The 71,908-nt window shown below is 43.5% G+C and overlaps 4 protein-coding genes across 8 annotated transcripts; 2 read left to right on the forward strand and 2 right to left on the reverse strand.

The window, feature by feature from the left end:
- Window positions 1–2,877: 2,877 nt before the first annotated feature.
- Window positions 2,878–4,314, forward strand: LOC120684439 (probable BOI-related E3 ubiquitin-protein ligase 3). The gene has a single exon (XM_039966301.1). It carries the CDS (start codon window positions 2,936–2,938, stop codon window positions 4,013–4,015), a length of 1,080 nt encoding a protein of 359 aa, XP_039822235.1. The 5' UTR covers window positions 2,878–2,935; the 3' UTR covers window positions 4,016–4,314.
- An 11,140-nt stretch (window positions 4,315–15,454) lies between these two features.
- Window positions 15,455–32,171, forward strand: LOC120685016. The gene is made up of 10 exons (XM_039966866.1): window positions 15,455–15,460; window positions 15,651–15,752; window positions 28,329–28,424; window positions 28,521–28,646; window positions 28,745–28,819; window positions 28,927–28,977; window positions 29,120–29,218; window positions 29,305–29,376; window positions 29,478–29,576; window positions 29,666–32,171. The coding sequence occupies exons 1-10, from the start codon at window positions 15,455–15,457 to the stop codon at window positions 30,257–30,259; spliced, it is 1,320 nt and encodes a 439-aa protein (XP_039822800.1). The 3' UTR covers window positions 30,260–32,171.
- A 51-nt stretch (window positions 32,172–32,222) lies between these two features.
- On the reverse strand, window positions 32,223–36,705 carry LOC120686402. 5 transcript variants are annotated; one of them, XM_039968603.1, is made up of 16 exons: window positions 36,594–36,705; window positions 36,293–36,466; window positions 35,641–36,060; window positions 35,466–35,554; window positions 35,261–35,374; window positions 35,097–35,145; window positions 34,716–34,978; window positions 34,530–34,574; window positions 34,284–34,409; window positions 33,816–34,189; window positions 33,530–33,707; window positions 33,310–33,408; window positions 33,074–33,181; window positions 32,818–32,924; window positions 32,546–32,726; window positions 32,223–32,445 (listed from the first exon to the last, which is right to left on the reverse strand). In XM_039968603.1, the coding sequence occupies exons 3-16, from the start codon at window positions 35,684–35,686 to the stop codon at window positions 32,437–32,439; spliced, it is 1,788 nt and encodes a 595-aa protein (XP_039824537.1). In that variant the 5' UTR covers window positions 35,687–36,060; window positions 36,293–36,466; window positions 36,594–36,705; the 3' UTR covers window positions 32,223–32,436. The 5 variants fall into 5 exon arrangements, 4 of the variants coding, with proteins under 4 accessions (XP_039824537.1, XP_039824535.1, XP_039824538.1 ...); XM_039968601.1 differs by having other exon boundaries at window positions 32,375–32,445; window positions 32,818–32,981; XM_039968602.1 differs by having other exon boundaries at window positions 32,422–32,445; window positions 33,074–33,205.
- Window positions 36,706–40,895: 4,190 nt separating this feature from the next.
- LOC120685017 (aspartyl protease family protein 2-like) lies at window positions 40,896–42,275 on the reverse strand. Its single transcript, XM_039966867.1, has one exon. It carries the CDS (start codon window positions 42,273–42,275, stop codon window positions 40,950–40,952), a length of 1,326 nt encoding a protein of 441 aa, XP_039822801.1. The 3' UTR covers window positions 40,896–40,949.
- Between the last annotated feature and the right edge of the window lie 29,633 nt (window positions 42,276–71,908).

The following is a 71,908-nucleotide window of genomic DNA, read 5'->3' on the forward strand; positions in this document are numbered from 1 at the left end:
ACAAAGAATGCTATTAAGAAATGCGGAAGCTTAAAGAGTGGGATAGGAGGAAGAAAACTCTGGATGCGGGTGTTTATCCCATGGTTCGGTTAGCCACAAAGGCACACCTACATCCACGTTGTTGAAGCACTCACTAAGAGTATCGCTTCTCGGTAATCAAGTCTCTTCCGCGGACTCAACCACGGTCACCTTGATCCCGATTTCCACTAAGGAGCTTGTCCACAAAGGATGGGGGTCTCCACGCCCCCCGCACAAAGAATGTCGACGCCGCTCCACACCAAGTCGGAGGGTCGTTGACGTGCCGGCGAGTCACCAAGACTCCAAGGAGGCTGGCTCACCGAGATCTTCTTGTGGTTCACTCTAGAACCAGCTCACAAGGTACAACACCTTGCAATCTCACTCACTAAAGAGCTAACCTTTACACAACACTCTCAAAGTGTGCTAAGGACTAAAGATATGAACACTAAGCTCTTGGATGGCTTGGAGATGTTCTTGGGTGTGGGAGTGATGCTCCTGAACTCCAGCAACTCCAAAATGGCCGGGGAGAGCCGCTTATATAGGCCACCAACTCAGATTAGCTGTTGGGTAGCCGTTAGCCTTTTTCTGCGTAGGCGTCGGATCATCCGACGGTGTCTGACCAAGGGCGTCGGATCATCTGACCCCACTGCGTTCTCCACCATAGCCGTTGAGATTTAAACGTTCTGCTGACGTCATTTGTCCGACCACTTAGTCCGACGCTTTCTGAAGAGTACGTCGGATCATCCGGTGCCATGGTCACATTTGAATTCCAACCAACGGCACTTGATTATTGCTACTTCCCAATTGTCCGACGCTCTGAATTCACCACGTCGGATATCCGACCCTGAAGGTAATTTTCCAACCTTGAAAACAGGCTCTCTGAAGAATGATCCGAGCCTTTGTCCGACGCAACATTTATACCGTCGGATCATCCGGCTGCTTTGCTCGGATAGTCCGACTCTAGGGTCGTCGGTTTATTCGAGCCCACTGTGTTTTGCAGAACTCGTCCAATTTACCGTTTCTTTGAGTTCTTTCTTCGTGTTTTGCTTTGTTAGGGCTTTTTACTTCATTCTTGGGACCTGATGAGATACACTTGACAAACACGCTAGTCCCATTGATTGCGTTGTCACTCAATCACCAAAATCACTCGAAATGGCCTAATTTGGGGGCCATGTTTGTTACAGTGATCAATAGATTTCGCAAACTACATACGCATTATTGAAATCATAAAAAACTATATGTTTAAGAAATTGTATCGTGAAACTACAAATTTAACATGTGGGCATTGCATTGTATCATGCATCAAACAACATATTGAGGAAGCCGTATTACAAAGCAACATAATTTTGGTATGCAATGTATTATAAAACAATCTATTGCAACATATAATAAGAGTATAAGTTTATCTGAAGTAAACTTTACAATTTGTGATACATACACATCGATGTAATAAATGAGAGATTTTGATATATATATTTGTAATCCAATTCGTGAGTCTTTCATGATTTGACACTCCTATCATAATGATATGTAGGGTCAATCAGAGTCATTGACATGTGGGTTGGCATGTTAAATCTTGAAATGCTCATGATTTAGGTGTCAATTTTAGAAATTTCTAAACTGTTGTTTTGGGGTACAATGCGCGCATCTTTGGATGTACAGTTTTATCATATTATTTAAATTTGTAGTTCGCGTGTGACACTTGGACATGCTTAATATATAGAGTATATAATTTGGGATGCAACCTTTTGAATTTGTAGTTTTGCAATATTTTTGACGAACAAACTAAATTAGCAATCTACGAACTCCACTAATCCAACGATGTCGCTATTAATAACTATGGGACCAGAAGAGCCTGTCTTATCATTTAAGGCAAAAAAAAAAACCTATCCACTGTAGTTTGACTGGTCCAAGTCCAACATGGGCTAAACAATTGCACGAGGTAGCTCCACCAGTGGAGTACCCCGCCCCACAGATGTATCTCTACGCATTTTTAAGGAATCAACGCAGCATTATCATTGCGAGCCGGATTTGTTTAGCAGGATAAGATCTGCCGCCCGCTCTGACGAATCACGCGTTTTGGTTTTGGTTGGCCTTGCTTGGCTTGGCTAGGCTAGCCACCACCGCAGAACGTACGCACATCACATGCCTTTGGCAGGCCCAAGCTGATCGATGCATCATGTGGAGTGGAGATCACACCACACCTACTAAAAAAATAGTACAGCTAAATTCGCACGATAAAACAAACCCATGTGTCCAGAAGAGTCTTTCAAGAGCATCCGACGCTGCCGCTGGTGGCTTCCATGGATGACCTAGCTAATTATTGAATATTTTGCAGGCGCGTAGATCTACCTGATCGAGTTGAATACTTGAGTACCAGCTAGCTGTTCTTTTATATTCATTTGAAGTTTTTGGAGTTAGATATTCTCCTCATGGTCAGAACTGCTGGCCGTCACCGGACACCATCACCAAACTCAGCAACGCATTTTCAAATATACAAAGATGCTTTTCGTAGACATTGGGATACGGTCAAGTTCAACCCTTAGCTAGATCGATTTAAATAACATGAGATATAAATACGAACCAAGTTTGATTAGATCTCAAATAATTTGGTTTGGCATCCACACCGGGTACTAGTAGACTGTGGACAGTACGAGTGAGTACGACCCATCCAGGGATGCGGAGGCGTGGGCGGGGCCCACCACGGCTGGGCTTTGTCGCGGCCGTTGCGGCAGGCGCGCGCGCGCCATTTTTTGCGGTGACCACCGGATTGATCGGCGGGCTAGTCTCCACGTGGCGTCGCCTCCTCGAGCTCTATATACCCACCCCTCGTGTAGTTGTAGCCTCACCATCGTCTCCTCTTGCTTGTCTTCCCTGTCTCTCCATTGCTCTCGCTCTCCAGGAGAAGACTTGTGGCATGGCCGTGCAGGCGCGGTTCGGGGGCGGCCTCACCGGGTGCCTGCCGCTCTGCGGCGGCGGCGGCGGATTGGCCGAGGACCAGATGCTAGCGCTCAGGGACTACGGTGGCGCGCTCCTGCCACTGCCGCCAGCCGCCGCCGCGGGCAACAAGGCGTACCAGTACAACTGCGCCGCCGGCGTGGTCAGCGGCGCGCAGAGCGAGCTGACGTGCAACGGCGGCGGGGTGGCGGTGCCGTCGCGGAAGCGCGGGAGGGAGGATGCGCTCGACCAGTACGTGGCGTCCTCGTCGGCGGCGGCGCTGCTGCCGATCCCGGGGACGCAGAGGGCGGTCGTGGCGCGTCACTCTCCCTCGGCGGCGGCGGCGTTCGCGAGCCGGATGGCGGAGTCCGCGACGGCGTCGACGAGCAGGCGGCCGGCGCCGGCCGCCGTGGTGGCGGAAGCGCTGGCGGCGGAGCTGTGCCGGCAGGGCGCGGAGGTGGACGCGCTGGTGCGCGCCGAGTGCGAGCGGCTGCGCGCCGGGCTGGAGCAGGCGCGGGAGCGGCAGCGCCAGGCGCTGGCGCGCGCCGCCGAGGCGGGCGCGGCGCGCGCGCTGCGGGCGAGGGAGGCCGAGCTGGGCGCGGCGCGGCGGCGCGCGGCCGAGCTCGAGGAGCGGCTGCGGCAGGCGGCCGCCGAGGGCCAGGCGTGGTGCGGCCTGGCCCGCAGCAACGAGGCCGTCGCCGCGGGGCTCCGCGCCGCGCTCGACGCACTCCTCCTCCGTGGCGCCGGCGCCGGAGCCGCCCCGGCGCAGGCCGCCGAGGAGGGCTTCGGCGAGTCCTCCGGCGCCGCCCCTGCCGCGGCGGCGGACGACGCGCAGTCCCGATGCCTCGTCGAGGCCGAGGCCGAGGACGCCGCCGCCGCGGCCACGTCGGCCACCGCGGCGAGCAGGTGGACGTGCCGGGCGTGCGGCGGCGGCGAGGCGTCGGTGCTGCTGCTGCCGTGCCGGCACCTGTGCCTGTGCAAGGCGTGCGAGCCCCGGGCGGAGGCCTGCCCCGTCTGCCTGGCGCCCAAGAGCGCGTCCATCCACGTCGCCGCCATGTGACCGCGCCCGCCACGCCGAGGCCGGCGCCCACGGCGCGTAGCCCCCGGCTCCGGCGATCTCGCCAGCTAACTTCGTCATCAGCCTGAGTAATTTATACAGCCGGATACAGTAAAATACTAGTGGTTACTATTTATTAGGACAATTTTATCCCGTTCTGTTGTTTTGTAAAAAAAAGTTACCGCCGGGGTCAAAGTCCTGTTCTTTTTTTTTTTTGAAGGAGGTCAAAGTCCTGTTCTGGTTAACTTGTACTGGGAAAAAAAGATTAGAATCTTGGGGTGCTGCTTCATCCCTCCTCTGTTTCTTGGTCGAGTTGTTCTGTTTCGTGAGGTGACAATGTCCGGTGGCTGGCATCACGGGCGGCGCAGATGCAGATAAAGATACACGCACGAATGATACTGCCGCTGCCGGTTTACCCTCCCAGCATGGCTCAGGCTGCATGCCACCTTGTCTGCAAAAGGCCTCTCTCCAGCAGATCTCACCATCAATCTGCGTGGAGCTGCGCCCTGGCCCGGTCAGCACTGCACGCAGCAGCCACCGGCCGGGGTTGTTGCTGGCGACGCAATGCAATTGCAGCTGCAGCTGCAGATCGACGCATTTGCCATCCTGCCATGTTTCCTTTTTTTTTCTTTTTTCACGAATACGCAGAAAAATTGTGCATCATTATTATATTAAAAAGAAAAAATTTGCAACAACGCGAAGCTAAGAAGGTCACGCTGATAGACAAGAGCACCACAGTTGCAAATGAAAAGAGTATATACACCTAGACGGGTCAATTCTAATATGAACTACTCCCATCTAAACAACCAAGGCGTGTGGCGCCTGCACCGATCCAGAGCTTGATGTCAACCTTGATCTGCACTTGGACCTCATGCACACTAGAGGAGTGGCTATCAAAGTGACGGGCATTACGCTCTTTCCACAAAGCCCAGGTGATGCTCATAACAAGTGTGTCCAAACCTCGCCGTCTTTCCTTGACCTGCATCCGCCGGATGTGATTCCACCAAGGGTGAAGCTGCATAGGTTTCGGAAAAGAGCAAGAGCAGTCCATCCACTCATCCAGGACAGCACGCTCCACCAAAGTTCTTTAGCAAAGCAAGTGTTGACAAGCAAGTGGTTAGCCGTCTCGGCGTGTTCCTAGTCGAACAACCAACAATCATCTTGCGCATCAAGACCATGTCGTCGTCTCGTATCGGCTGTCTAGAGGCGCTCCTTCAATGCGAGCCAGGTGAAGAATTTCATCCGTTGGGGTGCCCAATACTTCCACACCCAACTAGAGCCCGGTAGGAAGGTGCTGCCTTGATGCATAATCCTGTAGCGCGGAGGCCGCAGTGTAAGTGCCATCTCCAAACGAAACGGTCCGAGTCTGACGAGAGATGTACATCAGCAACAACCTGCCAAAGCCGGATGTAATCTCTGAGGACTAGCACCGACAGATCGCCCCTGATGTTTTGAACCCACATTCGATGAGCTAAGGCTTCAGCTACAGCGAGCCTCTTGGTCACCCTCTTGGAAATTACTTGAAAAAGATACGGCGCGATACGGGAGACGGAGCTGCCATTGCCCATTGATCCGATTGTCAAGCCAGAAAAGTGTGCGCTAACCGTTCCCCTTCGCTGTCCGGTCCTCGTTTCTCAGTCATTATCCTTCTATTCATTAGTTTAAGAATATATTGTCCCTTTATTCATTAGTTTAAGAACATATTACGTACAGATACGAGTGAGAATTCTTTTTTTTTTAAAAAAAAGATATGAGTGAGAATTCCCCCATCGGGTATTCGCAAGTTTATTGCAGCGCACATTACAACTTTTTTCAGCGGGCACCATATTCTACGGAAACCAATCCTTTTTGTGCAAACTTTGAAAACTAAAATCAAGAATTCTCACGCACCTCGACCGGACTCCATGGCGGCTCGGGCGCACCTCGGCGGCCTCACGCAAGGACAGCGGGCGGCAGCCTCACGCAATGACGGAAGCGGCGGGCGAATGAAACCTGGGAGCGGCGAATGGGCACTACTAGAAAAAGTGGCATTCGTCCACTTCCAATTAGTACTGGTTGCTTTAAAGCCAGTACTAATGTCAATTTAGTACCGGTTATACAACACAGTGCCCCCCGGAGCCATTTAGTACCGGGTCATATCTCCACCCGGTACTAAATGCCATCATTTAGTACCGGTTGGTGTTATAGCCTGGTGTTTTTCTTGTTTCCTGGTTTTGTTTTCTTGGTGAATGCTTTCCGATCGAGAAACTGAGGCAGCTAGCGCGGTCCCTTTGGATGGTGCCACACGCACGTATACGTAGCAGTGGCGGCTTGACGAGGGCGACCAACGACGTAACCAATTATTGACGGTGACCCCCACCGCTGCTTCGTCGCGAGAACACGTACACTAGTGGGCTCATCATCACGACGCGCGCCTGCCATGGACGACCCGCGAGACCTCATCCTTTCCACTTGTGGAGTGCTGCAGCTGCTTTATTTAGCGTCGTACTAGTAATGTGTATAGCTAGCTAGCTGATCCACAAATTAAAGCTAGGTTTAGCTTAGCTTTTCCATCCTTGGGGACCATATCCTATCGTTATGGTCTCTCTGTTAGACCATATTAGTTGAATGCTCCTCTAGAAAAAGAATCAGCTAGCTTTATTAGCTCCTACTAGCAGTAGTAGCCTTATTTGCTGGCTTTACGACAAAAGTAGTAGTGCTGTTCAAATTAAACTGGCCTAAAGCATCTTCAATAGACTTATTATATATGTATAAATTGAGATTTTAGTTGAAAATTACCATCCAATAGCCTTTTAAATTGGATTGTAAATATAGACCTCCTCTATTTCGGATTTTTTACTAGCCAAAGACGGAGAACGAGGATTGTTCTCTAGAATACCCACAAGATATAGAAAAGCTATAGAAGAGTACAAAGATATAAAAAAACAATTATTACTCAAACAACTCTCTAAATGATGATAGTGTGTAGATTTTAGAAAGGTTCATGTAGATGCTATCATCATCATCATTATCATCGTCGTTGTCGTCTCAGCTGCAGGTTTCATGGAAGTATTGTTTGAGCCGCCCGGGCCCGGCCGGTCTTTACCACCTTATCTTCCTCTACTGCATGCATGCGCCTACCTAGTCAGCAAATCAAACTAGTCTATTGTATGTGGACACAAAATAAACAGAATGCCGTAGCTACCTTCCTTTTGCTTGCTTTTTCCGGCGCTACGCATTCATCTGCAGTTCCATCTGCACGCACTTTTCTCTTCGTCGGCGGCTCTGCGCGTTGGCCCACACGGATATGATGGCCCTGGCGGTGACGACGACCAAGGCAAAAGCGTGAAAAGAGGGTTGCTTGTTTTTGTCTAGCTTGCTTGGGCAGTTAGGCGTGGCAGGCCGCGTTGGACCTGACCTGAGGCGGCCCGGGAGGGAGAACCCCCACCACGCCGCAGTGCCCGCACGCACGCACCACACCCGGCCGGCCCGGCGTCTCTTGCTTGTTCCTGCATTGCAACTTGCACTGCACCTCATCGTGCTGCTAGCTGATCGATGACCAACGAGAGGACACCTTTTTCTTCCTTTCTTTCTTTCTAGTAACCCTGCTACTCACTCTGCACTCCTCGGCGCCGGAACAGTACGTGTGAAAAAAAAATCGATCGGCGGTGGCCATAGACGCCCGGGCGACAGGGATGTCCACGGCGCATGTGCGTACACGTAGAACTGCGGCCGGGATCGATCCATCAAGGTGCATGTTCGATCATGCGCGCGCCTAGTACACTAGTACTGGCGTAACTGCGTGCGTGCGCACGGTACCTACATACTCATACTCCTCACTACTAAAAGAACAATTTGTAGCAATGCCTCGGATTTTTTTAGGAACGGCTCAAAATTTCACCATTGCTACAAATGGTGCGTAATGTTGCAATCGACCCACCTCAAAAAATGCATTTTTAGGGTGGATCACCCCCTCACCCGCCCTAAAAATGGACTCCATTTGTAGGGGCGGGTGAGGGGTGACCACCCCTAAAAATACTATTTGTAGGGGCAGGTCACAATAGGTCACAATAGGCTTATGCTAAAAATTTCACATTTTATGTGTTTTTTGTTATTTTTTGAATTAAACAAAAATTATAGAATAAAATTGAAAATCATTTGTAGGGGTGGGTGGGGGCATCATCCGCCCCTACAAATTAATTTTAATTTTAATATAAAAGAATAACATACTCCATGGAGACACAAGTGGCTGCGTAGTGTGGTGGTAAGGAGAGTTTGTGTGAGATTTGAGATAGGCAGTTCGAATCATGGTTTATGCAAATGTGCAGATATCGTCAAAAAATGGTGGTGGCTGGTTTAGCAGGGATTTGTTTTATTTTGCCCCTACAAAATAAAACAAATCGATCGGCGGTGGCCCTAAACGGCTAAAACGCCCGGGGGTGGCTGGTTTAGCAGGGATTTGTTTTATTTTGCCCCTACAAAATAAAACAAATCGATCGGCGGTGGCCCTAAACGGCTAAAACGCCCGGGCGACAGGGACGAGGTAGGCAGCCGGCCGGCCGGCCATGTGTGCTGTGTGTGTCTACGATTGTGTGTACACGTAGAACTGCAGCCGGGAACGATCATCGCGGTGCATGTTCGATCATGCACGCCTAGTAGTACGGCAGAACTGCTTGCGTGCGTGCGTGTGCGCGCGCCACGTACGTACTCCTACTGAGCCTGTGTGATTGGGGGTGGATCTAGTGTGGGGTACGGGAGTTTCCATGAGCCTGTGAAACCCCCTAATGCCTCCTCAATAATTTTCAAACCAGAGGAAGAAGCAAAGGAGAGGAAGAATAAGAAAAGGAGAGGAGCTAGGGATCAGGAAAGAGGAAAATAAGCTATCCCTAATTCGATTATACTAGTCTATCAATCCGTGCTCCCGCTAATTAGAAGTAATATAAGAATGAAGTCAATAATTATAATTATCTATCTCACACCCTTTTTATTTATTAAATATTCTAACACATACTCTAAAAAGTATATATATCATTATCTAGTCACAATATATTTTATTTTGCATCACACCTCCATATGCATTCAATATATGTTTAGTTGAACTATTTGTTTGTGAATTGGTATTCTTATCTCTTTCATCATACATGAATATATGGTGACATATATCGTGGGTAGTATTTTTATATAAATAATAAAAATAATATATTAATAATGATAGAAATATATAAATAGTAATTTAGAATTTTATATTGATGCACTTTAATATTATTATAATTATATAATTTAGATTCAGATTAATGATTAATTTAACTTGTAATAATAATGATATAATTGGATAATTTATATACAAATTTAAGGAGATATTTGTATTATTTTTATAGTGGCATATGTGGATAATTTACACAAATATTAGAGGGTTACTTTGAATTGTTTTTATAATGGCAGAGGTGGGTAATGTAGATACATATTTAGGGGGTTATTTTAGTCTATTTTCATAATGGCAGAGGTGGGTAATTTATTAGGAAAGATAACAGATCCGATAGTTATTATAATTAGAGTTTTTGGATTGATGGCTGGATGTTTTTTATTTTTGTGAGAATCTAAAAGATTTCTCTATTTTTTCAGAGTGTCCACCTATGATTCTAGGTGGCTTCATGTGAAAGTTCAAGAGCAGCCTCCAATTAGTAATGGTAAGATCCGTATCTGCTACTGCAAATTGTGTGAACATACGGGGCTTCTAGATCCGATCCCCCGGTGCCGTGCTATACCTTGCGTGTGCTCAACTCCAAATGCCGTTACGTACGTGCGTGCGTTGCCTGCGCTTGCTCTCCTCGATCTTGTCATGTCTTCATGTACGTCGCCCGCCCCGGCACGTACGTAACGGACAGAAGCGGGTGGCAAGACGACGACGAGGGAGCGTACGTGATGGATGTCGGACGATACATAGATAGATGCGTGTACATGTCTCTAGCTAGCTGTATACAGCGGAGGTACACGGACGTACGCCTACGTCGTGCATGCGTACAAATTGATTAATGTAATGACTTTTTTTTACAGCCGGTTGTATTCTTATCGATTGGGAATGGCCGGCTCAGTCTGTCCAGCGTCAAGGAATCATTTAATTGGAACGCTCCCCGTTCCCCACCTCCCCACCCATGCCCCTTGCCCTCTTCCATTCCCCTGCCCACTTCCTCGGCCGATCCGCCGCCCCCGCCGCCCCAGGGCCCGTACGCCCTCCACGCCCGCGCTGCCGCACGGCCCCGCCCGTGCCCTTCGCCGGCCCTCGCTGTGATGACACTGCAGTGTTAGCATCCAAGATATCTGGAGAGGAGATTTGGAGGGGAAAGGCTAGAATCAGAGGGTTTGCGGAAGAACAGAGTCGAGACAGGGAGGTAGACGATGGAGGTTTGTCTTCTCTGTTCACGCATAACCGTCACGCTCCTCAGAGCCTGCAATATATGGTGCTCGGTCACAGGCCGACCGGCTGGCCCAAATAGCATGGGCCTAGAGGTGGCCAGCCCACTAGAAGATCCACTAAGCAATACAAGATTGATTACTCCTTGGCGCCATTAGGATACGGGGTCCTGACATCCCCTCCCCCTTTGCCACCGGCATGACCCCAGGCCGGCGATGATGGAAAACGGCGACACAAATCGGCTTCATCTTCCCAAGTTGCAAGGGATGGTGGCATCCCAGACCATTGAATCTTGACGCGCAGAGCAGCAGCGCCAGCATGAGCGATCAACTTGCGGTCCAACATAGCCAAGGGAGTGACAGCATCAGATATATCTGAACCGAAGGAACTCAGATCAGAACTGACCTGAGCAGAAGGTGGCACATGCTTCTTGAGCTGTGAGACGTGAATAACTGGGTGGATCTTGCTGTGAGGAGGCAGTTCCAACTTGTAAGCCACAGAACCAATGCGAGCCAAGATCTTGAATGGGCCGAAGAACCGGTATGCAAGTTTCTGATTTCCACGGGGTGCCATAGAAGACTGGATGTACGGTTGCAGCTTTAAATAGACCAAATCACCTACTGCAAACTCACGTTCGGTGCGGTTCTTGTCAGCCTGATTCTTCATACGTTGCTGGGCACGAAGCAATTGCTGTTGAATCAACTTAGATAGTGTCTCCCATTCAGTCAACAAGTCTTCCAATTCAGTAGTTTGACAGGAGGAGATATCAGAAATGCCCAGGTGACGAGGGGAGTTGCCATACAATACCTCAATGGGTGTCTTCCCCAATGCTGAATGATACGTCGTGTTGTACCAGTATTCTGCCAACGGTAGCCAATCCAGCCACTTCCTTGGACAAGCATTGACGAAACATCGTAAGAATGTCTCTAAACACTGGTTTAATCGCTCGGTTTGCCCATCAGTTTGGGGGTGATACGAGGAGCTCATTAGCAGCTTAGTTTCTGAAAGACGAAACAGTTCTTGCCATACTACACTAGTAAAGACTCGATCCCTGTCAGAGATAATAGCTTTGGGAAGACCATGTAATTTGTACACCTGACTGAGGTATAGCTGAGCCACTTGTAGGGCAGTGAATGGGTGAGCCATGAGAATAAAATGGCCATACTTGGAGAACTTGTCTACCACCACGAGAATTACTGTTTTGTTGTGGGAATTAGGTAACCCTTCAATGAAATCCAAACACACCACTGACCAGGCTTCAGTTGGAATAGGCAGTGGTTGTAACAGACCTGATGGCTTAATATGTTCAAGCTTAGCTTGTTGACAGACTTCACAAGACTGCACATACTGCTTAATGTAATCCTTCATCTTTGGCCATGCAAACAATTGCTTAACTCGATGATAAGTTGCAGTAAATCCAGAGTGGCCTCCAATTCCACTGTCATGTAAGCCCTGGAAAATATGCTGTTGAGCCAAGGGATTGGTGCCCACCCAAATTCTGCCCTTGTACCGAATAACACCATTCAGTAGTTGATAACCCCTGTCATTAGGAGAAGACAGACTGAGTTCAGCCAACAATTGTGTGGAATAAGCATCTTCTGCATACCCTTCTTGTAATTTCTCCACCCAAGTGGGTGTACACATAGAGACAGCCATCAAAGTAGACATGGGTTTCCTGGATAATGAATCAGCTGCTGCATTATTTATCCCTTTCTTGTACTGAATTACATAATCCAAATCCATAAGCTTGAGGAGGGCCTTCTGTTGGATCTTTGTGTGGATCTTTTGGTCAGTTAAATGTAGGAGATTTTTGTAGTCAGTTCTGATAACAAATGGTTTGGCTTGCAGGTAAAATCTCCATTTATCAATAGCCAAGAGAATAGCCAAACACTCCTTTTCATAAGTGGATAGAGCTGCATTTCGAGTGCACAAGGCTTGGCTCAGAAAAGCAATGGGGTGCCCTTCCTGCATCAATACTGCTCCCAAGATAGCATCACTGGCATTAGTTTCCAGAATGAATGATTTGTCAAATTGTGGCAGGGCTAGGACAGGAGTAGTGACCAAAGCATTCTTCAGAGTGTCAAATGCTGATTGAGTAAGAGAGGTCCAGAGAAATGGTGTCCCCTTTTTTAACAGTAAAGTCAAAGGTTTACTCAGAAGGCCATAGTGTTTGATGAATCTCCTATAGTACCCAGTGAGTCCCAAAAAACCTCTGACTTCCTTGACACAACTTGGTGTGGGCCAATGCTGCACAGTCTGAATCTTCTGTGGGTCAGTGGCCACACCTTGCTGAGAAATAACATGTCCCAGATATTCAATAGTGCTCTGAGCAAATGAACACTTCGATGGATTGGCAAACAGCTTATTGTCACTCAGAATCTGGAGAACTTCTGCTAAAAGGGAGGCATGTGCAGCCAAGGTTCGAGTATAATTCAGAATATCATCCATAAACACAAGGACTCCTTTCCTGAGTAATGGTGCAAAAATTTCATTCATCAACCCTTGGAAGGTGGCTGGAACGTTGGTGAGACCAAAAGGCATAACTACAAACTCATAAAGACCTTGATGAGTTCGAAAGGCTGTCTTATGGATATCAGCAGAGAACACTCTGATTTGGAAGATCCAACCAACTCATCCAGTAATTCTTCCACGACTGGCATGGGATGTTTGTTCCTGATGGTCAGAGCATTAAGCTTCCTATAGTCAATGCAAAAGCGCCACGATCCATCTTTCTGACAGGACCGGGGAGGCAAAAGGGCTAGAACTCATACGAATGAAACCTTTCTGCAGCATCTCCTTGAGTTGTTTCTCTATTTCATCTTTCTGATCCGGAGGCAGCCGATAAGCACGGGCATTAACTGGAGGGCCCCCTGGCAATAGATCAATCCTATGATCGCAAGGACGCGTAGGAGGTAAATCAGTTGGCTCCGTGAACACCTGGGGGAACTGATCCAAAACAGCCTGAATTTCAGGAGGATGCTGGGAAACCTCTGAATGTGTAACTGCAGCCACAATAGACTCTGAATGTGCAGATGATACTTTCTTTTGGAACTGGACCATATGAGTAACAGATTTCCTTCTGATTAACCCTTGAAGTTTTCGAGCACTAACATGTCTGCAGCTCACTGTATCTGGTTTAGTGCCACGAAGCAAAATTCTAGAGCCCTTGTGAGTGAACTTCATCTTCTTGTGTTTCCAGTGAATCCACATAGGACTGTTGTCCTCCAACCAATCTGCACCCAATATAATATCAAAGCATCCTAGAGTTAAAACTCTCATGTCCTGGGAGAAAGAGTGACCCTGTGTCAACCATTGGAGACCCTGCACCATGCCACCACACTGTACTGAGCCACCATCTGCTACAGAATAAGTTTCCTGAGAGATAGGGGTTATTGGAAGCTGTTGTTGCTGAACCACAGAGGAACTAACAAAGGAAGCCACACTCCCGAAGTCTACCAAGATAAGAACCTCTTGTTTGCCAATAAGGCCTTTAAATTGCATGGTATGACGTTTCTTGAGTACAGGCTGAGTGGGGGCAACTGCCATCAGAGAAGAGTCAACAGGAGAAGTTAGCAATTCATCATCAGAAGTCCTGTCATCAGAACAATCGAGCACTTCCAGTAATTCTTCAATGATGTGTAGGGGAACTTGCTGGGGACATGTGTGCTGTCTACTCCATTTCTCTCCACATTTGAAACACAGCCCTTTTTCCTGCCGATATGCCTTCAAGAAATCCAGCTTGTCATTCTATTTGGGCTCTTCCAACTGCTTAAACTCAGACTTGGATTTGTGCTTGTCATGAGAATACCCAGATTTCACGGTAGACTTGGAAGAGCTAGACAGCTCAATTTTCGTCAGAGACTTTTTCTTCCCGAATCCAACTCCGCTTCCTGTAACAAAGCAAGAGCGACAGCAGTCTCGACATCTTTGGGACGGTGTAAAGTAATGACTGAATGAATATCATCTTTCAGTTCATTCAGAAAACGAGTCACAAAAAAGCCATGATTATACAGAAGGATGTGATGCGCTAGATCGACAAAAGTGTTGTAATAGTCCTCTACAGAGCCGGTTTGGTGAAGGGAATCCAACTGTTTCATATAGGTTTGGTATTGGTTGCGATCAAAACTGTCACACACTCTCGTGCAAAACTGATCCTAGTCTGAAATACGGCCTTGGCTTTCAACAGAATGGAGCCAAGCCGCGGCAGGACCCGAGAAAATTAGGGCAGCAAAACGGGTTTTCAAGGAGTCGCTCACTGAGAAGATCTCAAAGTACCTCTCGCACTTATCTCGCCACAGTCTTCGATTATCCCCATCGAATTTTGGGAAATCCATCTTGGGTAAGGGACTCGACTTCTGGTGGGTGGGAGGGGGAGCAAGAGCGAAATCAACGCGACTGGAGTTGGGATCAGGAGGCATACCCGTGACCGGGTGTGGCGGGTGGGATCCAAGGATCCCGTCGCCAGCATCCCGGAGGTGGTGGTCGACGCGGTGCCCGTTGGGCTGCTCCCAGGCCGATGCAGATGGACGCATCTCCTGCTATGGAGCCACGCTGAGGTCGAAGGGGTTGGTCCAGCACGACGGGGGCTGTGGAGGAGCCGTCGACGGGCGCGGAGGATAGCGAGGTTGCGGCGGTGGCGGCGGCGGAGGCGGTGGCTGGGCCGAAGGCGCCACCTCGAACTGCAGGGTGCGGTCCGCGGTGGTGGTCGCATGGACGAGGAGCTTGTCCATGGAAGCGTCCGCTGTCGCACGCCAAGCCTCGAGTCCCGCTAGCTTGTCCAGCATCGGCTTCATCATGGACTCGAATCCCTCAAGCTTCGATGAGAAGTCCTCCATGGAAGTCATCACCGCGGATTCAAACTTGGTCGGCTTCTTCTGCGGCGCCAGAGCGAGCACTGGTGGAAGCAGGAAAAAATTCGGGTGGGTGTGGTGGGGAATTGAGGCTCTGGATACCAATTGTTAGCATCCAAGATATCTGGAGAGGAGATTTGGAGGGGAAAGGCTAGAATCAGAGGGTTTGGGGAAGAACAGAGTCGAGACAGGAGGTAGACGATGGAGGTTTGTCTTCTCTGTTCACGCATAACTGTCACGCTCCTCAGAGCCGGCAATATATGATGCTCGGTCACAGGCCGACCGGCTGGCCCAAATAGCATGGGCCGAAAGGTGGCCAGCCCACTAGAAGATCCACTAAGCAATACAAGATTGATTACTCCTTGGCGCCATTAGGATACGGGGTCCTGACACGCAGATCCTCGCCTCCGTCGCCGAGGCCATCGGCGGGGAGGACCGCACCGCCGACCTCCCCAAGGAGCTCATCGCCACGTCTTCGGCTTGCTTGGCTCCAGCGACCGCAAGCGCTGCTCCCTCGCCTGCCTCCGCGCCTCGCGTTCGAAGCCCAGGCGCTGCTGCTTTGACGACGAAGCCTCCACCTCTCCCTGCCTCCTTCCTCTGCGGCGGCACAAGCTTGCGCGCGGGGATGCGGCGGCATAGCGCGGACCCTCCTCTCCCACACTACTACAATTCTGGATTTTGCGAGGCACTTAAAAAAGGTCTAAGAGGCGTTCACAAAAAATGAACGCCTCTGTTAATGCCCAGCATTAACAGAGGCGGTCACTTCTTATTAACTGAGGTGGTTACGAAAACCGCCTCAGAAAATCGATTAACAGAGGCGGTCAAATGTAACATGAATGCCTCTGTTAATCGTTGTATTTTTAGAGGCAGCCACATTATAAAGGTCCACCTCGGTTAAAAAGCCCAGTCCATCTCGGCCCAATAGATGCTCCAAGTATATATACATGAAGCTAACCCTAATCCACCACTCCTCCCTCACTCCGCCCCATCGTACGCCACCTCCCTGAGCGCTCTCTCTCTATAGCCCCTCCCTCTCCCCTCCCTCTCCTCTCCGCCCCTCCCTCTCCACTTCTCCCTTGCACCGGCAATGGCAGGCGGCGGCGCGCGGCCGGGACGGTCGGGATCCGGTGGCCGCGTGCGGGATCTGGCGGGATCCGGCGGCGGCGGCCACCCCCTCTCTCCCTTCATGATCCGGAGCCGCGGAGGGCCAGGCCGGCGGCGGGCGGCGCGCGGTGGGCAGGGGCCCAGGTCGGCGGCGGGCGACGCGTGTATCCGTGATGGGCTCGGCGGGCCTATAGCTTGTTTTTCTTTTTTTTCTTTTTTTATTTGATTAACTGAGGTGTGCACCAAAACGCCTCAGAAAATACTCTGTGACTTTAGGTATGAGGTGTTTCTTATGCACGCCTCAGAAAATCAGAATTGTAGTAGTGCCAAGGTCACCTCCTCGGCAAGGCGCACCTTTATCTTCCAAGGGGAGAATCAAGCAACCGCAGAGGTGATGTGGTTACTTTGTTCCCTCCTCAAGAGATGCAGCCGATGTATGCTACCATGGCATGGGCTACACCGGCATCGAAATCTCAATTTTCTGCATGGGAGCATGGAGGATTTTGGATGCAATGCTACCCGACGCCGTATCCGCCACACTTCCAGGGGAGGGAAGCTTCAGAGGACCTATATTTGACAGGTTGAAGCAGCCAGTTCATGACCGATTGGGACAACACCAATCTGGTCAGGGGCAAAACCCCGGATACTTACTAGAAAGAGAGTCATATCCGTCGAGGTACAAGCAGAGGGAAGCCGGCAACTCCGGCCCTCCTCCCGAACTTCTCCTCGCACACTCCCTAGCCTAATCTTACAACTGGAGCCCCTCTACATCTCTCCTCTAGTGGTGTATGGGAGTGGAATGGATGAGAGAATGGTGAATGGTGGAATGCCCTTTGGAGGGGTGAGGGGGGCTCCTTTTATAGCCCAAGGAGGTCGGTTCCCGCGGGAATCAAATATGGGAACACTAGGAACCGCCTTTGGGAGGATAAGAGCGACCTTCCCGCCAAAGCTCGGGCCAATTGGCGCCAATGTGGGGTCGAGCGACCCCGGTGTTCGGCGGGCCCCCGAGTCCCACCTCTTGCGCCGCCTTTCGTCTTGGACACTGCTAGGTGGGCCCCCATCTTATGTATGTCGGTGCCGGGGCTTTGTAGGTCGGTTTTCTCTATCAAACGGGCCCATCTTGTGAGTGTGACGCATGATGAAGTCTTTTGTGTGTTTCTTTTGCGTCTTGTGCTTGTTTTCTCCTTATTCCGCGTATGGGTGCCTGCAAACTAAGAATCACCAAAACTTGTGAAAATTGTTAGCAATAAGCCCTATAACTACTTTTGGTGTTTAAATGTTTTGAAAAGCTGCAGGAGTTGACGGCTTTATTTCTGACTTAAGGGCCATCAACACGCCCAGACCGGTCTGACCGGTCCAAAGACCGGTCTGACCAGTTAGACTGCTGAGAACAGCGAGTCGGCCGTTGCTTCCAATTCTAAAGGGAAGGCCAAGGTTGCTGATTCAAGGGTGCCTATTGTGACGTATTTAAAGGACCCAGGTCATGGTGCAGAGAGGAATATTCGGCATTTGGCATTTAAATATATTGTTATTGATGATGAGCTTTATCGTCAGACTGCAGGTCATGGTGCTGAGATGTACTCCTCAAGTGTTTGGATTCTGATCAGGCATGTGTGGCTATGGGGGAAGTTCATGAAGGCATCTGTGGTACACACCAATCGGCTTCTTAAATGAAGTGGTTGCTTAGGAGAGCCGATTTTTATTGGCCAACTATGATGGTGGATTGTTTCAGATATTATAAGGGGTGTGAAGATTGTCAGCGGTTTGGTAATGCTCAGTTGGTGCCTGCTGCGTTATTACATCCTATCATCAAGCCATGGCCATTCAGAGGTTGGGGGTTGGGTTTCATTGGTCAAATTAATCCCCCTTCTTCAAAGGGACATCGCTTCGTGTTGGTTGCTACGGATTACTTCACTAAATAGACCGAAGCATTTTCTTTGAAGAATATGACACATCGGGAGATAATTGAGTTTATTACAGAGCACATTATTCATAGATTCGGTATTCCTCAAACTTTTACAATGGATCAAGGTTTATCATTTATTTCAAAGGAGGTACGTGATTTTGCCGAGTCTTATAAGATCAAGATACTCAATTCATCTCCATACAATGCTCAGGCCAATGGTCAGGCCGAGTCTAGTAATAAGATCTTGATAAAGCTTATCAAAAAAAGATAGAAGAGAATCCCAGGAGGTGGCATGAGGTATTATCTGAAGCATTGTGGGCTCATCCTATATCTAGACATGGTGCTACTAAAGTTACTCCTTTTGAGCTTGTATATTGTCAAGAGGCCATTTTGCCCGTTGAGGTGAATCTGGACGCTTTTAGATTGGCTAAACAAAATGACCTTACCGCTATTGATTACTATGACTTGATGATGGGCAATATTGATGAAGTAAGCGGCAAGCAGTTGTAAGTTTTGAAGGAAATTGAGAAGGACAAACTTCGGGTGGCTAGAGCTTACAACAAGAAGGTATGAGCAAAATCTTTGCAGGTTGGTGAGCTGGTTTGGAAGACAATATTGCCTCCTGGGTGGAAGAGTAACATGTTCAGCAAGTGGTCGCCAAGTTGGGAAGGACCGTACAAGATCGTCAAGTTTATCTTTGGCAATTCTTATATGGTGGAGACGATGCAAGGAGAGCGTCTTCCAAGGGCTCTTAATGAAAGATACTTGAAGAAATATTATCCCAGCGTGTGGCAGACACTTGAAGACGAAGATGGCCGGTATAGAGTATCGCCCTTAGCATTATTTTTAGCCTTGTGTTTTCTGTGTAAATCATGTATCTAGGCTAGTTTTTGGTACTTGCTTTTTGGCTTGCAAAGGTCACCAAAAAGGTAGGGGCATATGTTGGCAGCCAAAATTGGCAAATACCGAGGGCCGACCGGTCAGACCGATCTGGGCCTGTACAGTCCGAGTCGAGTTAGATCTGTAATTTGGAGTCCGTTTGTAACCCGATTTGGAAGTGGTACGCCCTCCCCGGCCTATAAATATAAAGGCCACGGTTGATTGAGGTTCTTTCTACCCAGGACAATCGAATCAATCAATCTACTTTTTCCTATTTTCCTCAAACCCTAGCTTTTCCAACCTTATGCTGTTCTTTGCTCGTCTCTATGGCGTTCAAGGGCGTCATGGGTGGCCTGCCGACCTCAAGACAACCCTAGATCTGCGAGCTCCGACGGGATCCCTCCTGAGCTCGTGGTTTTAGGTCTTCGCGAAGCTCTCTGCGCCCAACCGGTCTGACCGGTCGCCGGAGTACTTCGTCGGTGTTCTGATCATTGCGATCTTGCATGTTCTACCACTTGTGTGTTGACCAGATTTGCGTCAATAGAAGAGGCAATGCGCTAGTCTCGCTATCCCTTGTTCTCAACCCCATATGTTGCTACAAAGAAACATCTCATTATCTTTCCTGCTTTATTTTTCTCCATCCCAACCTCTCATATCTTTCAAAAATTGTTCTAAAAGAGCACTTGAAACCTCGAAAGTAAGCTACCACAGTCATTAAATGTTGCTTTCTCATTTATTCGATCCACGTGGATGGAGTCTCGATTTGCATTATCAAATGCATCCATGAATATATATGTGCATGGCCATAAATTAATTATGGCCTGCAGGTGAGGTCAGTCACCTCTCATGTTGCTGCCAATGAGCAATATCATTTGGTAGTGCATAATTTAATTAGGTTGTAGTCACTAAGTCTCAAACAGTAGTGCCAACAACTAATCCAACCAATTGCAAAATATCATATTTTGTAGAACTAAGAAACAATACTTTCAGCTCTATGCCGGTATGCACATGCACTTACATAGGTCATTTTAGGGTCTATTTGGTGTTATATTGTGATCCAAATTCTGATGGGAGAGTGTTGGAATTTGGGCTTGGCCCATTAAGGCCCATGTGGTGCAAACTTTTAATCCCACATTGCTAGTAGAAGTTGAGGAGACCACGTGACTCTCCTATATATCTAACCCATAGGCTTCACCGGAGAATATCAATCCTATTATTCCTCTTGTAAGCCGCCGCTAGGCGTTGTACACAAACACCCGATATAGTGAAGTTCTTGCTGGCTGGCGCCCGTGGTTTTTACCCTTCGCATTGGAGGGGTTTTCCACGTTAAATCTTCGTGTCTTTCTGCGGTTTGATCTTTCTATTTTTCATCGTTTTGTTCGCCGTCGCTTCTAACAAGTGGTACCAGAGCCGTGGTTTCAAGTTTGGGTTTCGTGATGGCGTCGATGAAGTATGATCTACCGATGTTGGACTACAAGACAAGGTTCTCGCTATGGCAAGTCAAGATGAGAGCTATTCTGGCGCAAACCAATGATCTTGATGAGGCGCTGGAAAAATTCGGGAAGAAAAAGAAGGATGAGTGGACCGATGAGGAGAAGCGCAAGGACCGTAAGGCTCTTTCTCTTATTCAGCTTCATCTATCTAATGATATTCTACAAGAAGTGCTGCAGGAAAAGACTGCTGCAGAATTGTGGCTAAAACTGGAATCGATCTGTATGTCGAAGGATCTTACCAGTAAATTGCATATGAAGTTGAAGCTGTACACGCTTAAGATGCAGGAGGGTGATTCGGTGATGGGTCACCTATCTGTCTTCAAGGAGATCGTTGCTGACCTAGGGTCGATGGAGGTTAAGTATGAAGATGAGGACTTAGGTCTTCTTTTATTATGCTCTTTGCCAAGTTCTTATGCAAGTTTCCGTGACACCATACTATTAAGCCGTGATGAACTAACCCTTGCGGAAGTTTGTGAGGCACTCCAGTCTAAGGAGAAGATGAAAGGCATGGTGCAGACAGATGGCTCGTCCTCTAGGGGCGACGCTTTGCATGTCAGAGGCAGATCAGAGCAAAGATCCTCAAGTGATAACAACGATCGTGGCAAGAGCAATGACGGTAGAGGCCGCTCCCAGTCCAAAGGTCCCAAGAAGAAATTCTGTAAGTATTGCAAGAAGAAATCTCATATGATTGAGGATTGCTGGAAATTACAGAATAAGGAGAAGAAGAAAAATAAATCTGATGGTAAGGCTAGTGTTGCTTCTGCTGGTGAAAACTCTGAGTCAGATTGTTTGGTTGTCTTTGCTGGTTGTGTTGCTGGTCATGATGAGTGGATTCTTGATTCTGCATGTTCTTTTCATATCTGCACTAATAGAGATTGGTTCAGTTCCTATGAGTCTTTGCAGAACGGTGATTTTGTGCGCATGGGAGATGATAACCCGTGTGAGATTATTGGCATTGGCTCTGTTCAGATCAAGACCCATGATGGCATGATTCGCATACTGAAGAATGTAAGGCACATACCAGGGATGAAAAGAAATCTGATCTCGTTGAGCACACTTGATAAAGAAGGACTCAAATACACCGGTTCAGGTGGAGTTGTGAAGGTATCTAAAGGTTCTCTTGTATGTTTGCTGGGTGATCTCAATCCTTCAAATTTATATGTTCTCAGAGGTTGTACTTTGCATGGTTCTGTTTCTGCTGCTAATGTTGCTAATGCTGAACCTAGTAAGACTGACCTTTGGCATATGCGTCTTGGACACATGAGTGAACTCGGTATGGCAGAATTGATGAAGAGAAACCTGCTGGATGGCTGCATTCTGAGTGGCAAGAAGTTCTGTGAGCATTGTGTATTTGGTAAGCATAAGAGGGTCAAATTCAATACCTCTGTTCATACCACAAAAGGTACACTTGATTATGTTCATGCTGATTTGTGGGGTCCTTCACGTAAGCCTTCATATGGTGGTGCTCGTTATATGCTTACCATTATTGATGATTACTCTAGAAGAGTCTGGCCTTATTTTCTGAAAAGCAAAGATGATACTTTTGCTGCTTTTATAGAATGGAAAGTTATGATAGAAAGGCAAACTGAGAAGAAGGTCAAGGTGCTTCGAACTGATAATGGTGGAGAGTTCTGTTCGGATGCTTTTGATGATTATTGCAGAAAAGAAGGCATTGTTAGGCATCACACCATACCATACACTCCTCAGCAGAATGGTGTGGCCGAGCGTATGAACAGGACTATCATCTCGAAGGCTCGTTGCATGCTGTCCAATGCCCATATGAACAAGCGTTTTTGGGTTGAGGCTGCTAATACAGCATGTTATTTGATCAACAGATCGCCTTCTATTCCACTCAACAAGAAGACTCCTATTGAGGTATGGTCTGGTACACCTGCAGATTATTCACACTTGAGAGTTTTTGGCTGCACTGCTTATGCTCATGTTGATAATGGAAAATTAGAGCCTAGAGCTATTAAATGTCTGTTTCTTGGTTATGATTCGGGAGTCAAAGGATATAAATTGTGGAATCCTGAAACTAGAAAGACTTTTATGAGCAGAAGTGTTGTTTTCAATGAATCTGTGATGTTTACTGACAGTTTGTCCACAGATGATGCTTTAGTTGAGAAATTGCAGTCACAAGTTAGTGTGCAGGTGGAGCTTATGGATGACCAGGAAAATGAAGTTGTTGGTAATGATGTTTCAGATAGTGTTCCTGATACTGTTCAGCACTCACCTCCAGTTTCACAGTCTGATTTGCAGCATGAGGAGGATGTAGATTTACCTATTGCTCTTCGCAGATCAAAGAGGAGTTGTGGACCTCCAAACCGTTTAATTGAGGAGTGTAATCTGACTTATTATGCTTTGAGTTGTGCTGAACAGGTGGAGGATGCTAGTGAGCCAGCAACATATTCTGAAGCCATTGATTCAGTTGATAAGGAGAAGTGGATCTCAGCTATGCATGAGGAGATGCAGTCTCTTGAGAAGAATGGCACATGGGAGATTGTAAGCTTGCCTGAGAAAAAGAAGACTGTTCGCTGCAAATGGGTCTTCAAGAGAAAGGAGGGTTTGTCTTCTAGTGAGCCTCCAAGATTTAAGGCAAGGTTAGTTGCAAAAGGTTTCAGTCAGATTCCTGGTGTTGACTATAATGATGTGTTCTCTCCAGTTGTGAAGCATAGCTCAATTCGGACTTTCTTTAGTATTGTTGCTATGCATGATCTTGAGCTTGAGCAGTTAGATGTGAAGACTGCATTTTTACATGGAGAGCTTGAGGAGGAAATTTACATGGATCAGCCAGAAGGATTCATAGTGCCAAGCAAAGAGAATTATGTTTGCAAATTAAAGAAATCCTTGTATGGTTTGAAACAGTCTCCTCGTCAGTGGTATAAGAGGTTTGATTCATTTATGTTGTTACATGGTTTTAAAAGATCTGAATATGATAGCTTTGTTTACATTAAGATTGTTGAGGAATCACCTATATACTTGCTGTTATATGTTGATGACATGCTTATTGCTGCCAAGAGCAAAAAAGAAATCACTACAGTAAAGAAATTGTTGAGTAGTGAATTTGATATGAAGGATCTTGGTATTGCTAAGAAAATTCTAGGTATGGAGATTACTAGAGACAGAAAATCTGGTTTATTATTTCTTAGTCAGCATAATTACATTAACAAGGTTCTTCAGCGTTTCAATATGCATGATTCAAAGCCAGTTAGTACTCCTATTGCACCTCACTTTAAATTGTCAGCTGCTCAGTGCCCTAGTTCTGAGAAGGATGTTGAATACATGTCAAAAGTCCCATATTCTAGTGCTGTTGGTTCTTTGATGTATGCCATGGTTTGCTCTCGCCCAGATTTATCATATGCTATGAGTTTGGTTAGCAGATACATGTCTAATCCTGGTAAAGAACACTGGAAGGCAGTTCAGTGGATTTTCAGGTACCTCAGAGGAACAGCAGATTCTTGTTTGAAGTTTGGGAGAACTGATCAGGGACTCATTGGTTATGTGGATTCAGATTATGCTGCTGATTTGGATAGGCGCAGGTCACTCACAGGTTATGTGTTCACTGTTAGCAGTTGTGCTGTGAGTTGGAAGGCTACTTTGCAGCCTGTTGTTGCTATGTCTACCACAGAAGCAGAATATATGGCTATTGCTGAAGCGTGCAAGGAGGCAGTTTGGCTAAAAGGTTTGTTTACTGAGCTGTGTGGAGTTGGTTCTTGCATTGATCTATTCTGTGACAGTCAAAGTGCTATTTGCCTTACTAAAGATCAGATGTTTCATGAAAGGACAAAGCATATTGATGTCAAGTACCATTATGTTCGTGATGTTATTTCACAAGGTAAATTGAAGGTATGCAAGATCAGTACTCATGATAATCCAGCTGATATGATGACTAAACCAGTTCCTGTAGCTAAGTTTGAGCTTTGCTCAAGCTTAGTTGGTTTGACAGTTTAGCCCAAGAGGCTATTTGGCGCCAGAAGTTCTGTTCTTTGTTGTGTTCAGGTGATGATTTTGATATGCTACAAGAAGGAATTTGTCTCAAGGTGGAGTATGTTATATTGTGATCCAAATTCTGATGGGAGAGTGTTGGAATTTGGGCTTGGCCCATTAAGGCCCATGTGGTGCAAACTTTTAATCCCACATTGCTAGTAGAAGTTGAGGAGACCACGTGACTCTCCTATATATCTAACCCATAGGCTTCACCGGAGAATATCAATCCTATTATTCCTCTTGTAAGCCGCCGCTAGGCGTTGTACACAAACACCCGATATAGTGAAGTTCTTGCTGGCTGGCGCCTGTGGTTTTTACCCTTCGCATTGGAGGGGTTTTCCACGTTAAATCTTCGTGTCTTTCTGCGGTTTGATCTTTCTATTTTTCATCGTTTTGTTCGCCGTCGCTTCTAACATTTGGTAGAGCTCCATCTGATTTTGATTCTCTATTGGAGCTGATTCTCTGAGAGTTGAGAGTAGTGATTTTGTGGCTGAAAGTGATTCTCTAGCATATATTAAAATCTTAAATCAGGATGGAGAATCACTTCACGTAATCAGGAGAAGCTATTTTTTTCGGCTCCTAGCTTCTTAGTTCATTTCACAGAATTACTTCATAGAATCAGGCAGAGAATCACTTCTGTCTAAAAATTGTTTGCCAGAGCTCCTGCTAGATTCAGCAAAGAAGCAGCTCTGAGAGAATTGCAAAATGCACCCTTAGTGGATAACGTGCGACACTTTGCTATTTGGTTAGTACATGAATGAACTATTTCGCATATTTCACAGTTGTCACTGCCAATTTTTTCCGTACGATCATGATGCATGGGGAGCTTTCTTGTCAAATTTACAAGTTTTTTAATCAGAAATATATGATGAGTTGTTATTAAGTTTTTATAAATTAAAGGTATTTCAACAGAGCGACATTTTGAATTTTTCATTTGTTGGTGGTTGAACAGGAGGAATTCATTGCATTTGAAGCAGTAGAAAAACTAACCCGGTGGCATTTTTAGATCTTTTGATCTGACTAGTTAACTCAATATATGGATTGTATATGATGTGGAAATTTTGTCGGCCTACTTTTGTGCAAAAAAGGCATAACGGTCTATATATGTTCTATGGGCTATGTCAATGATGTGCTCCCTTATCTTTTGATGAGTTTGTGGATTCCAAATATCTTTCCCATCTGCGTTTGGTCCTAACAATAGCATGATTGTGTCTAGTGTATGATGAGACTTAGATTTGATATACTGTTGTCCAATTCATAAATATTGCAGGCTATATATATAGAGATGTATAGCATGACTGGTCCACCATGCATGGCATAAATAATTGCACATGATAGCTCCAGAGTACTACACATTTAAGGAAACAGCAGCGTCTGATTGCTGCATTTCTTTAGCCACATAAGATTTGTCGGTTGCTCTGACAAATCATTTTGGTTTGGTTGGTTGGCTAGCCAGGACACATGCACATGTCCTGCTGCCAACATGCACTTACTACCTAATAACTAAAAAAAATCTTATAAGTCCACATGTCCATAAGAGACAACACCAAACCTGTTGTTTACTTATTGATTCAATGCGTTGAATTATCACATAGATAGATTATTAGGGAAACTGTTGGGAATTAGATAATCTCCTCATCGTGGGTACTGCTAGCTGTAATCATGCACCATGCAGTTCATTGCCATATTTTCTAACTTGAAGATGCTCTGGAAATATTGTGATATGGCTAAATTCAACTCTTGACAAGCTAGATTTAATGCCTGACAAATAATGTCATTGCTGTAAGAAACTCAGTTCACTCCCCACCACAGAATAGTTAGCATATGCATATGCAATCACAAAAGAAAGAGAAATAGTAAAAATAAACAGTAGGGTACTGTAATGAGTGAAAACATGCTAGCGAAAAGATATTGTCTATTAAATTAGTGATGATCTAGACGAAACAAGCAGAGCTTAAACGGCCCAGCCCAGCTTCCCGTGCAAACAAGTCCTAGTAGGAGACAAGAAAGCCCAGCCTTGCCTTGTTCCCTACCCGGCCTACGAAGCCCATTGCTTTGGTATGGCCCAAAAGAACCGGCACAGAAACAAGGAATAATCAGTCCCTCTTTCATGAAGGAAAAAAAAAAGGGTCCGTCTATTCCTTACTCGAGTGATTTCAACCTTTAGCTCACACGTGTGTTTCAGCCAGCCAAATCACACAAAAAATACAACAGCACAAAATTGAGTGAAACAAAGGCTGCCATCACCCAAAAAATTGTATACATCCAATCAATACCAAACAAACCAGATAAAATAAAAAAAATAAAGGAGAATATAAACAAATTTCATGACAAAATAATAATCCAAAAAATAAATTTCATGACAAACTAATAACCCAGAAAACAAATTTCATGACAGACTAATAACCCAAAAAATTTTTTGGGATGCATTTGAAACAAATAGAGCATAATAACAGAAAATAAATAATAGAAAAAAACTTTCATAAAACAATTTTATAATAACAAATTTTGATAAATTTTTTTCTTTATAATGAATTTTCATAATACCAAAACTTCATAATAAAATTTTTTCAAAAAAACAAATTTTCATAATAACAAAATTCAAAAAACAAAAAAATTCTTCGTAATGAATTTTCATAATACCAAAACTTCATAACAAAAATTTTCAAAAAACAAATTTTCATAATAACAAAATTCAGAAAACAAATTTTCATAATACCAAAACTTCATAATAAAAAATTTTCAAAAAACAAATTTTCATAATAACAAAATTCAAAAAACAAATATTCATAATACAAAAATTTCATAATAACAAATATTCATAATAACAAAATTCAGAAAACAAATTTTCATAATAACAAAATTTAGAAAACAAATATTCATAATACCAAAATTTCATAATAACAAATATTCATAAAACAAAATTTCATAATAACGAATTTACAGAAAACAAAATTTGATAAAACAAATTAAAGAAGCCCAAATAGCCCAGAAAACAGATTTCATGACAAAGTAATAACCCAGGAAACAAAAAAAAGATCAAATGCCCAATCAAAAAGATGCATCACAGCCCAATCCAACCAAGATTAAGAGATAAAGCCCAAAAAGAGGAAAAGCCCATATATAGTAACCCAGTCCAACTCGATAAGGGCAAAACAGAAAAAGTGAAAAAAGGAAAAAGCAATGGCAGACTAGTAAATAAGAAGTAAAGTTCATCTAGGATTCTTGCAAGACAAGTAGATGAGAACCCGTAGCTTACCTTTTCACGTGGGGTTGTTGGGGTTGTTGCCACACGCAGACTGCTTGTGAGGAAAAGATCCAAAACAGATCCAAGTGCCCACCAAATGAAAACAAAGGCACCAGTAACCAAATCATCAGATTGAACATGGAGAAGGAATCGAGGGAGGGCAGGAGTCACAGTACAAGCAGATCAAACAAAAGAGAGGATGATCATCAATTAAAAAGATATCAGGTCAGTTTAATTCTAAAAGTTAGTGTACAGCAGCTACAATTAGATGAAAATTTGAGAGTTGTAGTATTTCCTGATTGATGTAATGAATTTGGTTTGCACGCACAACCTGACTACAAAGAACACAGAAAAAGAACAATATCTTCTGTTGCATATTGCAGAAAAGAACTAGCAAAACAAAATTTGTCAAAATCTTACATGACATTGCAATTATCAAATGTGATATTTGAATTTCAGGAACCTACAGGGGCATATGAACTAGATGTTATAAATGCAGAGAAACAGAGTATGAAGTTAACTGAAGAAGGCATTATTTTGAACGTGGCTGATAAGGTAACTCATACTGAAATTACTCCCTAGAAATGGATATATGAACAATGAACAACTACTGAAAAGGTAAATTGACTAGACTATTAAATGTTCTAGCAGATTGGAAACAATGAAACTTCAAATTTGGAATCTTCTGAAATGCAAATAGCAAGCCAATTTTGGTCAAAGGAAATGTTTAATGGAGATGGAGCCAGCAATCTAGATGATAGCAAGACACAGACAAAGGTACAAAAAATAAAAAAGGCTGCCTGATTAAAAAGGGGATCAAATGAAGCTATTTGAGAAAATGCATTTGAACTAACACATTAGTGGTATTTGTGCAGGGATTTTATACATATTTGCTATGGGAACAAATCAGAAATTCACAGGAACAGGACAACAATTCAGAGATCTATCTGGTATAACTAAACAGCTATATGAAGTTAAAAGTTATATTTCAAGTCCTACAAAATTACAGTGAGTCCATAGCTACAAACTATTGTGATTTGTGCATGTATGTTGGCAGAACCAAGGAGAATCATTGATGGGCCTTCTAAATGCAAATTTGGGATATGAGGTAAAAAACATTGAAAAGGATAATGTCGTTGCTCCAGCTAATTTGAAGTTAATTTCTTGATGATATTTTTAGTCTAAGAAAATTGCATTAGTTTACATACTAATGAAACATAGACAGCTAACAAAAATATTTGAAGTTGCAGGACTTGACAGTGGGGAATATTCAAATACCAGCACTTAGTGAAACAATCTATACTGCTGATACCAATCCAGAGGAGATGGCAAGAAATGCACAAAAGCAGGTAAAAAAAGACAAATCATTTGGTGAAAATAAATTTGTGCAATGAAAAACAAAAGTACTAACCAAGTAGTTACTTTTGGCATGAAGATGAATCCTGTAAGCAGGTTCTTGACTGATGAAACAAGAAATCAGAACAATGACACAATGTCAAATAGTGAGGTAAGAAAAATGTCTTCAGATAAAATTAAAAAAAATTAGTGAACAAGATATTGATCATTTGCAAAATCAAATAAAAAATAACTATATGTATACTTCTGCAGATTGAGGAAACAACGTTTGATGCAAATGGAGAAAGGGAATTCAACACACAGGATGAAATCTGCAGGAATGATATTTTCAATACACTACAGTTAGAGGAGGTGAGTAACAAAATGAAAACTAAGTTGTTGTGCATATATGAATGTATATCTATACAATATAATAACAAAAAACAAGTTTTCATTGACAGGTTGAATCAAGAGAAAACTGTGACTCAGAAGCAATCATTCAGCCAGTAAATGAAGCCACAGAAGACATCTTAAATGGAGAGGAGATAAATGGCAGCCAAGTATTGACAGAAGAGCAACTCGATGAATTCATTAGAAGGGAGGAGTTAGCAGCCTCAGAAGGGAATAATGCAGCAATTGAAAGCAAGTACACACCCCAAATAGGAATGGAATTTAAGGATAGGGATGATGCTCACCACTTCTTTTCTTTCTATGGATTCCTTGCTGGTTTTGAAGTTGTCATTGCTCATGTAACTAGAACTACAGCCAAGAAAAGGAACAATGAGATTTATAAACAGGAGATGAAATGTCATCGCTATGGAAAAGAAGGAACTAAGAAATGTGAGATCAATGAAGAAGAAACACTGATAGAAGATGGGCCAGCAGAAGAACAGAAAAAAAGAAGAACAAATGTCCAGGTCAGAACAGATTGCAAGTGTGTGATGGTTGTAAAGGAAGACAAAGGGATTTGGAAGGTTGTAAGACTTGACTTAGAACATAACCATGAACTTAGTCCAAAAGATAGGAATCAATTATTCAGTGGCAAAAAAATATGACAGACAATGAGAAGGGAATTATAAGGACCTTGAATGATAACAACATACCAACTAGAAAAATGATTGCCATTCTGTCATACTTGAGAGGAGGCCTGACTGCACTTCCCTACAAGACAAAAGATGTGCAAAACTTGAGAACAAAAATCAACAGAGAGGTTACTGGAAGTGACATGACAAAGACATTTGAATATTTCAGAAAAAGAAAAACAGAAGATCCGACATTTTATTACAGATTTCAAGTGGATGAGAACTTGAAAGTCAAGAATATATTCTGGAGGGAAGGTATATCACTGAATTGGTATTCAGAATTTGGAGATTGTGTAAGCTTTGACATCACTTACATGACAAACAAGTATAATCTTCCTTTCGCACCGTTTGTTGGCATAACTGGTCACGGGCATACATGCCTTTTTGGGTGTGCTTTCCTATCAGATGAAACAACTGAAACCTTCAAATGGGTATTTGAGACATTTCTTGATTCAATGGGAGGAAAGCATCCTAGATCAATAATAACTGACCAAGACAAGGCGATGAAAGCAGCAATTGAGAAAGTGTTTCCAAACAGCAAGCATAGAAATTGTTTTTTTCATATAAAATCAAAGTGCTACAACAAAAATTTGAAGTGCTTTGCAGTTAACAAAGGACTGCCAGAAATGTTTGAGGACATTGTCAACTATTCAGTTACTGAAGAAGAATTTGAAACACTATGGCAGAAAATGATCTATGATTTCAAATTGGAGAACAACAAATACTTTACAAAAATGTGGAACATGAGGAAGAGATTCATACCAGTTTATTTCAAGAATGAGTTCTTTCCTTTCATCCAAAGCACCGGTAGAAGTGAGGGGGCAAATGCAAGATTCAAAGATAATGTAGGTCCTACATACAGCATTGTCAGTTTCTTGCGGGAATATCAAAGAATAGTTGATGGAATCAGAAACAAGGAAGAAATAGAGGATAATCAAACCAAACAAAAGCAACCAAAAGAATTGTACTACGGGTACACAATTGAACAGCAAGCAATGGAGTTGTACAATAGAAATATATTTTTGAAATTCATGAATCAGTTGAAGCTGGCAGAAAAATATAAATACAAGGAAATAGAAGAGGGCAAGTACTTTGAGGTATGGTACAAGTCCAATCAAATTCAGAAGCGGGAAAGAATCAGGAGATATATAGTTCTAACAGACCTTACTCAAGGGAAAGAGGAATTCAGTTGCATCTGTGGGAAGTTCAGTAAAGGTGGAATATTGTGTGTTCACATACTAAAGGTGATTGTTGAAGAAGAAATAAGAGAAATACCTAGAAAATATTTCATAGACAGATGGAGGAAGAAAGAAAAAAATGCATAATCCTATCAGATCTGAAACAAGTGATACGCATGAATTGCTAAGATTCAATATGCTATCAAGAAAAGGTGCAATATTGACAAATAAAGGTGCAAAGAAACAGGAAGCAATGGATTACCTCAACCAGCAGTTTGACAAGATCAATGAACACCTTGACTTGCTGCTGTTACAAAACGATACTGGAGAATCATCAATAGCAGAAAATCTAGTACAACAGCAAGGAAACAGGGAAGGAACTGAAAATCTTGAATGTTGTGCAGAGATAGTAGTACTAACGGATCCTGATAAAATACAACAGAATGGAAGACCAAAAAATCCAAAGAGACTGATGTCGCTGGTGGAACAAGAAAGGATAAAGATGGCAAAAGCAGAAGCAAAAAAGAAAAAAAAACAAAACCCAAACACCTCAAGTAAGATTTGCATTGGAACTAGTTAATAATTGCATAGTATAAAAGAAACATTTTGTCGAGTAGGCATATAACATACAAACTACTCTGAAATATAATTTTGTAGGTCCCCAGGGGAAAAGCAAGAAGAAATTGGAGAAAGGAAATCAGAAAGAGTGATGCTGGGAGTTGAAAAAAATGGGCAGCAACAAGAGGAGAACTTATAAAGCACAATTATGTATTGAGTACTAGGATCACAAATGTACTTATGAGTCTATGATTCAGGGGTTTTGGGCATAATATGTGCTAAACATGTTTATCTATCATATTACAGAGATTGTACTGCTCAAAACAAATGAGCACATTTAAATCTGAAATCTAAACTCAGCACTGAGAATGATGTGTAAACAAAGCCTTCATGATTCATGGTGGTGATGCTATCTTAGTCTCCCTGCATTAAAAATTCAGAATATGTATGAAAATAAATAAATGAACAATAAAAGAATGATAACATAAAATATAACCATGGGCAAATAAAAAGTGAAACTAACCTTCACATTGAAATAGACAACTCGATGCTTCATTCCTAAATTCTTCGGTTGGAAAACCAAATCATTTGCAATCTTAATGCGAATATGTGGTATATCGGTGTGCGAGAAAATAGTTGTTAGAGAAGTTCTTGTTGACATCCAGTGTTCAAGAAACATCATACAGTAAATTCCAGAATCAGTGCTGCCAAAAAAATGAAAATAGTGATAAGTAATGATAACTTGAAAAACTTGTAGAGAAGTCATAGAAAAAAGGGTAAAAACAGTGAACTTACGTATTTTCCGGTGGCTGTTCAGGTACTGCTGGGTAAACAAACTCATAATTTTCAAAGCCCATATCCAGACCCACATATTTATCCCAGTGGATTTCAAAAGAATTTCTCTGCAAACAAAAATAGATAACCAGCCTATACATTAAAAACTGACATGCCATAATATGCTGTAATCACAAATATGATGTAACTCTAAATAACAATTTGGGTAGGCAGAGTGTTTGCAAAATCATGAAAAAGGGTAAAAAGAAACACTAACCAGCCTTCCACGGACAAAAACTTGATACTCATCATCTTTCTTAAAGACTGAATCAAGGATAACGTACATACGATCCTTTATGTCTACAACAAATACAAACCAATGGTCCTGGAAGAAAGTAGGATAAAACAACTGCAATAAAAGAAAGATGTTAAAAAAATGGAAAATGATTAGCTAATAAAAGAGATTACATGGTCAAAAAATATTTGAAAGAAAAGACACAACAATTGACTGACCATATTGGATTGATTTAGAGGACTAGCCTTTGATGATCTTCTAAAAGCTCGAGCCAACACATCTTGATCAGCTTCATCTACATCCTTGAGCAATTGATCCTAGAAAATGGGAAATATATTTAAATGATAGTGATAGGAGCAAAATGTACTGAGAACAAAAATAAGCCATTAGATAACCAAAAACAAATAGGAAATTTAGCTAGGAGAGAGAGAATCTTACAGAAATATTTGAGAAAAAATAATGTCGTCTTGAATTTACAGGATGACCACTGGGTTTTGAGAACAGACTGTAGGCAAAAACAGAAACCACAAAAGACTTCACAACTCCACCCGGTTTAAGAGAGTCTCCTAATGCCCAAAAGGTGCAACGGACTCCTGAAAGATTGACTGCATCCTCACTGCATGAAAAATAGAATAAAGCTAATAAACAAAACCGTAGAATGAAAAGCAAAAAAGAAACTGAACAACTCAAAACTAGGTAGAGTAGAGAGGAAAATAACACTAACCCTTGAAATTCAGATAAAGCCAACTTGACAATACTATTGTAATTATCAATCTCAGATTTAGAAACATGAAACTTATTGGAATTGGAACCAGTAACACAGCCACCTTTGAACAAAGGTCCAGGTTTAACAACACGTCTAGGGCCATGGACAGGAAGTTTACCACCAGTTGTAGAATCCCTAGCTCTAAAAGAAAATGATTGTGAATCATTTACATCAGAGCGGGCATTGGGGGCTGGGCACAAAGCCTGAGGGGCAGAACCCTTGAAAGCAGATTTCTGAAGTTTTGAGTTGTACATGATATCAGATTTTTTACTCATAGCTCGAACACTATCATCTAGAGATCTTTCACCAACAATCTTAACTTCAGGAGAATCCTAGAAAAATATAAAAACAAGAATACGATAAAAGATTGTAAAAAAATTGAAATTGAAAGTGGAAAATAGAAAATGAGAAAGAATGAACACATACACTGTGATTTTCAGTCAATCGAGAATTAAATCTTGAGCTGGAATTCCTAAGACGCTGAGACACGGCAGAAGATTTCCTTTGTGTACTGTGAGGAGTGCAGCCTATAGTTTGCATCACAATTGGAGTCTGATAAAACAAAATGGAAGTGTTCTAAGATTGGAGAAGTGAATAATATTACAAAGGACAAACTAAGAAATAAAAATACTAGACAAAAAGAAATAAGGTAAAGAAAAGGATATAATATACCCTTTGAGATAATGGAGGTGATTCATTATCTTTATCAGAAGCAGCCTATAAAATGGATTGAACAAAAAAAAGTATAATTTAGACACAAAGGAAATCAGATTAGCATATGAAAAAGAGTATATACAAGAAAAATATGAAAGGCATAAAGGAAACAACAAAAAATAAATAAAAAAGAAAACATAATACCTGCTTAGAAAAAAATCTGGTCATGCCTGGCTTAGGAGATGGAGAAATTGAATCAGGAGCATAATAGTTCTCCTTGTCAAGCATAATCACGTCGCTCTGAGTGTGATGATTAGCATTAAAAATAGCAGAATGCTTCAATTTCTTAGGTGCAGAAACAGCAGGCTCTTTTGCATGAACAACTGGTGATGAATTCTTTGCCTTATCAAGTTTGATTTTAGATGGACCAGCATCTGATTTTTTTATTTCATTATGACAAAAGTGTGCTGCAAAAAAATAAATAGAAACCCAATAATATTGAGTAAAAGATAAATTAAAAAAATTGAAAAAAGAAAAAAATTGAGGTACTGATTGAAATTAAAGACATAGGTAAGAAGATGTAACTGTTCTTTGTCAAATTTTGCATCACCCTAGCAATGACATCGTTATCAACCTAAAAAAATGAGAAAATAAAAAGAGTAGACTAAGAAACCAGTAAAAGAAATTAGGACACCGGAAATGAAGAAAAAAATCAGAGTCAAAATGAGAGAATTAAACATGAATATTACATTTGAAGGTGTAGAATTGGCAGGAGAACAGTGCAATTTGGGGATAGGCAAGGGGGCAGAGGGTTTGCAAGCGTTATTAGCAGCATCAGAAGCTCCAGAAGGTGAAGAACAAAACTACATTTATAAGAAATTTGACAAAAAAGGATATTAGGCCAAAAAGAATAAGATGACAAAATAAAAAGAGAAAAAACAAACAAAAACAAACCTGAGCAAGATTTGCACAGGGAATATGGCTAGATAGATTTGTAGCTTTCTCAGCTTCATATTGAGAACAAGGGACATCATCCTGGGCATCTATACATATGTAACAAAATGATATAAAGGTTAGAAAATAGTGAATATAAACAAGCTAACAGAAAATAAAAAAAATAGAAGAATACCCGAATTGCCAAGATTCTGTCTCCTACTTGATCCAGAAGAATTCATTTCTTCGTCAACTCATGAACATTGGGATGCTGAGTAGAAGTGGCATTATCATGATTTGACCCACGGTCATTATTTTCGTAGGCATTAGCAATGAGCTTAAGAAGATCCAGGACTAAATTTTCAATGCGAGAATCAATGGAATACACATGATTCAACAGTTTACATAACACAGATTTCAGCGAATCTGGCATGGCACTAACATGATTGACATCCAGCTTAACAAACACTCCAGAGTTGAAGAGGTAGTTCTGAATAAGCTTGCAAATGCTTGCCTTCAAAGAATCAGGAAGCTTGCGACCAGAAAATTGGTCCAAATTCTCAGCAAAATGAGAATCTATATTGACACACATTGGATTGTAAAGAAACCTTAAATCCTACAAAAAATAGAAATATTAAAGAAAGTCAAAAAAAGATAAACCAAAATTGAAGCAAAAGAAACTCAATGCTGAGCAAGTGAGAGATCAAATATGTTAGGCCAAAAAAAGATAATATAATAAGAGAATGGTGGTACTGTAAATAATATACATACATAGAAATAGCATAAAAAAGCATTAAAAAGTGATATGTACAAATGCACATGTTAAAAATTTAAAAAATGAGAAATACCTTTGAATAGCAGGTATGAGAAACATCAAGTAAGGGGTGATATCCATAAGAACTAGGAGACTTCATGTCAAGCTGAGCATAGGTCTGTATCATTGAATCCTTCCAAACAGTAATGCGTGGAATAGAATCTGAGACTTGGCGAACTCCAAAATCAACATAATCTAGGTACAGTACCTAACAGTTTAAGTAAAAACACACACAAAAAGGAGAGATATGTTAATGTTTGAATTGAATATGTAAGAAACAAATTATAATAATAACAGTAAAGTAAATTTATAGTCAAGAAAAAGGAAATACTTACAGCAAGGTAGTACAAGCAACCACCAAGACTACCACCAAAGCCTGAACTTATACTTTTGCCACGATTAAAGGATTTAACACAATCAAGCAACCAGTCCAGAATATAACCGCACCAATCATATTGATTCAGATTGTTAATATCCTCAAAATTACCAAAATATCGATAGCTACGGACACTTGAAGTATTAGGACATAGAAAACTGTTCATTGCAACAAGAATAAAACAAATGATCAAATCTTCATCAGACTAAGTTTGATGCTTTAGAATTTTGTTGGCAAAAAACTTCACTGAAGGCAAGGACTGTTTCTCAAACATTGACAGCACAATTGCTTTACCCCCAGAAGGATCGGAAGGGAAATGTTTATCACCCATTGGAAGGCCAAGAACTAAATGCACAGATTCTTTTGTAAGAGAGATAACCTTGCCATCAACAACTATATCAGCTGATCTATAATTCACTAGCTCAGCTACCCACTTCACAAACTTATTAGGCACATAGCACTTTTGGAAAAGCAAAAGAGATCCCAGCCCAGAATTTTCAATGACTTCACGATTTTCAGGTGTAAGAGCATCCAAAATAGATGAAAAGCTTGAAACTGAAAATCTGGTAAAAACTTCTTTGGGCCTTTTAGCAGATTTTTGCTTCTTTGCCTCCTAACAGAGAAGAAAAAGTTGTTATAAACATAACATTGAATCGAAATAAGAAAAGTGAAAACAAGAAAGAAAGTAAATCATAAATTATGACTGAAAAGATAAGAACCTCAAGAGATATAGTTTTCGCGAGCTGCCTCTTCAAAACCTTCAATTCATGGTACTGAAAACACAAAAGGAACATGGAAAATTAGTCTAAGTGTAATTAAAATTGAAAATCTAAAAAGGAATAAGAGGGAAAATAAAGTAAATTACATTTTTCAAAACTTGTTGATAAGCAACAAATTGGATGCTTTCAATGCCCCCAGAGCTGTGAACTTGATAGAAAACAAGAATAAAAACAGGAAACACAATTAGAAAAACAGGATATAGGGGTATAGGCAAATTTAAAAAAGAACACAAAGAGGAAAAACTTACTTCTGAATCTTCGAAGTCATTACTCTCACTGTCAGATAGATAAGCAGACAAATCTTCACTGTCCAAACCATAAGAATCCTGACTGTTGTCAAGGTCGATAAATTCCTTAGGCCTCTTCCTTGCCATCTACAAAAAGAATAATTACAACTAATACCAAAATACGAGTCAAACTGGAATACTCTGGACGTTTTTGATGCAACAAAGCTAATATTAAGAACCAACAGAAATTATTAAAGAAAAAATCCTACGAAAAGGCATCAAAACCATGTAACATACATTTCAAAATGACCAGTGATGCGAATCAGCAAGGTATGCATCGATATCCTACAACAGATAATGCCATTCATCAAAAGTAATGAACAAACATGTTCAGATAATGTCATTCATCAAAAGTAATGAAATCTCCGTACTATTTCCAAAAAAAATTGCTAGTGTACAGGTCTGCTCCTATATGAACAACAAACTGAGGTGACAGTAAAAGGGAAAACTAATAGGAAAAGGTAGCAAAAGCACCACACATTTAAAGAAGGGAACAGAGCATGAATCTCACTGAACATTGTCACTTGATTACATCTAACGGATAGCAGAAGCAACAAACAGACAGACAGCAAGAATAGCAGTATCTACAACAGCATTATACCTAGCATAGGATCCAAATTTTCAATCACATTAGGCCCCAACCATTTTGAAACAAATAGTACCTAACAAATTCAGAAAATGCTATTCATCCACCAATGCTTCATTGATTTAAATCTTAAAAACTATATTGCAGTACTGAAACCAAACAAACAGCATAGGCTGTCAAAACAAATGGCACAATGCATCTACAAAGGATGGGATGCAGTGCAAATCCCACTAGATACAATACCAATTCCTATTCATTAGAGATGTAACTGTGTATACAAATCAGAAGAGGTAAGTAAAAGGCCTAACTACACTAGAAGCTAAAAACAGAGAAGAAAAAAATCAGCAAAACAACAAAGCATACATTCCATGGGGAAATGCAATATATTGGATAAAACACTCGAGTGAGAAAATTTATTAACTATTAAAACAAGAAAATAAATAAAATAAAGTCGTAACAAATAAATTTGGCTACAGATAAAAATGAGTGGCATACAAGTCAGCGGCTATTGATTAATCTATTTTGTGCAATTTTTAGGTACAAAACTACTCGGAAATAAGTTAGATAAAAAGGAACTAGCCGAAATGGGTACAGATCTAACTACAACAGCTATGAAGTATGAATCAGGGGAAAAAAATAGAAACTACAATGAAACAGGGGAATGACTGAAATCTGAAAGCAAATCAGATGGAAGGGGGAGGCAGAATCAAATAAGCCAAATCCACAAGCAAAAACAAAGCTCATATGGGAGATCAGGCAGGCAGTAGCCGCGACGTGGATGCTCCAGCAGCACCTCCCGTCACCGAGGCCTCCTCAGTGCCGCCTCACCCTCGGCCTCCAACGCGCGCCGCCTGTGATCGCTGCCGTCGTGCATGTTCTAGCGAGAGAGAGAGAGAGAGAGAGAGAGAGAGAGAGAGAGAGAGAGAGAGAGAGAGAGAGAGAGCAGATGGGGTCTCCCGCCGGGCTGCCCCCATCATCTCCAAAAGTCAGGGGGGGGGGGAGAGATCAGATGGGGTCTCCCCCGCCGGCTGCCCCCCATCATCTCCAGAAGTCACGGAGAGAGAGGAAAATCACGGCAAGGCCAAAATCACCATAAAGGCCAAATCACCGCGAGCCTGATTCGAATCAGGAAACAACCAAATGCGCCGCGAGATTACTGCAAAAATTAACGGAGAAAACGAGACCAAAATAGGAAATAAAATGGAATTAAATACAGAAGCACAAACAGATCGGGGTGGAGAGTGCAAGCAACCAAACAAATTGGTGGAAATCAAAAAGTGAAGGAAGAAATCATGATGAACCCTAGAATCGCCTCACCTGTGCAAGAGGAAAGGGAAAAGCAACACGAGCTGAGAGAGACAGAAAAGAGAGAGCTCTGTATAAGAAAGTCGTAGAAAGCGCGGCGGGCGCGGAAGCCGTAGAAAAGCGGCGGGCGCGGACAAAATTAAAAAAAAAATGACCCCATGGGTCAGACAAAGCGGAGTGCGGAGAGGAACAAAGACATCACAGCGAAGACGGAAAGAGATCGGACGGACAGAAATTCGAGTGAGAGACAGACCAGAAATGCTCGGGTGAGCCATAGCTTTTCCGAAAAAAAAGGTGGCGCTGGGTGTCAGCAAAGGTAATGGAAATGGTTTTAATCACATGAAGACTATGGCCCATGAACTTCCCTTCCTCGCACCCACGCTGCCAATCATCCTCGTCTCCAGCATGGCGTATCCGCCGCCAAATCTGCTATCATCAAACTTCACCACTAGCTTCACCATCGGCGAAGCCTGCCATACTCCCCTACCATCTACATCCACCCACTGGATGTCCTTCACCATCCGTGGCCAGTGGCGTCCACACCGCCTTGCTGCCACTACTACAAAAATGACTTGTAGCAACGTCCCGAATTTTTTAGAGGCAGCTCAAAATTTGACCCGTTGCTACAAATAGAACGAAATTACTGCAGCAATCTATCCGCTCCTAAAAATATATTTTTAGGGACTGGTCATCCCCTCACCCGCCTCTAAAAATACTATTTAGGGGCGGGTCACCCCTTTCCCACCCCTAAAAATGGACCCTATTTTAAGGGCAGGTGCGGGAATGATCCGCCCTAGGGGTGGGTCACTCCCTCACCCTCCCCTACAAATGATTTTCAATTTTATTCTAGAAATTTGTTTAATTAAATTATAGCAAAACACATTAAAAAAGGTGAAAATTTAGCATAAACCTATTGTGATCTATAGAACAAGGAAAACATAATAAAAACATATTTCAGCGTATAAAGTGATAATGGATGTGGAAACCATTAAATTAGACTTGAGTTGTATGAGATAGTAGAATGATTGAGTTGTAAATTATGATTTTACACTCTTAGCTATTTTTCCGTGTACGGGCCCTCGGGCACTCGGCAAAGATCATGTATGTCGAGTGCCTACCCTTTGAGGAGAGCCGGCACCTGGTAAAGACCATGTGTGTTGTGTGCCATGACTTCGCCGAGTGCCTAGGGGTCCGTACCCAGCAAACGCCCTTTTTGCCGAGTGCCCGAGTTTTGGCACTCGGCAAGGCACACGGCATATACGGGGTTTCCAGTAGGGAACCATTGTATTTCAGTCAAATGGTTATAGAAGAAAAGTGATAGACTTTATTTTGGAGAGTAGTTACAGACGGATGATTATTCAAATGACCGGAATAGTGTCCTGGATGCACGACTCCGGTGCAAAGGAAACCTTGTTCTCCTTCAGGTCATACACGAACCGCGTATCCACCTGCTGCAACGCGCCGATGATGGTCCGGCGTCCCGGCACCATGGCGAGGCACGCAACCTGCCCTGCTCGTTTGTCATCCACCATCAAGAACAGGTGCTTCGGCGAGACTACGAGCGTCGCTTCCTCTTCCTCCCCGGCGAAGTGAAGCGACAGGGACTGGAGGTGCCCCTTGATCGCCTCCGTCGCCCGGACGCAGAGGCCGTAACCGGCCCGCTCGACCCTCGCCGCGCCATGGCGCTCGAGGCCCGACCACACAGCCTCCTCGACGGCGCGGTACGCCTCCCGGGCCATGATCGTCAGCGGCGTGCCGATGTCGATGATGCACCCACCTTGCCCACGGCCGTCCTTCCGGTGGGCGAACATCTCCGGGCGCACCCCGGCGAGCCTGCGCCCGCCGAGGCTCACGCCGACGAGGCTCACGTGGTACGCCGACTCGTGCGCGCCGTCGTCATTCGGTGGTGGCAGGATCCTGGTGGTCTGGTAGTGCGGGTGGCGCGGGATGTCGGCGTCGGCTCCGAACCGGAGGAAGCCCTGGCGGTTCGGCTCCCGGAAGAGGCAGTAGGAGGCGCGCGCCAGCCCGTGCGCCGCCGCCTGCGCCGCGAACTCCCTGTAGGCGAGGATGCCGGCGTACGTGTTGATGTTGTCGAAGTGCCAGGTCTCGTGGGCGCACCCGAAGAAGTACCTCGTTAAGACATGGCCGTCTTCCCTGGTGTACTCGTCGACGGAGACGAGGCCTTTGACCAATGAGACCCTCGGGCTAGATAGCTCGAAGCGACACCGATGAATGATGGGATCGGGGACGAACGGCGGCGTACAGACTCGGAAGTCGACATGCTGGAAGGTCGGCGAGAGCTCCCCGTCGAACAGGGGGCCGGTTTGGGTGGCCACCGGATGGCACGGCCGGCACTGGATCCATGTGATCGGGGCCGTGCCGTCAACCTCGAGGAGGAGCTTCCGTCTCCCATCATCGGTGCCGAAATGGACTTCCGTCGCGTGTGGAACGTTGGCCTCCGGGCCAATGCTGGTGATGTTGAGGCTGTGCTCCAAGTAGAGAAAGCCGTCGGTGCCGCGACGAACGGTGTGGCCAGGGCCCTGCTTAGCGAAAAGCGGGAGGCTAAAAGCGGCGGCCGAGCTGTTGGAGAAGGCTCTTGTGTGGTCAGCAATGGCGAGAGGGAGGTGGTGCGTGAATAATAGTGCAGTGAAGATAGCAAGAGCAGCCATGAGCTTCATCTCCATGGTTACGATGATATGGGGCAATGCAAAGCTGATACGGTTATAGAAAGTATTTATAGAGAGAGTGAGACAATCTTGGCGATGCCTATCTTAGAGATGGTATGTTGGCAAAAGACTAGAGATATGGTACGAATTCTATCTTAGAGATGAATTTGTGAGTATCCAAACAATATATCCCAGGTAGCTAGATATCCCATAAATCCAGTGTCCCGGCCGTATCTTCTTATTACACACACGTCAATATATGTCTCAGTATCACGATCAATGCTCTCTGAATAAACATGTGTCTCATATATCCAAAGGAGCTAGTGTTTTTATATCCTCTGACGTGGAGTATCCAAATGGCAATGTCCTATCAGGATTTATGTCTCTACATCGTGAGCACCTTTTTTGATATCTCAAGACTTGGTTTGATATCACATTGCACTCGAATGAATACGCGAGCATCTATCACTACTAATGAAACACTGAAGAAATCCCATTACTTGTTTTTTTTTTGCGAATAAAAAGAGATTTCATTAATTGCTCAAAGGGTCGGGAACCCCCGGTTTGTATCGGTTTCCCAACCGGTACCGCTCCTCCGGTACTAAGTGCACGCGCACTTAGTACCGGTCAGCTGGCCCGGTACTAAACGGCCCGTTTAGTACCGGTTGGTAACACCAATCGGTACTAAACTGCTGGCCACGCCAGCAGCTAGGCCGAGCAGGCGGTACTAAACGATTTTTTTTCTTTTTGATGCTTTATATTTGTTCTCTTTTTCTTTCAATTTCAATTAATTAGTATTAGTAGTCGTACTCACAGCGGTTTATGTATTCGTACTCGTACTCGTATCTAAAATTCGTATTTGTATATGGAGCAAAGCAAATAAAAAAATTATATACATACATGGATAAAAGAAATGTTAGAAATTATATACATACATGGATAAAAGACAATAATATTTACAAGTATGAATTCTCACAAGTTTTTTCCTACAAATTCTTCAATAATTCTAATCATCTGCATCGTCATCGGCACCGGCATCCTTCTTGCGGCGTTTGTTGAGTTTATCAGCTCGAGCCACACTTATCCTTGGATCGGAATGAAATTCACCTTTTGGATTTATCACCTCATCCAACAGGAATCCACAGAGTGCTTCTTGAATTGCCCTGATTCTTTCCGGTTCAATGAGGTTCTTTTTCAGTCTCCAAATCTGTCAACAACAAATAAACACCAATAGTTTAATTTAGTACCTTCATGGAATTAGATATAAGAAATTGTGACTAATGTTATACGTACTTCGAAGTTTTCTTGTGTCACCCTCTTGGTATCTCTGCAAAAAAGTGCATGTGCTCACATACGTAGTATCCGCAGAGGTTGGTTCCTTTTTTCTGTCTCAAACACTATATACATATATACATGTTATGAAATATTCATGCTGTTTGAATAAATGAAAGTAGATGTGCGATATTCGTACCGGCTTGTTATAGTTGAATTCAAGCTCAGTCGGTGTTGACGCGACTCCTAATTGTGTTTTGAGGAACCGAGACCATGCCCTTTGCATGATGTCTACGAGATTTTGATATAATTCTGGTGGCTTATTCAAGGAGTCTCACATAGTAACTCGGGACCGATCGATTTTGATCACAAGTAGGATCCAGTGGAAACTGTTGATATATACATATGAATACAAGAAATGTTAGATATATACACTTATTGGCTAGTTGAAGTGACTCAAAAAGTGAAAGGACTCACTTCAAGTTGTACGGCAATAGAATGAATGTGTGATCATACTGCCCTTCCAAGGACATGACTAAATTATTCTCGGTCCGATTAGGATATTGGCGTACACACTCCTCATGTATAACATTCGGATCTAAGAAGCCAACGTTGTAAATCCCGCTCTTCCGGCATTCTTGCATTTTCATCCTGCACGATTACAAATAAAAGGAGGGAATGAGAAATCTAAACGACTTTGTAGAGCTAGAGTATACAATTGACAGAAAACACTTACATAGACCATACACTGATGAGGGACTTACAAGCAAAAATCAATCCAAATGTCATCCATTCCCCGATAGAAATGGGTATGTTTAATTCGAGCAGCTAGCATTATATACCCATCTGCACATGCTTTCAAGTACCACTGTTGTAACTCACGCATTCTTGTTGGTAGGGTGTCAATCAACTCTGGCCACATCAGAGGTTCCCCCAGTACAAATGGCTCTCTTCCTGCCCCTTGGTGAACCGGGATTTTTTCCTGACCTAGGAGTTGAGCTTTTGTGAGATTCGTTTCCTTGACAAACTCAGCAGTAGCTTCATCCTCTTTTTGAAAGCACTACTAGAGGGGTACGCTTTGTTTGTGTTGTTTGACGAGATGGGGGACTTGGTTGTACCTCCGATTACTCTTCTTCTCCCATGATTTTGTAATCGAGCGGTCGTAGCCCGACATCAGTGGAAGCTTTGGTTGGCACATCATGGATAGATAGAATTTCTTCGCTGCCGAATCCACTGGTTCCTTTGGCGGAGGCTTCTTTGGCTTCAATTGCTTGCGCATGTCTTCTTGCACCCAAGCCTCCAATTCCTCTGGAGTCATTTCGTAACCTGACTTCTCTGGCGCGGGCTTCTCTTTCTTCTTTCATTCTTGGGTCTTCTTATATCTTGGAGGTGGCGGTGGCGGCACCCAAGCAGATTTCTTCTTCTTTGCGGGGCGAGGAGATGGCGGAGGCGGACTAACACTAGGCTCCCCGGAAGCGGCTGATGACGGCAATGGACTAACGCTGGGGTCCTGGGCTGCGGGCGGTGACGGTGGATCCACACTGGGCCTCGGAGACCCTTGAACAGCTGGCAGTGACCTCGGAGACGGGCTAGGATCCCTTCCTACAATTTTTATGTATTGTTTTTCCCAACTGATCCAAGTGTGGAAGGTCTGTCTTAGTTCCTCTTCTCAATCGCCTCTAGGGATCTCGAGGTCGAGGTCTTCCCATCCTTTCTCGACACGGTCAACCATGACTCTAGCATATCCTTCTGGAATCGTCATGCCATGGATTGTCCCGCCTTGAACAGGGAATTCAGTAACCCCATGAGTGACTACTTTCAGTATCTTCCTTAGCGGAAATAGAAGCTCACAGGGGGTCCTCACGGCGATGTCGTCCATGGGGTAATGTTCCGCAACCGTTTCCTCTCGATCTGCGGCTGGGTGTTCCATTGAAACGACGCTGCTACGACGCTGCGAGCCGACGGGGCTAGTCTCTAGCTGAGCTGTTGATCTGGCTTTTGGTGGCTACTGTTGGCTAGCTGTAAGTGCACCTTCGATTGAAGCAACCCGTTCTTCTAGGGCGCGCACCTTCTCTGCTACTTCAGCCTTTCTTCTCTGTCGGCTTTGATACGTCTCTATGTCGCCACTGAAGCCATGCTTCCATGGAACTACGCCCATGCCTCGCACAGGTCCTATGTGTTCCGGTGTGCCAAGAGCTTACGTCAGCTCGTCTTTCTCTCTGTCTGACTTGAAGCTGCCTTCGGACGCGGCCTTTAGTGCCACATCGAGCCTATCGGCTGCTTCCCTTATGGCATCGCTATTGACGAACGACCCATCTTCCATATTCAATGAGCCTCCATAAGCATAGAAGTAATGTTTTGCTCACAACGGCCAGTTGAAAGTCGCCGGTACGATTCCTTTGGCAACTAGATCATCTTCCATCTTCTGCCATTTCGGAATCGCCGACGCATATCCTCCTTGCCCAAGATGATGGAAGTGCTTCTTTTTGCTCGCATTCTCCTTGGCTTGGGCTGTCTTCTTCTCGCTATCCTCGGACGACTTGTACTGCACGAATGTCTCCCAATAAGGATGTTGATTCTTGAAGTTTTTCTCGAAGTCCGGCGTGAGTCCCTTCTTAACATAATCTCTGTTCAAATTTTTCTTGAACGTCTGAAAAGCAATAGCCATCTTCTTCTTGACCCAATCCTTAAACAACTGTTCTTTGTCCTTCGGAAAGGTGAAGTGCCGTTTGACATCTGCCCATAACATTTCTTTCTCGGTCTCGGGAACGACGTCAGCATCGATATCTGTGGCTTTACTTTTCTTCCATAGCTTGAAGCTAATGGGAATGTGGTCCCTGACATAACATCCACATTGATTCACCACCGTCGTCTTCACACCCTTCGGAGACTTTGGTTCACCGTCAGGATGCAATGAAGTGATAATAGTGTGCCCCTCCATGATTTTCTTCGATCCTCGTTTCCGTTTTGGTTTCCTAGTCGATCCAGATGCCTAAAAATATGTATTTAGTATGCATTATACTTACATACAGAATTAATGCATATGTTTATATATATAAGCACGAATTGTATATACCTCTGCGCTATCATCTTGCACAGTCGTTTGTTCTGTCTAGTTATCATCGCCATCGCCAGTATCTTTAAGGTATTGGCTGCCATCGTCCTCGGCAGCATCCTCTTCGTTGTGGTGCGTGCACGTACCAATTATGCCCGCAAGAAAGGCCTTGTCGTCATCATGGCGAAAGGGTTCCATTTCGTTTCCTATGTGAAACAACATATGTTTGATATGCAATTTTGTACTAATTAATAATGTATAAAAAAATTACAAGTGCACCTTCGATAAAGCCGCACAACGCATACATGGACAAAATTTCTAAAATTTACATCATATACATCTTATATACAATGTGCCCTAGAATTTTATAAAATGTGTCCTGAATTTTCTAAGATTTTCTACTAATTACACCTGTTTATAGTATAGCAAACTAAAATTTACAAAGAAAATTAGAAGTTCAATAGATAAAGCTGTACAAGACAAAATTTACATCATATACATTTCATAACATACACAATTCAAAAATACCAAATAAAACAATAAATGTGAAGCTCGTAAAGACATGAAGTTTTCTACAATATATAATATTTTTGTACAATATCCATAATTACTCCAAGATATAAAGACATACTTCTATACAATATACCTAAGCAATAATTTTCCATACATTTTCCTTAATTTCTCTACATTTTCCATAATTTTCCATACATTTTTCATAATTTTACATACATTTTCCATATTTTTTCTACATTTTCCATAATTTTTCATAATTCCTCTACATTTTCCATAATTTTCCATACATTTTCTACAAATTTCAACAAATTTACTACATTTTGAACAAATATCTATAATTTTCTACAAATTTCAACAAATTTCTACAATTTTCACTAGTGCGTATCGATTCCTAACATTTTCCAACTATTTTCAGTATTTCTACGTATATATCTACCAATTTCTTACAAACTTTCAACAAATTTACTATAATTTGAAAAAATAAATATAATTTCTACAAATTTTCTAAAATTTCTACAACTTTTCTTCAATTTTTTACAAAATAGAATACTACTTTAAACTAATTAAAAAAATGGCTCACGTCAGCACATAGTAGTGCTGACGTCAGCCTGAGGCCTCACGTCGGGGAGGCGCGAGGCAGCGGCGCCGGTTCGGAGCGGCGGCGGGGATGAGGCAGGACGGAGGGCGGCGGCGCGGTGGAGGCACGGGTGGCGGTGCAGCGCGGAGGAGGCCGGCGCCGGAGGGGACGACGCGACTACGAGCGGCGGCGGCGCGCGCGAGGGCTCCGGAGGGGGCGGCGCGGGGCCGACGCGAGCAGTGCAGTGCGGTGTGGAGGACCTCAGGCGCCACACAGGGGGCCCGACGGCGGTGGCGGCGGCGGTTTGGTCTCTCGCGTCGGGGGGGGATGGCGACGAACGTCAAGTCCCCCCAGTTATATAGAAGAGGCAGTTTTGTACCGGGCCATGGATGCGCCCGGTACTAAACTGTCTACTGCGACGTTTAGCACCGGCTGGTGGCACCAGCCGGTACTAAATTTTCCCGTTTAGTACCGGGCCGTGGCACCAGCCGGTACTAAACGTCCCCAACAGGCGGGAAAATTTTGGGCGGCAGTTTAGTACCGGCTACAACCATGGCCCGGTACTAAACTCCCAAAATAATTCTGTCTTTTTCACTTTTGTAATTGTTTTGTAATTATTTTGTAATTCTTCATAATAGGTTTTATGTGCAATAAAATTTAATAAACGATTAAAAAATAGATATATGTACTATTTTCACCATGCAAAATTATATTATTATTGTTAAACATACGTTAATCCTAATAGTATTAGTCTTTGCACTAAATTCAAAGTATTGACACTAAATTTCAAATTTCAATTCGTTTAAATATGTTTTATGTGCAATAAATTCAATAAATAATTAAAAATTTAGTACCGGTCAAGGGCATCGCCCGGTACTAACCTGTCCCATCTGGCTTGAAAATTTTCACGTAGCTCTTTAGTACCGGGCTAAGATTCAGCCCGGTACTAAACAGCTAATTAGATAGCTCTTCTGTTTTCTTTTTGAGTGTTTTACATGTTGTTTATTCATAATAAATTAATTATAAATACAAATATATGTTGTTTTCACCATGCAAAATTATAAATCTGTATTATAGGTCACTATGTTGGATATATTTAATGTGTATGCACTTAATTTATCATATTGAGTCCAAATTTTTTTTATATCTGTTTAAATTGTGTTTTCTGTGCAAACTATTATATAAATGCATAAAAAATTTAAATCTCAGTTATTTCATACATGTTAATTAAACAGTTAATTAAATAGATTTTATGTTTTTGGGTGTTTTATCATATATGTGCATGCACTTAATTAAATAGATTTTCTGTTTTAATTATGTTTATCACATTGAGTATGCACTTAATTAATTTATCATATTGAGTCTAAATTTTTTTATATCTATTTCAATTGTGTTTTCTGTGCAAACTATTATATAAATGCATAAAAATTAAAATATAAGTTATTTCATACACCATATATTGCATCAATCACTTGGTTACATGAACATGAAAGTATAACATAATGATTACACATCATTATTTAATGGAACGTTGACAACCTTTCTTTTTACGAATGTCCCTTGATCATGATCGAGGCGTAAGTAAGGAGCGTCCTCTTTAGACAACAGGATGCTAGGGTCAACATCGACAGAGAATGGAGGACGGTCGTAAAACTGATCAAAGTCTTCTGACTTGTCTGAAATGTCTTCAACTCCAACGATTTTTCTTTTTCCTGGAAGAACTATGTGGCATTTTCGCTCGTCGTCGGACTTGCCTTGATTTTTCTTAGGTTTGCTTGCCATGTCCTTCACATAGAAAACATGCGTAACATACTTAGCGAGGACGAATGGTTCGTCTTTATATCCAATCTTTTTGAAGTCCACAATTGTCATTCCATACCGGTCTATCGTTACACCGCCACCTGCTCGGTTCACCCATTGGCATCAAAACAAAGGAATCTTCAAGGGGCCATAGTCAAGCTCCCATATTTCCTCTATGTCACCAAAGTAGCTGTCCTTATTTCCATCATGGCCTATTGCATCAATACGCACACCACTATTTTGGTTCGTGCTCTTTTCATCTTGGGCTCTTGTGTAAAACATATATCCATTGATCTCGTGTCCTTGGTATTGCATGATTGTGGCTGATGGTCCCCTAGCAAGCCATTGTAGTTGTAAATCAATCGTGCTGTCACCTATGAGTTTTCTTCTTAGCCAAACCGCAAAGCTATCTATGTGATGACGTGTAATCCATGCCTCAGACTTCCCTATGTTTTCATATCGGACAATATTGTTGTGCTCATCCATATATGGGGCCACGAGGGATGAATTCTGTAGAACGGTGAAATTTGCTTTGCGGATTTCACTTTCAGGGATGTGCATATTAGATTTCTTACCTAGTGTGCCCTTTCCTTTCAATCGCCCATCATAGCGTGACATGGGGACCCCAATTGGACTAAGTTCATCAATGAAATCAACACAAAACTCAATGACCTCCTTTGTTCCATAGCCCTTGGTGATACATGCTTCTGGCCGAGAATGATTCTGAACGTACTTCTTTAAGACTGCCATGTATCTCTCGAAAGAGAATATATTGTGTAGGAATATAGGACCTAAAATGTTTATCTCTTTCACAATATGAACCAGGAGGTGGGTCATAATATTAAAGAACGAAGGTGGAAAGACCATCTCAAAACTGACAAGACATTGGTCCACATCATTCTATAGCCTTGTGAGCTTATTTGGATCGATTGCCTTCTGCGAAATTTCATTAAGAAAGGCACATAGCTTCACCACTGCTAATCTTACATTTTCTGGTAGAATACCCCTCAACGCGACTGGAAGCAATTGGGTCATCAAAACGTGGAAATCATGAGACTTTAGGTTTGTGAACTTTTTCTCTTTCATATTAATTCTTCCCTGAATATTCGAGGAGTAACCGGACGGTACCTTCATATTGTTCAAGCAATCAAACATGCTTTCCTTCTCTTTGTTGAGAGTGTAGCTAGCAGGACGTAAGTAGTGCTGTCCATTTTCTCTCTTCTCAGGACGTAGGTCTTCTCGTTGTTTTGTTTCTTTCAAATCATGTCTTGCTTCTAGTGTATCTTTTGACTGCCCATACGTACCAAGGAATCCTAGCAGGTTCACACAAAGATTCTTTGTCAAGTGCATCACATCGATTGCGTTGCGGACCTCCAAAACATCCCAATATGGGAGCTCCCATAGTATGGACTTCTTCTTCGACATTGGGGCATGGCCGTTTTCATCATTCGGAACTTGTTTGCTTCCACTGCCCTTTCCAAACACGACATGGACATCCTTCACCCTCGAGAAAACACGCTTCCCGTTTCGGAATATAGGCTTAGCACGAGTTTCTGGTTCCCCTTTGAAATGTTTTCCTTTTCTTCTTAAGGGGTGGTTGAGGGGAAGGAATCGACGATGACCCATGTACACGACCTTCCTACAATTTTTTAGATACAAGTTGTCGGTTTCTTCTAGACAATGAGTGCATGCCTGGTATCCCTTATTCGACTATCCAGACAGATTGCTAAGTGCAGGCCAATCATTGATGGTAACAAAAAGCAATGCTCGCAGGTCAAAATTCTCCTGTTTGTACTCGTCCCAAACACGTACACCTTCCTCCTTCCACAGCAGCAAAAGTTCATCAACCAACGGTCTTAGGTACACGTCAATATCAATGCCCGGTTGTTTTGGGCCTTGGATAAGCACCGGCATCATCATGTACTTCTGCTTCATGCATAGCCAAGAAGGGAGATTGAACATATAGAGGGTCACAGGCCATGTACTGTGACTGCTGCCCCACTCGCCGAATGGATTCATTCCGTCCGTACTTAAACCGAACCTTATGTTCCTTGGGTCGTTATCAAAATCTGGGAAATCTCTATCCATGTTTCTCCACTGGGACCCATCCGCAGGGTGTCTCAGCATCTGATCTTGCTTACGCTCTTCTTTTTGCCACCGCATCAATTTAGCATTGGATATATTTCTGAAAAAGCGCTTCAAACGTGGTATTACTGGGAAATACCACATCACCTTAGAGGGAACTTTTTTCTTGACGGGCTCCCCGTCGACCTCACTAGGATCATTTTGCCTGATCTTGTACCATTTTGCATCATAGACAGGATAAGCATCCAGTTTCTCATATTCTTCGCCTCGATAGAGAATACAATCGTTAGGACATGCGTGAATTTTATGTACCTCCTATCCAAGAGGGCAAACAACCTTCTTTGCTTCGTATGTTGTAGAGGGCAGTTCATTTCCCTCTGGAGGCATGTTCTTTACGATTCCAAGTAGCTCCTCAAATCCCTTATCGGTGACACCATTTTCTGCCTTCCACTGCAGCATTTCAAGTGTGGTACCTGACTTTTTAAGCCCTTGCTTGCAATATGGATACAATAATTTTTTGTGATCCTCCAACATCTTCTCAAACTTCTTTGACTCCTTTAAAGTTTCACAGTCTCTTTGTGAATCCACTAGAACCTGACCTAATTCATCAGGTGGTTGGTCTTCTGCTGCATTTTCACCAGCCTCGTCCATTTCTTCAGCATCATCCATGGGTTCATCTTCAAAGGCTCCCGCTTCATATAGATGAGCCCAGTCTGCAATATTATTATCATCATCTTCTTCACCATCTTGCATCACAACTCCAGGTTCACCGTGCTTGGTCCAAAGAGTATAGTTATCCAAGAAACCCTTTTCATAAATGTGGGCGTGTAGAGTGCTCCTCTTAGAGTATTCCTTTTTATTTTGGCAAACGCGGCACGGACAACACATAAAACCTTTCGATGACTTGTGGGCCTCCGCCGCATCGAGAAAAGACTTTAGACCATTAATCCACGCCATGGTGCACCAGTCACCGTACATCCATTGTCGGTCAATCAATCTACAATTTTGAATTAAGTAACAACATTATTTTACTTGTATTCATATCATTTAAATTGGCACATAACATAATGAAATACAAAAGCCATTTTTGCGAATTTAACATTGAAATACAAAATTAATAGAAGTCCAAATTAATAGATACATTACACTACATGCTTAAATTATAGAACATGATAAATAGAAGTCCAAATTAATATATACATTACACTACATGCTGGCTACCTAATACAAACTACTCATCATGAGATATTTGGACCAATGCCTCGTGGATTGCCTCGCGAAGTCTTGACACGGAACGGTCATATTCTACCAGCCCCAACTCTTCACGTCTTGCATTATATAGAGCCATCAACTCACGATCATCATCAGTACCATGCAACTCGACATTAAATTCACGACAAAATTTACAGCTTTCTTTGCCAAGGGAGAATATATAAAAAGCTTTCTTAATCAAACGACGAATACGACTGCTAACAAGACCAACACGCTCTGCAGGGTGGAACTCAAACGAATGACCAGTGCGCTCCAATTGATTGCGTACCGCCGCTTGAGCCGCAGCTCGGTGCTCAAAGGCATCATGTTGCAAAGGCATTTCTAATAAGTAATATTAATAACATGTCAATTATATGTCTCATTAAGAAACAAAACTAATTTTAGTAAACTAATCAAATAAATATAAAAATCTTAACAAATTATTAGAATTAAAATGAAAACATAAATTGTAAACCATAATTATTTTGACACTCTTCAGTTCAATGCGATCACGTCGTTCCACGCCATAAGGGATGCGCAATCAATGTTCGCGGCTTTCTTTCAGGCTCACTTTCTCTAAAACCATCGAGAAGAAAAAATGTTTGTTTCGAAACATGTCTATGTCGTTAACCTTGACTCTGCGGTGATGACACAGACATTCGGGGCTAGTATTGACATCCACGACACAGTGCGGTACAATAGGACCCGATGAAGGATTTCATTATTGGGACCAAGACCGTACTCCTTCATCGCGTCCTCATATATACCGCACCGCATTGTGGATATCGATGCTAGCCCCAAATAGCAGAGTTTTCACCGAAGTATTAAGGTTAACGATATATTCATGATCCGAAACATACATTTTTTAAACTTCTCGGTGTTTTCAATATGAGCCCCAATAAATACATCATTAGAGTGACAAAATAATGCAACTAAATGCATAACAAATACCAAACTAATTAACCATGCCACTTGAAAAAAATTGAAAAAAATCCGAACAAATTATTAGAATTAAAATGAAAACATAAATTAAAAACTATAATTATTTTGACACTCTTCAGTTCAACGCGAACATGTCGTTCCACGCCATAAGGGATGCACAATCAATGTTCGCGGCTTTGTTTCAGGCTCACTTTCTCTAAAACCATCGAGAAGAAAAAATATTTGTTTCGAAACATGTCTATGTCGTCAACCTTGACCCTGCAGTGATAACACTGACATTCGGGGCTACTATTGACATCCACGACACAGTGCGGTACAATAGGACTAGATGAAGGAGTACGGCCTTGGTCCGGATGATTTCATTCTTAACTGGCTCAAAAGGAGTGGATTTCATAATTGAGACCAAGACCATACTCCTTCATCGCGTCCTCATATATACCGCACCGTATCATTGATATCGATGCTAGCCCCGAATAGCAGTGTTTTCACTGCAGGATCAAAGGTTAACGACATATTCATGATCCGAAACATATATTTTTTAAACTTCTCGATGGTTTCCATATGAGCCCGAATAAATACATCATTAGAGTGCTAAAATAATGCAACTAAATACATAACAAATACCAAACTAATTAACCATGCCACTTGAAAAAAATTAAAAAAAATCCCTATAAATTATCCACATTGAAACTATCCAATACACCTTCTCCAAATTCAAGTAATGGATTCTATACATCTCAAATCCATGCATAAATCAAAGAAATCGTGCTCATTCTATATATTTCTAAAAATCACAAATATTTCAAACTACAGAGCATGAAACAAATAATAAATACCATCAAACAAGAGAGGATGATGACTCCTAATTATTTTGACACCCTTCAGTTCCAGGAGAACAATCTTTTCAATATCCAGAAACCATCTAGAAGAAAAAAACTTTATTTCGGAAAATGTATATCTTGGTAACCTCGACCCTGCGGTAATGACAATGTCTTTCGGGGGGACACGGTGCTGTACAAGGATGTCACCAATCGGCCAGTCGCAGCACCAACTTTTCCGGTTAATAGGAACACAGCACTAGGCACAGGCAGCGTGCTCGTTGATATGCTCTCAGTGCAACAACGGCCACGCTGACTGCGTCAAATGCTTTCTTCGTATCAATCGGAAGTGCTGGTGATGCGACCAACCGATTCGCGACGTCCATATAGCGCATAGTGTTTCCCCGAAAGGTAGTGTCATCACTATTGGATGGAGATTAATGATGTATACTTGTTTCGAAATAAAGATTTTTTTAGCTTATAGATAGTTTCAATGTGAGCCTGAATAAATACATCACTAGAGTGTCAAAATAATCAATTCATAATAAAAAAATCTATTATAATTCTTTCATTAGTTCATTATAAAAAAATTAACTATCCACATTATGGTTATATCTACTACAATCACATGTTTTATCTACACTCATTCTAAAAATTTCTACTATCCACATGCTCATCTGAATCTAAAAATAAAAAATGTGCTACGGCCATTTGTAATATTTAGAAAATGATTGAAAAATAAATTTTTCATATTCAACCTAGCCAATAAACCTACTCCCACATTCAAGTCATCGGTTCTATATATCTCAAATCATTGCATAAATCAAAGAAATCATACTCATCCTCACTATTTCTAGAAGTCACAAATTTCTCTAACTATAGAGCATAAAACGAAGAATAAAGACTATCAATGAAGAGAGGATGAAGTTGCAAACCTTTGGCGTACTTGGATAACTAGAACACTCACTAAAACTAGAACAAATGGCGGCAACTCTCTAAGGGAAGAACAACCCCGAGCTCGAGATTCTCTGGTGAAATGGCACTGGCTCGGGCTCAGGGAGGAAGAAGGGTGCCAATTTATAGTGGGCGCATTAGTACCAGCTGGTGGCTCCAACCGGTACTAACGCGCCACATTTAGTACCAGCTGGAGCCACCAGCCGGTACTAAATTTCCTCGCGGCAGTTTAGTACCGGCTGGTGGTTCCAGCCGGTACTAAACTATCACTAGCTGTCGGTGGCGGCCTATCAGCGGCGGACTTTAGTACTGGCTGGAGCCACCAGCCGGTACTAATAGGCTCCCAGGGTCACTGTTCCTTTGGCCCGGTACTAAATTTGCATGATAGTACCGGGCAAAGCCGTGACCGGTACTAACGGCCGCGGATGAATGTGCGTTTTTCCAGTAGTACTCGATACAAACAGGGAAACAATTATGGCACACTGCACTATGATTCAATCGCTTCTCCATCTGCGCGAGATCATGGGCCGCACCATTCCTATCTCTCTTTATGTGAACCAACTTGAACTGAGATAGTGTTATATTGTGATCCAAATTCATTGCACAAGAAAAATCCGACTTCCGACGGAGCGAAGCGAAGGCCCGTCGCCGGGAGGCTTATGCGTATGGGAGATGATAACCTGTGTGAGATTGTGGGTATCGGATCTATTCAGATCAAGACCCATGATGGCATGATTCGCAGACTGAAGAATGTTAGACACATACCAGAGATGAAAAGAAATCTTATTTCGTTGAGCACACTTGATAAAAAAGGACTCAAATATACCGGTTCAGGTAGAGTTGTAAACATATCAAAAAGTTCTCTTGTATGTTTGCTGGGTGATCTCAATATTTCAAATTTATATGTTCTCAGAGGTAGTACTTTACATGGTTCTGTTTTTGCTGCTGCTGTTACTAGTGCTGAACCTAGTAAGACTGACCTTTGGCATATGCGTTGAAAGTTCGGATAGGGTTCTCTAGCCTAAGAGGGGGAGGGGGTGAATTAGGCAAGTTAAAAGCTTAACCTATGGCTTCAACTAAATTGCACAATATTAAACTAAAACAAGCTATCTATATGTGCAACTACGGTTTTTCTAGTGTGAAACCCCAATCCCAAAAGAGTTTAGCAATCTATAACCTTTCCTATCAAAATACTACTCTACGAGAGTAAAGACACACAAGAAAGCTAGTATAAAATGCGGAAACGTAAAGAGCGGGATAGGAGGAAGCAAACTCTCGACGTGGGTGTTTATCCCGTGGTTCGGTTAGCCACAAAGGCACACGTACATCCACGTTGTTGAAGTACTCACTAAGAGTATCGCTTCCCGGCAATCAAGTCTCTTCCGTGGACAAAATCACGGTTGTTGACATTTCCTAGCGTCGCCACTAGAAGGGGTTATTTCCTAGCAACGCCGTCAAGAGAATGCCGTGTCGGTATGTCTTAACGTTTGCAGAAAGATCCGCAAGCGCATGGATATACCGTTATAGCATTTCACCCGGAAGTATTCAGGGTATCGTTATTTATATTTTCCCAAGGGATGGCTAGGTTGTGTAAATTTTATTTACTAGTTTCATAACCATGACACGTATGAAGTAAGATGAGGACCACTGACTACACAGGGGTAAGTGATAAATGATAGATAATCAGGGGTAATGTGACACTTAGAGAACAGCCAACTCTCATGAATAAAGAATAAACAAGCAATCCTAAGGTTAGTGGGAGCATAGGCAAAGATCCTAGTATACTATTCATGCTAGCAGATAAGTTACGTTAGTCACATGCTTATAACTATAGGTGCCGGGAAATTAGGGAGATCGGGGAGAATGACCCGTACTGAAGAACATCCAGTCCTGTTTCATCTTTGCATGATCTGACATGATACCCGAACGTCGGGGAGTACGCTAACCGAGAAGCAGCTTCTCGGCGGACCGACAGGACTGTCACCACCTGCGGTCTACCTGTCAGACCCGGGGCAGCGGGACTGCTTATAGGCATAGAATGTTCTAGAGTAAGGAATAGCTTATGGATGTACCTTACCTCTTTTGTAACTACCCGAATAGGCGTAGAATTAGCTGCAGTACAAAGTAAACTACCCGATTGTGTTGTAGTAGAATTCCAACTGTACTCGGCTAGGACTTTCCATGTAACCCTGTCCCCCCGAATATGTAAGGGCGGGCAGGGACCCCCTCCAAACAATCATCAACACCTAAGGCAATACAAACCACACAGGACATAGGGTATTACGCCAACTCGCGGCCCGAACCTGTCTAAATCTTTGTGCTCCTTGCACCATCGAGTTCCAGAGCAGTCGATCCCTACCTACAAACCCTACTGCTAAGGGTATCCCTGAGCAGGCTTGGCGGTAAACACCGACAGCTGGCGCGCCAGGTAGGGGATTCGGCGAGTTCATCAGCGAATTCGATGGTCGAATCAAGCGATGCCAACAACGTGCCAGAAGGCACAACCCTCATTTTCTGTTCCTGGGCATGCACGGCTGACGGAACGGGAGGCTTCTCCAGCCACCTTATCACGCCTAATTCGCCCAAACCGAAAATCAGCTCCCAAGTCGCCGACATCCGCGAGTCTGCGGATCTCGACGAAAGAAGAGTTCCAACCGAACTCGACTCGGACAACCCAGAAAACATGTCAACTCCAAACCAGACTCTTGGCTTGGTCGAGTTCGACACGAACTCTGACTCCGAAAAAACCCACTTTTCCAAAACCCTTGGAAAATACTTGACTCATCTTAAGACGATCAAACACCCCAAGATCAAAAACTCAGAACTACTCGCCGGAGTAGATCAAGTTTCACGATCAATCGAGGACTGCATCAAACTTGCAGAAACCGCTCTTGGCTCATCTACGTCATGACAGAACCCTAAAGCGTTAAACCCACCACAGAAAAGGTCGGATGATATGCTCTCAGGGATCGATTAGGTGAATTCAAAGCATACCGACTGCATCAAGATAGCTGAAAGCACTGTGCAAAACGAGGGGAAGAAAACGGGAGGAGGAATCTGCCGGGGATCTGGTGAGACAAACCCCCGGCTTGTTCGGATGGGATCGTCTGTCTCCAGGATACCTCAGAGCCCTTCACCGAAACCTGCTCACATTCGGACTCCGTAACCAGCCGAGTCCTCTTTCAATCAGGACTTTGATCGCTTCATGAACTGTCTCGAGAGCCTTGAACCATTCGATGATCTCGAGGATTTGTCTGACAACATCGAGTTGTTCATGGACGCTATGGCCAATCCACCCGAACACGCTGACACCCTTTGGGAACTAGCCAAGCTTAAAAAGGGAAAAGTCAAAGTTTCAGAACAATCCAGTGATTCAATTTATAATAAACCATGGATTAAGGAGCCTGAAGGGTTGACTCCCACTCAATCATGGATACACTGGATGAACGAGAACGCCCTCCATGTAGAGATGGGCATCCCGCTTCTCGCTCACCCAAACACACATATTCTAAAATCGGTGGACTAACCGATTACGAATCCGAGTACAACTCCAATTCGGAGGACGAGCTGGATAACCTATTCCAGTACAGCAAGCAAGTCGAATCTAACTCGGCTAAAAACACCAAGTCCGATCAGGACTCCCTCCCTAACTTGGTCATATATACAACACCGCAAGGGCGGACAGTGCGCCTAAGGAAGACACAAGCTCCCACCACCTTCGGCTTACAGCCTGCGGATCTGCCTTACTAACCGAGCACCCCTCTAGACCCGTCCTCAAGCAAACAAGACCAAGAAGTTTAGGACCTTTACCATGAAATCCTCATGGTTCATATCTCCGAAGAACCTAAGGGTGATCCCACGGAGCGTCTCAACCTCGACGACTACAACTCTAATGATTTCGACGAGTACCTTTCTGACAACATGGAAACTACTCCTCCCACAATCACAGAAGCCCATGCTACTACCAAGCAAGATCCGCCTGCACCTCCTCCAGCGGTGACGGTCACCGTGCAACTGGAAGAGCAGCTTCCAGCAGAAGATCTCTACGAGCGTCATCGCCTGCTTAACCAAAAACGGGCGTTCAGCCGCCAGCGCCTAGCCAGCAGTCAGCAGGAACAGCAGGGCGACAACTACGACTACTCCACTACGACCTCCGCAATGTGATCAACGTTGGTCATGATGCGCGCAACATCATCATCTCAAGGAGAAAGGAACGCGAGGAAGTCGAAGCTTACATCCCTTCCTCTAACTATCGTATCCCACCAAAGGCTTCCGCATCCTTCAAGAAGCACAAGCCAGCGACTATCAGTACTCGTCCTCAGGGTAAACCACGCACCCCACACCAAGAAGAATCGTCTCAAGGTGCAAATAGGATCAACAAAGTACTGCTACGCAAGTGCTTCATCCACCCAAAGAGCTCTCATACGATCTTTCAGTGCGACTCGCTCCGGAAGGCCCTTGGGGCACCACTCCTGAAGGAGACCATACCACAAATCTAGTCGACCCCCGTATCGACTAGTTTCATCTTCAAATAAGTCTCATTCAGTCATGTAAACCATTGCTCACATTTAACGGGCAAGGGGTAGGTCTTAGGAGTCAGAGTCTGTCACTTTACCACTATTGTTATTTCGACAAATCCAAATAAAAAGTTGATTTCTTCAATGAATCGACTACTTGGCTTTCGCTCATCAGACGAAAACCCAATCTCGAAAGTCCTGCTCAGCTTCAGAGGAGCTATCGAGTAGTTTTTATGGTTTACACTCGAGTGGTTTTCTGACATTTACGTCTTGGGCAACCCGACGGGGTTCGTACCTAACAGTTCTGTCTTAAAAGACACTCCAGTCCATGTTAGGGACACCTTACTCGCCCTGCTCGAGTAAGTTTTGGATATCTTTCTGACATTTACGTCTTGGATAACCCGACGGGGTTCATACCTAACAGTTCTGTCTTAAGGATTACTCCAGTCCTTGGTTAAAAGGACACCTTACTCGCCCTGCTCGAGTAAGTTTTGGATATCTTTCTGACATTTACATCTTGGATAACCCGACGGGGTTCATACCTAACAGTTATGTCTTAAGGATTACTCCAGACCTTGGTTAAAAGGACAGCTTACTCGCCTTGCTCGAGTAGGTTTTGGATATCTTTCTGACATTTACGTCTTGGATAACCCAACGGGGTTCATACCTAACAGTTCTGTCTTAAGGATTACTCCAGTCCTTGGTTAAAAGGACACCCTACTCGCCCTGCTCGAGTAGGTTTTGGATATCTTTCTGACATGTACATCTTGGGCAACCCGACGGGGTTCGTACCTAACAGTTCTGTCTAAAGGATTACTCTAGTCCTTGGTTAAAAGGACACACTACTCGCTTGCTCGAGTAGGTCTTGGATACTCTTTCGGCACCTTCGTCTTGGACAACTCGATGGGGTTAGTACCTAACGGACTTGCCATAGAGTTACTCCAGTCCATAGCTAGGACACCTTACTCGCCTTGCTCGAGTAAGTTCCAGATATTTCTAGAATATTTATGTCTTGGTTAACTCAACGGAGTTCAATCCTAACAGTCCTATTCTAGGAATCAATCCAATCCATGTATAGGACATACTACTCGATAAGATCAAGTAGTTCGGGATATTTTAACAAACAGTTGCATGCTATCTGGGTGACCAAGTAAGGTCTATCCTAACTGGTCAACTACAAAAATCCCTCAAGGATCACGAATAAGTTCTTGATACTCTAAAATAGGTTAACAAGAATCTCTTGTTCACCTATCTATCAAGGAACATCTCCAACTCCAAATACTCAACAAGAGTTTTTTCCCCCGTGGATAACCCGACGGGGTTCGTATGAGCCTTGCTCAGACAAAGTTTTCCTTACAAAAGGAAATCTACACTAAGCTACGGCTTTTTACACTCTTTTAGTGCTTTTCCCACTTGGTTAATCCTGCGGGATTCAATCCTAACCGGTCAGCACTACGGTTCTGACTCAGAGCCATACAAACTCGATCCTATTTGAGAATACTTTGCCCTCTAAAGGCATCCATGGATACAATTCCTTGTATTTACTAATATAACTGAGTGGGTGCGATGCTGCCTGCACTCAGGACTCTCAAGTACAACTACTCGTCAAAACAAAAGGATTTCATAATCCTAGAACAAGTACTTAACATTACACAAATATTCAATATTTGTTCGAAAGTTCTCCTGGCCCACATGCCAATTACAAGCGAAGATCAAGGAGATTCGGGCTTGCTCAGGCATTCCACAATCTGATCGGCCACTACGAAAGTTTCCTCCTTATAATGACGAAATTGTTCATCGGTGCAGTCTGCCTTGGCTGCTTTTCCCAATGTGTCAAGACGAGTAGATGGCCAATAAGACTTCACCAGACCAAGTATGTGACCCACGTACTGACGGGTGATTGTGGAAACATACCTCTCGAAGGCCTCGGGTACTTTACGGAGTCTCCCCGCTAACGAAGGCGGTTCATCTCCGCCTCTTTCTGGAATCTCCATGGCCTCGGTTACTTCACGGGCAGCATGCCTGACATCTCTCAACTCCACGAGCTCCCGTTGCATCGAGTCTCGGGACTCTAACAAGGTTTTGAGTTGTTGTAGAGTCGATGCTGCCTCCCGATCGGAGTCCTCCTTGATCTTCTTCAGCTTTTCAATCTCATCTGCATTTCGGTACATAAGAATCTTTAGATCCAGTACCAAGCTTTCCTGAATCTTTAAAGATTCTGCACAAGCAGTGTACTCGATAGAAAGAAAATCTTATAAACATCAAGAAGACCTACTAGTCGAATGCATAGCACATGCTAAATACTAACCTTTTTTGGACTGGGAGAGCTTCTTAAGCTTCCCCTCGAGAGCAGTCTTCTCGGACGAGAGAGTCTTCATCCTCTCTTTCAGAGCATTCAGCTCTGCGTCATCCGGGGACCGGCCGCCCTCCCATCCCAGTGCCTCCTGCAAAATAAAAGATCAGTACAGTACTCGATCTAAGATAAAGTACTCGAAGTATTCGACTACTTCCAGCAGCGTGAAAGCAAGCTCCACTTTCTTTCGCGGCAATCCACTTCCCGATGTGGTCTGGGAAGTACTCGCCAGTACCTCAGATACAGCCCTTTTGGGCACATCTGCAATCTTCCCTACAGTATTCCCTGTATTTTGGGAATCTAGAGAAAAAATATGCTTCCCTACACCCCTTTCTTACAAGGTGGTACAAGCTTACCTACAGGGGTCTCCTCGGGCTAATCCTTGCCACCTCCCTCAGGAAGCTTCACGCCTTCTCCCTCCTCCGGAAGCTTATCACTTCCGCCATCCTCTGGGACCTTCTCATTGCCCCTCTCGGAATCCGGCAATGGAGAATCCCGAAGCATGGAGTCAACCATAGCCTCCGCATCATGAGCACTCATATCAGGGGTGTTCGGAGGTTTCTCCACTCTCAATTGGGAGGCTGAGTTATCCTCAGTCTCCACACTCGCCTCTAGGACTGCATCTCTGAAAAGACAAAGTAGTTAAAAACTACTAGACACAAAAGCAGATCCTATAGCTACAAGTTCTAAGGAACTTACGAAGGAGCTCTTCTCAGAGCAAGACCCTTGATGCCAAACTTATGGGTAGGTTTCACAATGGCCTGTTTCCCCGCATCAATGACTTTATTTACATCGGAACTACTCACCGAAGGAGTAGCCCCGGTCCCACTTGACGGGTCCACTATGGTGGAAGAGATAGTCTACTCCACCACAGTATCATCCCCAGATGACGATATCCGTGGCATTTTAGCTGCCAGACTTGAAAAAGCAAAACACAAATCAGCAAATCAAAAACAAAAAGTACTCGATGCCAAAATAACTAGCTAGTTACTTGTCGCTACCAGTTTGGGAGGAGCTGCGACGCTTCCTCGCCGTGGATCGAGTACCCCTGGGATGCCCAGTTTGAGTATCGGTACTCGGTGTAGGGATGAGGTCCCTATCACTCCTCTCCCCAGCTTCCTCCTCATCTGTACAACCAAGACTATATATAAGTACTATTTGTATGAAACTTCGTATGAACATACTTGAACTTGGTTAACAGATCGAAAAGTTCGAAAGAACAAAAGGGCAAATAAATGCCTGGCAGTGAAGGACTACTTTTAAAGTGCTCCATGTCCTCCTACAGAAAGTAAAATCCTATCAGATTTATACCTTGGTATAGTACTCGATTTCTACGCATCGACTACTCTTATCAAGTACCTGCTTAGGTGGATTCGCAGTAGAAAAAGTATCAGGAACAATTGGAACTTTCTTTACGTTCCTCAGGAGTCGTTGTACTCAACTAAATGCTACATCATCCGAGATCTCTTCCTTCGAGTATCGTCATGAATCAGTTATTCCTTGATACTGGAATCCAAGCGTTTCCCGAGCCTGTAATGGCTGGATCCTTCTCTTCATCCAGTCGAATACGACTGCTTCCCCAGTCAACATATTTTGCCTCAGAACGGCAATTTGCTCGAGAAGTCCAGGGATCTGACTCTCGTCGACTGGTTTTTTATTCCACTCAGGCCATTGGATTGGAGGGCCTGGAGTAATTGGTGGAAAGCGTCCTAACTGGTTCTCAACATAGAACCACTTGGGCTTCCACTCGATTACTTTATTGCTAAGACTATAAGAAATGTACTCTCTATCCTTTCTTTGCCTAAGATGGAGACCCGTACCTGCTACTACATCTAAAACGAAGGAGTCGGGCTATGGTTTCAAATGGAAAAGAAATCAGAAGAGTTCGAAATGGGGCTCGATGCCCAGAAAAGCTTCGCACAAATGCACGAAGATAGAGATATGAACAAAGGAATTGGGGGTTAGATGATGCAGCTGGATCCTGTAGTAGCGCAGGAACCCAGAAAAGAAAGAAGATCAAGGAAACCCCAATCCTCGTTCTAAGTATGAGGTGAAAGCAACGATTTCCCCTGTATTTTCATACGGATGATCTCTTCCTAAGGCAGGACGCCATTGGTTAACAGATCTGGGAACCAAAAGACCGTACGACACCAGAGCTTCAAGGTCAGATTGGGAAGACTTACTTGTGTTCCAGCCTTCATCACGGGTTGGCTCTGCAGCCACACCCTTCCCCTTAGTCGCCTTCTTGGGAGCCATCCGGAAATCGACAGATCGCTTCACGCACATACAATGGTGGAAACCCTAGGGTGAAAGTGGGGAGCAAAGGACAGCAAGAACATTGGATCTGAAGGCTTGAGAGCAAAGATAGATCTAAAATAGTAAAGCAAATGGTGGCCGGTGGGGTAAAACCTAAGTCACTGTTTCATTTTATAAAAGCTGTGGCAGCATGGTAAAAACATCCAACAGACCAACAGTCCGTTGAAAATCACAGAAAAAATGGGATTTTAAAGAGACATTCCTTTTTCTAAGATTACATTCTGGAAAAAGAAAACACTCACATCCCTAGTCAACTACTCGATTCTTCTTTTCTTAACTGGGATTACATTCCAGAACAAGGAAAAGTACTCGATACAATACAACTACTCGATATTACAACTCGAGTACTTTTTCCTGCATAACTTTACAAACGACTCGGGTCTGCATGCACACTTCTTGGCTTCCTGGGACGCTTGCTGCAGCTAGATCGGCCCGAGCCCGTGACAAAGTACAAACTTGTTATTCCCATCAAGGGAATAATGATACATGTACTCTGGGAGAAATTTTCAAGAGTATGGAGGCAGATTACAGTAATCACCTCGCAAGTCCTCTTGTAGCATCTTCTGGAGAAACTTCTCCTTCTCCTAGAATACATTGTGACAAGATTAAGCCTTCCTGCCAGAGATGTCAGTTCTTGGGCACCCAGAAACAGGTAACCCCAAGGATGTGGCACAACAAGACTCAACCAGTCCACAGCGAACTTGCCTCATTGGAAGATGCAAGGACATGATGTCTAAAATGGATCCAATGAGAGCAAGGGAGTGGCAGGATGAGGTAGCAGGGACTTTTCTTGTTACTCGCAAGTTCTCTTCTAGCATCTTTTGTTGGGACGAACTACACAAAACTCAGGAGGGCGAGAGCAAGAACACCAAGGATAAGCCATGGCTCCTACACTTTGGTGCTTCTGGCAATGGCCTCTCCCCTGCCTTTTATAGCCACAAGGGAGCTTGCTGAAGGAGAACCCGTGACTCAACAGTGCATGTTTCACAGATGCATTCATTGCAGTGTTCATGGCAGCATTCACGGACGCAGTCAAAAATACAATAATGCAGATTCTCTAAATAGTAACGCCCCACGTGAGCACTGAATAAAGAGCCGTACATCCCGAGTTTTATTCTTGAAATTATTTCGGGTGCAATCGGTGTAGCGTATCCAATTGCATCATTTTTCTGGGATTTTGCCCGAAAAAGAGGTCTTTTCGGATATCGGATTTGATGAATCATGCAAATAATCTGAAGGATAAAATTTGATGCCACGTCTTAAATCCTTAATTCCAAATTTACGCTCGGGGGCTACTCGCAGCAAAAGGGATTTCGATTTAAGGCTCGGGGGCTGCGGGATATGTGCATCAAAGATTTATTTTTCAATTTTTTTGGAAAATAAACAAGAAAAAGACTGAAGTGACCCTCAGCCTGATTCTTCGATTCAACCTAAGGCTCGGGGGCTACTCCATATGGAGCGCGAGTACTTCACGCACCATATATGATAATGATTTCAGGGCTTGAGCACCTCACAGCCTCGAAGCAAGCAGAAATACTTGGAGGACTACTCGACGTATCTGAAGGAAGGCTCAAAAGCAACAATAAGGATGATCTGACTACCCGAAGTACTCGAAGACGCCCAGCCAAGTACCCGACGACTGTAGGACTCGGCTACAAAGAGCATGGGGGCTTGTCAGACCCGGGGCAACGGGACTACTTATAGGCATGGAATGTTCTAGAGTAGAGGATAGCTTATGGATGTACCTTACCTCTTTTGTAACTACCAGAATAGGCGTAGAATTAGCTGCAGTGCAAACGAAACTATCCGATTGTGTTGTAGTAGAATTCCAACTGTACTCGGCTATGACTTTCCATGTAACCCTGACCCCCCGGATATATAATGGCGGGTAGGGACCCCCTCCAAACAATCATCAACATCTAAGGCAATACAAACCACACAGGATGTAGGCTATTACGCCAACTCGCGGCCCGAACCTGTCTAAATCTTTGTGTTCCTTGCACCATCGAGTTCCAGAGCAGTCGATCCCTACATACAAACCCAACTACTAAGAGTATCCCTGAGCAGGCTTGGCAGTAAACACCGACACTACCCCAGTCACACCGTGGAGCACCGACATATCCGAAGGATCCCGCATACCCGGGCACCATGCCCGCATATGAAGTCACTACCCTAGCACCCCCGGGTCCCCCACCCTTCGGATGGACAGGTAAGATGCTAAGGCAATCCCGAAAGCACAACGAACCGATATCCTTACCCTAATCATCTGGTCTAAGCAAGCAACTAGTATAACTTGATGAAGCACAGATCAAGGCTAAGCATGCTAAGAACATAGCAAGATAACCAAGAATGAACTCAGTATGAATAGCATAATGATATTCGGAATACAAAGCCATACCAGAGGTCTAGGATTGCTCACCGACCCCGAGGATGACTGGATTCGCTAAAGAGATGAAGTACTAGCCTAGCTCCACTACCCTAAGGAGTACAAGTCACAAGAGAGTGTGAGAGAGAGGCCTTCAAGTGATGTGTGTGGTGAGAGTGGTGGGAGGCCCCTATATAGTGCTTGTGGTCGATTCCCGCCAACTCTTTACATGGAAACATCCCTAACCAACCTCTAGAGGATAAGATCAGGCTTCCCGCCAAAAATCAGCAGGGAATCCTGACATGTGGGGTCGGCCGATCCCTTGTTGCCGCCTCTGGCCACCGCCCTTCTCTGGTACACTGCCTGGTGGGTCCTTATGTCAGATGGTCAGTGCCGGGGTTTGGTTGGTCGGCTTGGTCTGGTTTGTGGGCCTTCTTTGCATGTGTTATGCAGGACGCGATTGTTTGCGACTTTGTCTGCGTATTCATCGTGTTTTATTCTTATTCTGGACTTGTGCTCCTGAAATCATAAATCTTCAAAAACAACTGTGCAGCTAGGTTAGTGATACAAATATGTGGGTAAGAGGTATAGTTTTCCTTCTTTTATGAGTATAGTTGACGGTCATATTTTGCACTTAACGACCGTCAACAACACCCCCAAGCTAGCCTTTTGCTCGTCCCTGAGCAAAACAAGGCCCTCGTTGTTGATCAGGAGTTGCTACAATGTTGAATTTCCAACTTATATTTAGGCACAACCGAATGCTTCGTACCTTGATTTTAAATAAGTTGGCCTTTGTTCTTAGCTCTTACCTTAATCCTGTGGAGCTTATAGCTTCACCTTATCTTTGGCGGTTGAGAGTCAGAATGGTATCATAGAGTGCTCATATTTCTTTGTCTTTAGTTCAACCGTCAATCCGGAGGTTTTGTAAGGTTTTTCAAAAGAAATTTATAAAGTTCCTCGGATGATCTCTCAGATCGCTCAATGTGTATAATTCCTCACCAAGGCTTTTATTGTGCCTTACTTCCTCAACCTATCTCTAATGGCTGTTTTTGTGGAGCTGTAGGTATGGATGATTTAAGGCATACCTGCTTCTCATATTTTTGCTAAGTAAAAGACCCGATCCAAAGGAGAAACAAGTCATAATCCTTTGTATGCACTCCTTTGTATGCACCATCTCTCTTTTTCTTTCTTTTTGGATCAGGGGCTATCTTTTTTTTGACATGCCTAAGCATATGGCATACCTTCTTTGGGTATGCATCTTTTATTTCTCTCTCTTTTTTGACATGCCGAAGCATGTGGCATACCTTCTTTGGGTATGCATCTTTTATTTTCTTAGCCCCATATCCTTGACAAATTTTTGAGAGGGAGGTGTCATACATGGACTTGGAGTTTTATTTTGTGGATGGATGAAATTTTGCTCACTTCTAGTGTAGAAGCATAGCATGTGGAGGAAACGTGTACGTGATCTTGATTATGGGAGTATGAAATGAATCTCACTAAGGGTCACAACAATTTGACAAAGCTCAATGAAATAAAAAGTTGCATATGTGGAAGGTTTTGTAATGAAAAACAACATATGGCTTTGGATAGGAATTTTCATATCATCGATGAACTTTATTATATTTTTGTGTTTTCAAAATTAAATACTCCGCATGTCAAGTATCAGATAAGAGAAAATCATAGCAACTCTACTTAACCATATCATAGGTCACAACAACTTAGATTTGGTTCATGCTTTTTGCTACCCACAAGTTTCAAGTTTAAGGTTTGAACATTTTAAGCCAACAAACCCAAAACTAGGTAGAGCATAAAGTTGTAACTTAGCATTTAAAGGAAATTAATAGAGCAACTATTCATCATCTCAACAAGGAAAAATTACACCATGCTTACTACACATATTAAAAGAAATATTTTTGGTGTTTTCTAAGTTTTGTAAATTTTTATTTATTTTTAGTTATGCAAATTTTTATGGATTTTCTGATTTTGTAAATTTTTATGGGTTTCATGCAAGGTTATGAAAGCAGTAAAGATAAATGATACAAGTTACCTCTCGTGGGGGTCCTCCCCCAAGCTCGCTTCAGGCTTACTATGGCTGATCGGGGTTGAAGCCCGTCCAGCGGCAGTATGCCCTCCACTCCTCTTGTCGCTGCAACTGCAACTGCTCCATGTCGTGGATTCTCTCGCCAGTGTGACACTGCCATGCTTGGGTAGTATCGATGTGTTGGTTCAGCGTCTCTTGTAAGTTGTCGCCTTACACCCGTAGCTCACCTATCTGCTGGGTGATGGCATCGAAATCTCGGGACGAGGATGTCCGTCTGATGAGGTTCGGGGCTCCACCTGAGCTGGAACTGGAAGACCGGCGGCCTGGTGCCTGCCGTGTCCACTCCTCAGTGCTAGCACTATGCCATGACGAACCACCGGCCTCATGCTGATGTGAGTGATGTGGATGCTGAGGCGGTGGTGTCGGATCTGCCTCCCTTCTAGTCCTGCTTCTTGTCATCCTGCCAGGCAAACCAGAAGATCTATGCCTACGACCTCCTTCTCGTGGAACGAGAGGGATAGTTAGCGGATGGCAATTATACAAATGGAACTCCGCATTGGGATGCGGAATCTCATTTGTATAGCCCAAATAAAAGAAGATCAAAGAGTCATTCGGGCCTTTCTTGAGTGTGTGACCTTGGATCAAATAAGCCTTGTCGATATACGTACGGTCGCCCTCAATGAAAGGAATAGAATTCCCCTCTAAGGCACCGATACGCGTAGTGATACGAGTAATCAAAGAAGTGCACTCAATAGGACCCGTCATCTTGAAACTCAAAAGCCATTGCTTAACCAAAGCTTGTGCGGGGGAGATTTTGATCTTGTTGACCATGGCATAAAGTATGAGCAACTCGTCGTTGCGCATGGGTCGGACATCATCTCTTGAAAAGAGAGTGATGGTTAACCACTTGTGCATCAACTAAAGAGTAGGATTATGAATATTGCCGCACCGAGGTACGAACTAGCCATGGACAACTTGACCAGAAATCTGGCCCCAAAATTCATGACGATTAAAACCGCGGCAAGCTTGATCGAGAGAAATCGGCCAGTGTTTGTTGAAATCAAGGTGGCCAGCAAAAGTTTTCCAAGAAAGCAAATATTCCTTCCCGAAAAGTCGAAAATAAACCCCGTTTTCTACCTCCCAAAGAGTGCAAAGAAATTGGATGGTGAGGAGTCGAGAACCATACTCCTCAGCAGGAACGAAGTTATCCCATCCAATTGAATGTCAAACGTTAGAGAAGTCTTCGTACATACCTGTTTTGATGAGGAGGTTCGGCTCGGGTGTGGACGAAGCTTCAGTTCTTGAGGATGGCGTAGCCTTGGCGTTCACGATCATCTCGCAAGTCGAGGTACGGTGCATCTTCCGCATCAATCTCTATGACCTCGGCTTGCGGTTCGGCTTGCATCTCTTCGTATTCTCCTTCTTCCTCATAGTCCATCGTGCTTGGTGTAGGCGTAGGTTCAGGTGTGTACGAGCTTGAGCCACCCCGAGAACGGGATGAACTTCCACCCGTCATCTTCTTGAGTGCACCAGAGACCTTCCGCCCTAAGCCTTTCATGATGGAACAAAAACACGTGCTACTCGAAATGAGTTACGTTAGTGAAACCGAAATGAATGTTCTTACCCGTGAGTTGCTCCTTCTTTCTTGCAGCAAGGAAATGAGAAAGATAGGTCTCTTGAATTCAAATCTTGAGCAAAAATCCAATGAAAACCCGAGAACAAAGTTTGAGAGAGTTTGAGAGGGAGTGAGTGAATGAGAGTAGAGTGTGAGAGCTCAAAACTCACCCCTCGGCCTTTATTTAAAGAGAGAATGCCCGGGCACAACGGCTAGGAGCTGAACACAATGATCACTAGCTGTTAGAAAAAGATGGCAGGGAGCCGTTGCCAGGTGGGGTCGGCTATCGGTGTTTACCGCCACGCCTGCTCATGGATACCCTTAGCAGTAGGGTTTGCTGGTAGGGATCGACGGCTCTGGAACTCGATGGTGGAAGGAACACAAAGATTTAGACAGATTTGGGCCGCGAGTTGCGTAATACCCTACGTCCTGTGTGGTGGTTTGTATTGCCTTAGATGTTGACGTGTTTTGAGGGGATACCTGCCCGTCCTTATATATCCGAGGGGACAGGTTTACATGGAAAGTCCTAGCTGAGTACAGTTGGAGTCCTACTACAGCACGATCGGGTAGTTTCCTTTGTTCTGCAGCTAGTCCTACGCCTATTTGCGTAGTGTAACATTACGTATTTTTACGGAATGTTATATAGTGCAAAAATGTGAAATTTCAAAAACTTTTTTTTGTGCATGTGAAAATAGCTAGAATAATATAAGGTTGTTCTCTTTATCTTTATCAAGTTCGTAGTAAATTAAAACCAGAACAAATATAAGGATATTAATGTTAGTGTGCTACATTTGGAGTTGGAGTTTATTCGTATCTACCTTGTTTAAGTTTGGCTTTGAATATTTTTGTTTGAATTTGGGTGGCATTTGATTTGAATGGAGCCATTCAAATCAAATGCAAATACTAACTAAAACCCCTAACCTGCCTTGGGCTGAAACCCTGCTAACAAACCCACTTGACCAACCTGCAATGTCTGACCAGTCTTGCCTTATATGTTACAGGACGTTGCCAATCAGTCTTTCCTGAAGTCTCAAGCTTTGTATAATACTGTGGATAGCCGAAAAACCTTGGAGCACCAGAACGCCATGATTGGCAAATGACTGGGTGAATCTCTTACTGCTCGGAACAAGCTGTATGAAGCAAACCGAAAGCATCATCTACAAGTTTGTGACATGAA

The sequence above is a fragment of the Panicum virgatum genome, chromosome 8N (genome assembly GCF_016808335.1).
Source record: "Panicum virgatum strain AP13 chromosome 8N, P.virgatum_v5, whole genome shotgun sequence".
Classification (NCBI taxonomy): domain Eukaryota; kingdom Viridiplantae; phylum Streptophyta; class Magnoliopsida; order Poales; family Poaceae; genus Panicum; species Panicum virgatum.

Bases quoted from the DNA above. Each gene is read 5' to 3' on its own strand.
- LOC120685017 (XM_039966867.1), bottom strand. From the start codon at position 42,275: ATGGAGATGAAGCTCATGGCTGCTCTTGCTATCTTCACTGCACTATTA.
- LOC120684439 (XM_039966301.1), top strand. From the start codon at position 2,936: ATGGCCGTGCAGGCGCGGTTCGGGGGCGGCCTCACCGGGTGCCTGCCG.
- LOC120685016 (XM_039966866.1), top strand. The intron at 15,753-28,328 runs GCAAGCGCTGCT...TTTGAATTTCAG, and splicing joins CTTGCTTGGCTCCAGCGACC to GAACCTACAGGGGCATATGA. The intron at 29,377-29,477 runs GTAAGAAAAATG...ATACTTCTGCAG, and splicing joins ACACAATGTCAAATAGTGAG to ATTGAGGAAACAACGTTTGA.
- LOC120686402 (XM_039968601.1), bottom strand. From the start codon at position 35,686: ATGAATTCTTCTGGATCAAGTAGGAGACAGAATCTTGGCAATTCGG. The intron at 34,575-34,715 runs GTATTATGTTTT...TCCATTTTATAG, and splicing joins CCAGATTTTTTTCTAAGCAG to GCTGCTTCTGATAAAGATAA. The intron at 33,182-33,309 runs GTCAGTCAATTG...ACTTTCTTCCAG, and splicing joins CTCTAAATCAATCCAATATG to GACCATTGGTTTGTATTTGT.